This window comes from Pollachius pollachius, assembly GCF_949987615.1.
Source record: "Pollachius pollachius genome assembly, chromosome: 14".
Taxonomy (NCBI): domain Eukaryota; kingdom Metazoa; phylum Chordata; class Actinopteri; order Gadiformes; family Gadidae; genus Pollachius; species Pollachius pollachius.
The window spans coordinates 12,188,846-12,260,404 of NC_136947.1; the positions used below are offsets into that span (position 1 = coordinate 12,188,846).

General features: G+C 44.7%; 4 protein-coding genes and 1 pseudogene across 6 annotated transcripts in view; 1 reads left to right on the plus strand and 4 right to left on the minus strand.

Moving 5' to 3' along the window:
- Positions 1-5,284: 5,284 nt before the first annotated feature.
- On the minus strand, positions 5,285-16,287 carry LOC307086088 (solute carrier family 22 member 13-like; the record flags this gene model as incomplete). Its single annotated transcript, XM_079751136.1, has 10 exons — positions 5,285-5,360; positions 5,981-6,187; positions 6,474-6,582; positions 6,838-7,052; positions 7,464-7,558; positions 13,491-13,611; positions 14,448-14,616; positions 15,145-15,299; positions 15,734-15,837; positions 15,913-16,287. The coding sequence occupies 10 exons, from the start codon at positions 16,285-16,287 to the stop codon at positions 5,285-5,287; spliced, it is 1,626 nt and encodes a 541-aa protein (XP_079607262.1).
- Positions 16,288-17,707: 1,420 nt separating this feature from the next.
- Positions 17,708-23,725, minus strand: LOC307085745 (solute carrier family 22 member 13-like; annotated as a pseudogene). The gene is made up of 8 exons: positions 23,649-23,725; positions 23,425-23,578; positions 22,788-22,956; positions 20,604-20,723; positions 19,203-19,297; positions 18,551-18,765; positions 18,194-18,303; positions 17,708-17,971 (listed from the first exon to the last, which is right to left on the minus strand). The product of its transcript is annotated as a solute carrier family 22 member 13-like (transcript).
- Positions 23,726-24,484: 759 nt separating this feature from the next.
- LOC307086086 (solute carrier family 22 member 13-like) lies at positions 24,485-30,616 on the minus strand (the record flags this gene model as incomplete). The annotated part of the gene is made up of 10 exons (XM_079751134.1): positions 24,485-24,560; positions 26,433-26,639; positions 26,896-27,004; positions 27,257-27,471; positions 27,967-28,061; positions 28,225-28,345; positions 28,995-29,163; positions 29,503-29,657; positions 30,063-30,166; positions 30,242-30,616. 10 exons carry the CDS (start codon positions 30,614-30,616, stop codon positions 24,485-24,487), a joined length of 1,626 nt encoding a protein of 541 aa, XP_079607260.1.
- Positions 30,617-48,454: 17,838 nt separating this feature from the next.
- Positions 48,455-61,637, minus strand: LOC307085940 (serine/threonine-protein kinase OSR1-like). The gene is made up of 17 exons (XM_079750890.1): positions 61,445-61,637; positions 60,778-60,890; positions 59,950-60,058; positions 59,208-59,349; positions 58,174-58,229; positions 57,606-57,715; positions 57,382-57,483; positions 56,410-56,543; positions 56,092-56,140; positions 55,922-55,987; positions 53,519-53,641; positions 53,117-53,152; positions 52,651-52,827; positions 52,202-52,313; positions 51,794-51,862; positions 51,542-51,606; positions 48,455-51,302 (listed from the first exon to the last, which is right to left on the minus strand). The coding sequence occupies exons 1-17, from the start codon at positions 61,512-61,514 to the stop codon at positions 51,228-51,230; spliced, it is 1,608 nt and encodes a 535-aa protein (XP_079607016.1). The 5' UTR covers positions 61,515-61,637; the 3' UTR covers positions 48,455-51,227.
- Positions 61,638-63,845: 2,208 nt separating this feature from the next.
- The window catches only part of LOC307085935 (1-phosphatidylinositol 4,5-bisphosphate phosphodiesterase delta-1-like), a 10,541-nt gene continuing 2,827 nt past the window's right edge, over positions 63,846-71,559 (plus strand). Inside the window, exons 1-10 of one of the 2 annotated variants that reach the window (XM_079750879.1) lie at positions 63,846-64,126; positions 65,389-65,577; positions 66,447-66,675; positions 67,316-67,445; positions 68,041-68,269; positions 68,523-68,724; positions 69,381-69,525; positions 69,922-70,074; positions 70,546-70,704; positions 71,016-71,175. In XM_079750879.1, the coding sequence (XP_079607005.1) occupies positions 64,096-64,126; positions 65,389-65,577; positions 66,447-66,675; positions 67,316-67,445; positions 68,041-68,269; positions 68,523-68,724; positions 69,381-69,525; positions 69,922-70,074; positions 70,546-70,704; positions 71,016-71,175 (1,627 nt within the window). In that variant the 5' untranslated portion in view covers positions 63,846-64,095. The remainder of the gene's footprint in view (positions 64,127-65,388; positions 65,578-66,446; positions 66,676-67,315; positions 67,446-68,040; positions 68,270-68,522; positions 68,725-69,380; positions 69,526-69,921; positions 70,075-70,545; positions 70,705-71,015; positions 71,176-71,559) is intronic. The other variant, XM_079750880.1, reaches the window with a different exon arrangement.

The following is a 71,559-nucleotide window of genomic DNA, read 5'->3' on the forward strand; positions in this document are numbered from 1 at the left end:
GGGTCACGTGGCATGGAAGCTATTGAAAGAAATATGATCATTCCTGCTTATTAATATTCATATAAAATAGAGGAAGCACTAAAATACCATAAAAAGTGGTGTGTCCTACTCTCAGGGTTTAGTTCCACAATTGGATACTGGTTTGGAGTCACTGGGTCACGTGGCATGGAAGCTATTGAAAGAAATATGATCATTCCTGCATATTAATATTCATATAAAATAGAGGAAGCACTAAAATACCATAAAAAGTGGTGTGTCCTATTCTCAGGGTTTAGTTCTACAAGTGGATACTGGTTTGGAGTCACTGGGTCACGTGGCATGGAAGCTATTGAAAGAAATATGATCATTCCTGCATATTAATATTCATATAAAATAGAGGAAGCACTAAAATACCATAAAAAGTAGTGTGTCCTATTCTCAGGGTTTAGTTCTACAAGTGGATACTGGTTTGGAGTAACTGGGTCACATGGCATGGAAGCTATTGAATGAAATATGATCATTCCTGCATATTAATATTCATATAAAATAGAGGAAGGAATAAAATACTATAACAAGTGGTGTGTCTTATTCTAAGGGTTTAGTTCTACAATTGGATACTGGTTTGGAGTCACTGGGTCACATGGCATGGAAGCTATTGAAAGAAATATGATCATTCCTGCATATTAATATTCATATAAAATAGAGAAAGCACTAAAATACCATAAAAAGTGGTGTGTCCTCTTCTTAGAGTTTAGTTCTACAATTGGATACTGGTTTGGAGTCACTGGGTCACATGGCATGGAAGCTATTGAAAATACTGCAAGTATTTTGTATTGATATATTTACGTGAAGTAATTTATTGACGGTCCCTAAATCAGTTTCCAGCGATTCACCGCGAGGCTCTGCGAGGTGCGCTAACCGTTCTCCTGCTGCTATTGTCGGGCAAATCTCCGTGAAGTCGCGGCTGGAACTGGACTGAATATCCGTCGAATATCCAACCTAAAACTAACTTCACCGCGGTTCCCACCTGGTTGTGCAAGGTACTAGTAGCTTCTTTGCAATAACGTCGTCCACAATTTCAGCGGCCACTGTGGAACGACTGGCCTTGTTCCACAGCCCTGCACATTTTGTGGTGGCATTTCTGTAAATGGCTTTCGTTTCAGGTTTTGACAACAGCCACTTATCCATATCAGTGCAAGAGATGAGGTTCAATGTGTGCGCGCATCTCTGATGTGGAGGTAAAGAAATCACGTCATCAACACGATCAGCACCGTTCTGCAGCACATCCCCAATGGAAACAAAAGTCGTCTCATCCTCCCCATCTTCAGAGTCGTCCTACTCAGGTGGTGGCTGATACACTTGAAAGGCCTTGACGAAATTTGAACCATTGTCTGTTACAGTTGCTGTGATTTTGAAGGATAGGCCATGGGATGAGTTTATGTTATCAAGCTCACTTGCAACAGTGTCATACGTATGTCGACCCTTACATCTCCTGCATGCCAGCGCTTTCTCACGTCGCATGTCGTGTGGATTTATCCAGTGTGCGGTTACGCCAATAAAACTTTTGTTATGCGCAGTCCATATATCTGCTGTTGTGGAGACATGTTCTAGCTCAGCAAATGTATTTTTGAGCTGGGACTCCATGTTAGCATATTCTTTGTCAAGGTAACGGGAAAACGTCTTTCTGCATGGTGCTGGCCCAGCACCGTCTGTCCCTCGCACAGGTATTTTGCTAACCAGTTCTCTGAAAACCAGGGACTCAACCGTTGAGATAGGTTGCATGTCTTTGACAACATACCTGGCAATCAATCTGTTTAGCTGTGTCTGGGTTATAGACTGTGCAACAGGCTTTATAAAATCAAGCTTTTGATGTTTGGCTGGAGTGGCTTCTCCTTTAGCGTCGGCGGAGCTGATGTTAGCAGCAGCATCACCTGTGTTACCTTCAGGGTCTTTTTCAACTAGCTTGGTAGATGCGTGTTGTTTCTGAAGATGTTTCATCAGATTAGAATTGCTAGTTTTTGATGTGGCTAGAGTTTTCGAACCTCCACATAGATGACAGGTCACCAAAATATTCCTTATGTCTTTTACCGTCAGAAAGGAAAAATAATGTGCATATTTCCATGAGGGAAATACAACGCCTGGACTGTCGTCGACTGCCGCCATTGTTTTAATTCATTTACTTGCGCGTCGCTGCGTCACGTGAATCACGTCCGCTTCACATCCACCACGGAAACTGTAGTCCCGGGTTATGCATGTGAAGTAACGAATAACGAGCCTGTTTAAATCGCAGTAACGATAAACGCGTTACTGATTTTGACAAAGTAATTAGTTACAGTGCTCGTTACCGCAAAAGTAACGTAGTTACTGTAACGCGTTACTTAATAACGCCTTAGTCCCAACCAGGGGCGTAGGAATGAGTTTAACATTGGGGGGGACACATATCGGAAACCTGACAGATCCGGTATAATTTTTAGGTGGGCCTGTCTCCAATGCGCCTGTCTCCGATATTGGAGGGGACACGTCCCGTCCGTCCCCCCCGGTTCCTACGCCCTTGGTCCCAACACTGCCTATGGGTAATTAGGCTACTTCAGACCAACCCTTTTTCGATTTGCGCCGGGCACATGAGTCATTTTTTGCACCGGTAAAATAGCGACATCGCCATAGAACCGCCCACAAAGCTACTTGCGCTTGGTGCTTCTCACTTGCGTTTCAGACCGTTAAAATAGGGCCCTTAGTGATTCATTTATTAATAGTTCAACTCTATTAGGCCTATTTTGACCTATAACATTGCTGCAATGTCCTCCCTCTTTTTTTTTCCCTATTTTCTACCCTAGGCCCATCTACAGCTGGAATGACATCATGAATAACATCTGCGTCCACAATTACTGCCCCGTCTTCTCCCTCATAGATAAGAAGGAAATTGTGTAGAACACATGTGCTGGCTATTACTTTTGGTAGGACCATGTCGAGATAGTGGAGTCTTCTCCATTTGCATTTGAGGAGTCCAAAGGCACGTTCAATGTGCACCCTTGTTGATCTGTGTACATTGTTGTTATGCTTTTGTCGCTCAGTTAAGTGTCCATTGTCTCTGTATGGGACAAGCAGGTTTGTGTCTAAGGGGAAGGCAGAATCACTGAGTAAATGATACTGGGGAGGGAGGGGATGAGCTGTCAACATAGCCTTTAGGTCACTGTTACGGTACACTCTTGAGTGATGTACAGATCCAGCATTTCCAGTGTGTATATGAGCGCAACTGGCTGTCACATACAGCCTGCAGCTGAAAACTTGCATAGCCCTTCCTGTTAATGAACAAATCCCTATATGTTGATGGCCCTTTGATCGGAATGTGAGTGCCATCAAGACATACAATTACACCTGGGAAACCTCCCTTTCTCTCAAATTAACCTTTCCATTTCTTCTGAGTTTTTTTCTGTCTTTAAGTGACTTGACTGATGACAGCCGCGATCCAAGGGGCGGGACCTCGGCCCTCCGGGGTGTGTGTGTGATTGGGCCAGGCCCAGCCCAGAACCAATCATGATGAGTAATGGACTTTTCAGGTTAAGTTGACAGCCTGCACGCCCAAGAGGGAAGGGACCTCTTTCCATGGCTGTGTGACCCGGCCGGGCCGGGCCAGGGCCAGAAAAAAAAAAAAAATCAAATTAAACCTCGTCGGCCACAAAGGCCTGCGGGCCCCAAGCCATCTGGCATACTGGGCAAATGCCCTGTATGCCAGATGGTCAGTCCAGCCCTGCATAGAACCCAACAAAGCTAATTTGATGTAAGTGGTCAAGTGGTCAAACAGAATATGTTAAAATGTGTTTATTGAGACAAGTCCACATTGCAGAAATTTTATTGCGTCAAAACAATTGGCCTCTGATATATTCAGGCTATGAGAAGACGCAGTAAATAAAATAAAATGAATGCCGACAGATGTCAGAGTCTGTAGGATATGGCTGCATTAAAGGTGCACTGTTTATCTGTTGTCTGTAGCGTTCCCTATGGTAGGATTTAGATTTTGATGATGATTGTCTAAAGTTAACCCTGCATTTTGGCTCCTTGAAGCTCATTGGACAAATTTTCACTTCTGGCAAACACATTTTTTCACGACAATCGCAATCATCTCACTCAAACAATTACAGCCTTGGCCCTCAACTTTCCCAAAGTTGTTTCTGCTCAAATGAGACATTCAGGCTAGGAATTGTAGCCATTTTAGTGAATATTTATAGTTATTCATATAATAGTGCCCCCATGAGGACAATGTGGCTAATATTCTGGCTGTCCACACTTGGATGTGAATTTGGTGTGAATAGGATTTACTGTTTAGGAGATATGCCTATTTTCTTTCAAAGTGGTGTTCTCGCACGTTACATTTGAGTCCCTGGGGGCCATAGGATCTGGAATTTCAGAACGGTTTTGATACTGTTCATTTTTAGGAGATTTAGAATAGTTATGGCCTTTGACTGATTTAAATTGGTCATTTGCTTTGGGAGGCGATGTGAAAAGCAGTTTTTGCAGAATTGAGACAAAATTCATGCCGCATTCGAGATACATCGTACACCACCCGCCCGAGTTGCAAAGTGGGAAATCTCCCAGCTGTCTTACGACATTTCACCGAGGCATGTCCCCTTTAGGTCTTAATATCACCTGTCCCACTCGGGCTCCTGAGAGTACACCGAGGAGAGCGAGGATAACCGTACGACTCGACAAACAAAGATGGCTGTGGCCGTAATGAGATATATTGTCTTTGTAATTGTACCACGTTTGTCTTTTTGCCGTTCAAATCAGTACTCGTTTGTTCATTTCAAATATGATTATGAACTATTGGCTTCAGTGGTAGCCACGTTGTTATTGTTTTTAAACGCTATGCTGGCATTTCGGTTGCTGTAAATCCTCGGGTGCCGGGAAACTGCAAACGGGTACCTTCAGTTCACCATTCTCCAAATATCAATACCACTGATCTTAAGCAACTATCAATAATTTGTACTCAGGACAGATATTAAATGAACAGAATTTTTTACTTTATAAAAAAAATCGAATTCACACAATCACAAGACACAAGATAACCAGATAAGCTGAGCCAACAACATGGAGAAAGAGGTAAACACAAACAACTCAAAAATACCCATTTAGCTAAAAGAGATGATGTAAAAGACACAAACAAGATTTACAATTTAAATTCTACAATTTAAACCATCTTATTTCCACTGTCATCTACTCACTCACATGCACAATCACATACACAGACAGACACACACACACACGATAATTTGATCTTGAAGGTGAGGATGGTCATGTGGCCGTGAGCCTAGAGTTTGCTTGAAGTAATAACAGCAGTGTGTTCATCAGTGATAGACCTTCCCTTCTCCATTTTGGTTCCATCACTGCCATTGAAACACAACAAAGATTAGCACATGCAAGAATGACAATCAGAATGGTACTGTCTTGTACAACTGTGGTCATGATCCGTCTGTCTGTCTGTCTGTCTGTGTAGGACTGAATGATTAATCAAATTCAAACCGACATCGCAATGTAATATAATGCGATGTGCAAATGATAAAAAAAGCTGCGATAAAAAAAGGGGGGGGGGGGATTTGTTAATGTTACTGACTGGTGTTCAGCATGATTCGTATTTATTTTTATTTTACAATTCAATAGTTTAATAAAGATGTTAAAACATCAATTCATGCATCAATTTATCTCAACACATCGGCCTGGCCTTAAGGAAAAAGCTGTTTATATGTTGACTGCTTCCAATGTTGTGTTGGTCATACTATAGAATAATTTATTGCTTGTTTATTGAATAATACAGAACATAAGGAACTTTAAAAAGATTCAGCGCCATGTGTGTGTTTGCTTGTCAATGTCACAACTTGGGCAAGAGTGACAGCCTAGAAGACCAACAACAAGCTGGGCACTTAAAACCACACTTAAAAATCAGATCAATTATATCAGTTGTTATCTCCAACCCTCGGCGTCTCATAGATCACAGATCAGTTGTTACCTCTGGACCTCAGCCTGTGCGGTGGAGTCTGCCAGCTCTCTCCCGCGCGTCTCTGGGAGCAGGAAGATGAGAGCTCCACCCAGCAGGGTGATGCTGCTGAACACTGAGATGGGTATGGACCAGTGGTATAGTGCCAGCAGGTTGAGTGAGGGAGCCAACAGCCCTGCCACTCTAGTCGCTAGGCCCCCTAGTCCAGCTGCAGTATGTCTGAAAAAACAACATCACTATCACTGTCCTTGTCGTCTTCATATTCTTCATTATCATCATCCCCTTCATCCACATTATCAATCATAATCATTATCCTAATCAACCTTATCTTCTTCATAATCAACACAAATCTTCATCATCACCATTATCAGCTCAACTCATCAACTATCTTCAGAAACACCAACCACCTTCATCCCCATCATCACCACCACATAGGGGAGGAGTGAGAAACTAAATAACACTCAGAGGTCCACTCAAAGGACCTCAAGGTGTGTTGTTGTCTTACCTCGAGGATGTGGGAAACAGCTCCTGAATGTAAACGCTGCATATGCTCGAACCCAAGATCATAAGGATCCGCGCCAGGATGGCCAACACGGTCACAGCGATGGCATTTCCTGTGATGTCAGAGGAAACGTATAAGAAGCCAAATGTACCGTCTTTATCTTCAAAGAAACAACTGATTTACTACTAAAGAAGACACTCTTGTCAACAGCGCCTTACAGTCAATGCAGATGCATGCCATTTAAGGTGCAGTATGAGAGATTGAGTGGCATCCAGTGGTGAGGTTGCAGATTACAACAGAGTGTTGTATATGTCTTACCCAACACTGTCCCGTCCACCTATATAATGTATCCGAGAACGTTTGTTACCTGCGGGAACAGCCAGGATGCTGAGGCACACTAGACTCCCCACCAGGAGGGTGAACATCAGGGATAACTTCCTGCCTGCGAGCTCCAACAGCCAGAAGCACAGCAGATGAGCCGGTAACTCTGTGAGTCCGAACAGCATCTGGGTCAGGAAGATGTCCAGCCCAAACTTCCCCACGTTAAACGAGAGGCAGTTAAAGGTGAGGTTCAATGCAAACCTAAAAGATTGGTTAGTAAACAGATTAAGAAAAGTATTCGTAATCATGTTACACAACGCAGGTCATGTTGCCAGGTTTGAAACCTTTCATTGTCTTCTACTTATTTCATTTATTTCACGAGGACGAAACTTTCACATTTTGAATATTTGTGACTGGGAAAAAAGGGATACAACAACACACAAACAGACAATTAAACCAACACCAGCATGGACTGATGATTTGTCAATAGCGTTGTCTGCCTAAGGAGCTCCAGACCCCTGAGTAATGCTGTTTCAATAATGTTTTCTTTGGCAGGAGCCTCGTAACTTTGTGCCGCAACATAAAAGTTATGCTATTATGAATGTTAGGTTGCTTTCAGTTTTGATAAATATTTCCATTGAGTCCATTTAGAGAGGGTAACCTACAACTCACCATGATAATGTTAAGATCAGGAAGCGTTTTCGAAGCACAGGTGATGTGATAAGGACCCTTATGCCGCCTTTCTCCACAGTCTTATTCTCTGCAATCTGTTATGGATTAGATTCAATTATATCGTAAATTAATTTTCAGTAGCAAAAGTAGAATTCCCCGTCTGAAATATTAACAATATACAAATATCTGTATCTTATATATAAATAAATATGATAATTATTCATCGTTACAGCCGTAGCCTAAATTGTCATGTTTCACCAAATGGCAGACGAGAACCCAATAGCACGACAAGAGAAACACTTCAGGTGAAGAAACAGTGTTTATGCCAAGCAAAGGTCAAACCAGGTAGTCAATCAGTGTAGCAAACAAATCCAGTAGGAGCAGGCAACAGGGAAGGTCCAAAGTCCAAATAGGCAGGTCAGTCCAGTAGGAACAGGCAAAAAGGAAGGTCCAAAGTCCAAAAAGGCAGGTCAATACACGAGCAGGCAGGATCAGAATCAGAATGAGAAGACGCGGGAGAGCTAGGTAAACACACTAGACAATCTGGCAAAGAACTGAGGGAAATGGACCGGTACATATACTGAGGGGCTGATTAGCTAATGAGGAGCAGGCGAGTATGGGGGTGGGGCAGGCCAGGTGAATGAAAACAGCAGGTAATGCAGAGCAGGAGGGAGTGGCAGAGTGAAATGACACGAGTTAGTGTGGCAAAACAGGAAACAGACAAATGAAAAACTAAAGCCTTGCTGAAGTTGTGACAGAACCCTCCCCTCTAGGGACGGCTCCTGACGTCCCACCGGGCTGGTCAGGAGGGTTCCTATGGAAAGCTGAGATGAGGTCAGGGTCCAAGATGTTACGAGCCGGAACCCATGAGCGCTCCTCAGGGCCATAACCCTCCGAATCGACAAGGTATTGAAAACCACTTCCCCGCCGTCGCGACTTGATGAGGCGATGGACAGAGTAAGCAGGACCCCCATCAATGAGCCGGGGGGGGGGGGTGGCGGGGGTCTGGAGGAGGGCTGGAGCTGGCTTTCCTTAACGGGTTTGACCTTGGAGACATGGAAGGTGGGATGAATCCTCATAGAGCGAGGGAGGCGGAGACGGACTGCAGCAGGGTTGATGACCTTAGTGATGGAGAACGGGCCCACAAACCTTGGGGCCAACTTCCTAGACTCTACCCGGAGTGGGAGGTCATGTGTGGACAGCCAAACCTTCTGACCAGGAGGGTAGCATGGTGCAGGGATCCGACGGCGGTTGGCATTTCTCTGGTACCGGTTGGACGAACGCAGGAGAGCAGAACGGGCCCGCAACCAGGTGCGCCGACAGCGCTGGATGAACGCCTGGACAGACGGAACACTGGCCTCTCGCTCCTGCTCAGGGAACAGTGGAGGTTGATATCCCCGAGAGCACTGGAAAGGAGAAAGCCCTGTTGCTGAGCTTGGAAGCATATTCCACCCACAAAAGCTGTTTGGACCAGGAGGATGGTGTCTGGGACACGATACAACGCAAGGCAGACTCCATTTCCTGGTTCATCCGTTCAGTCTGTCTGTTGGATTGAGGATGGAAACCAGAGGAAAGGCTGACCGTGGCCCCCAACAGTTGGCAAAAGTCTGTCCAAAAATGAGAAGTGAACTGTGGCCCCCGATCTGAGACAATGTCACAGGGGAGGCCGTGCAGACGGAAAACATGATGCAAAGTTCAGCGGTTTCTTTGGCAGATGGTAATTTGGGCAATGGAACAAACTGAGCAGATTTAGAAAATCTGTACACAATGGTTAGAATGGTGGTGTTACCCTCTGAGGGAGGCAGTCCGGTGACAAAGTCGAGTGAGATGTGGGACCATGGGCGATGAGGAATAGGCAGTGGCTGAAGAAGACCAGAAGGGGCATGGCGAGCAAATCTGGCAAGCAGCAATAAACTCCTTGGTGTCTTCAATGGAAGCCCACCAGAAACATTGCTTCAGCAGAGCTAGGGTGCGCCTCACCCCCGGGTGACAGGCAAGGCGAGAAGAATGTCCCCACTAGAGGACCTGAGAGCGGAGATTCACAGGCACATACAGACGATTATCAGGGCAAGCACTGGGAGTCGGTTGGTCGGCCTGAGACCGTTCTACCTTGTCCACAATATCCCAGGTAACTGCTCTGATGACCACCTTAGTGTGGAGGATACTTTCATGTTGTGTGGGACAGTTGTCGGACTGGAACTGACGTGACAGGGAGTCTGGTTTGACATTCCTTGTACCTGGGCGATAAGACAGGGTAAGGTCAAAGCGATTAAAGGACAACGCCCATCTGGCCTGACGGGAGCTCAACCGTTTGGCTGACCGGATGTACTCGAGGTTTTTGTGGTCTGTCCATACAACAAACAGATGTTTTGCCCCATCCAACCAGTGCCTCCACTCCACGAGAGCCAGCTTGACAGCCAATAACTCCCGGTTTCCGACGTCATAATTTCTTTCTGCTGGGGACAATTTGCAGGAGAAAAAAGCACACGGATGTAACTTTTGGTCCTCTGCTGACCGCTGAGACAGGACTGCCCCCACCCCGGAGTCTGACGCATCCACTTCCATAACAAACTGGCAGTCTAGATCTGGAAGGATGAGAATGGGAGCAGAAGAGAATCGTGATTTTAACTCACTGAACCTTTCTTTTGCAGCAGGGAACCATTTGAAGGTTACCTTCTGGGAGGTGAGAGCTGTCAGGGGAGCTGCCACAGAACTATAGTTGAGGATAAACCTACGATAGAAATTGGCAAAGCCCAGGAACTGTTGAAGGTTTTTCAGAGTGGTGAGAACCGGCCAATCCACCACTGCATTAATTTTGGTGGGATCCATGTGAATACGTCCGACTGAAATGATGTATCTCAGGAACGACACCTCAGTGGCATGGAACTCAGACTTCTCCGCCTTCACAAACAGTTGTTTCTCAAGGAGTCTCTGGAGAACACTGCGGACATGCTGCACATGTTCCTGTTCAGACTTTGAGAAGATTAGGATATCATCAAGATATACAAACACAAACACATTGAGAAAATCCCGGAGCACATCATTCACTAAGGCTTGGAACATTGCTGGAGCATTAGTAAGTCTGAAAGGCATAACCAGGTACTCATAGTGGCCTCTAGGGGTGTTGAACGCCGTTTTCCACTCATTCCCCTCCCGAATGCGAACAAGCTGATAGGCATTCCTGAGATCAAGCTTGGTAAACACAGAAGCCCCTTGCAACAGTTCAAATGCAGAAGAGATGAGTGGGAGGGGGTACCTGTTTTTAATGGTGACATCATTCAGACCGCGGTAATCGATGCAGGGTCGGAGGGATTTGTCCTTCTTATCCACAAAAAAAAAATCCAGCTCCAGCAGGAGATGAAGAGGGACGGATGATGCCTGCTGCCAGTGAGTTGTTAATGTATTCATCCATGGCCTTGGTTTCAGGGGCTGACGGAGAGAAGAGTCTCCCCCTTGGTGGTGATGAGCCAGGGAGGAGGTCAATGGCACAATCATATGGGCGGTGTGGGGGAAGCGAGGTGGCCCGTACTTTGTTAAACACCTCTTTTAAGTCAAAGTACTCGGATGGAACACCTGAGAGATCTGAGAGCTCATTAGAGGAAGAGGTGTTGAAGGCAGGTAACAAGCAGATTTCAGACAGACCACATGGCAATGTTCACTCCATTGTAGAATGGAACCAGTCCTTCAGTCAATATGTGGATTATGTTTTACTAACCAAGGAAACCCCAAGATGACTGGCTGCTGAGGAGCATTTATCAGGTGAAAGGTAAGGGATTCAGTGTGGTTACCTGATATGCCCAGATGAAGAGGAACAGTGCGGTGGGTAACTGTGCAGAGGAGGCGCCCATCCAGAGCAGTAGCCTCGATAGGCTTGAACAAGGGTTCCTGGTTAATACCCAGCTGCATGGCAAGACCACAATCCATAAGGTTGGTGTCGGCCCCGGAGTCAATGAGGACAGAGACAGTGTGTGATTGTCCATTACAGTTGAGCTGGGCGTGAAGTAGTGCACGAGACAGCATTGCAGAGTTCATGATACGGCTCACCAGCGCCCTCTGGATTCCTGGTGAGCCCTGTCTTTTACTGGACAGGAAGACACGTAATGACCTCCCTGCCCGCAGTACATGCAGCAGTTCTCCCTTTGGCGCCGCTGTCGTTCAGCAGCTGACAGCCTGGTCCGGCCAAGTTGCATGGGCTCAACCGGGTCTCTAGGGGCACCGACGGGAGGAGAAAACATTGAAGTCGGAGGTGACGCTGGAGGAAGTGGAAAGCTCCGGGGAGTACTGGTCAGCGCTCTCTCTCGTCTCCTTTCCTGGAGACGTCCATCGATGCGGATGGCAATGGCAACGAGCGCGTCTAAATCTGTCGGAGGGTCCCGAGCCGCCAGTTCATCCTTGATATCATCAGAAAGGCTGTTGTAAAAAGCGTCAGTCAGGGAGGAAGCGTTCCAGTCACTCTCCGCAACAAGTGTCCGGAACTCAATGGAATAATCAGTCACTCTCCGGCTCCCCTGAACCAGGTTTAACAGTACACGAGCAGCCTCTCGACCAGGTGTAGCATGGTCAAACACCTTCCGATTACAATACACGAGCAGGCAGGTTCAGGATCAGAATCAGAATGAGAAGACGCGGGAGAGCTAGGTAAACACACTAGACAATCTGGCAAAGAACTGAGGGAAATGGACCGGTACATATACTGAGGGGCTGATTAGCTGATGAGGAGCAGGCGAGTATGTGGGTGGGGCAGGCCAGGTGAATGAAAACAGCAGGTAACGCAGAGCAGGAGGGAGTGGCAGAGTCTGAAATGACATGAGTTAGTGTGGCAAAACAGGAAACAGACAAATTAAAAACTAAAGCCTTGCTGAAGTTGTGACATAAATAACATCACTGTTAAGAACAAGTACCCTCACCCTATGATCAATTCAGCTTTTGAACTCCTCCAAGGATCTACCATCTTCTCCAATTTGGACCTCAGGATTGCCATCCGATTACCTTCCGATTACCCTCAGAGAAGGCCGTCACAGAAGAACAGAAAGCCGACTGCTTCTCCTACTCAGCGGTGCCCCAGTCCCGAGCCTGCCCCGTAAGATGGGTGATCATGAAAGCCACTCTTGACCTCTCAGTGAGATATGTGAGGGGCTGAAGTTCAAAAGACAACTTGCACAAAGTCAGAAAAGAGCGGCAGGTATCTGGAGCTCCGGAAAAGCGCTCCAGAGCATTTAAGCGGGGTTCTGGACCCGGGGCAGTGGGAGGTGAAACCGCTGGCGGACGACTGGCCTGCATGAGCTGCTGGAGCTGGCCGCTCAGAGTCTCCAAATGTTGGTTGTGGCGTGCAGAAGCCTCCCGGAAAGCCACCTCCATAGCGGTGAATTGCTTCTCATGATGGTGTAGTGCAGCAGCTTGAGCTGCCATTTCTTGATTCATTTTGTCCATGTCTGCTGGGTTCATTTTTGGCCAAACTGTACTGTCAGGTTTCACCAAATGGCAGACGAGAACCCAATAGCACGACAAGAGAAACACTTCAGGTGAAGAAACAGTGTTTATTCCAAGCAGAGGTCAAACCAGGTAGTCAATCAGTGTAGCAAACAAATCCAGTAGGAGCAGGCAACAGGGAAGGTCCAAAGTCCAAACAGGCAGGTCAATCCAGTAGGAACAGGCAAAAAGGAAGGTCCAAAGTCCAAAAAGGCAGGTCAATACACGAGCAGGCAGGTTCAGGATCAGAATGAGAAGACGCGGGAGAGCTAGGTAAACACACTAGACAATCTGGCAAAGAACAAGCCCTCTTGCTTGTCCATGTGTTAGTCTCCATGGGATACCCTCGACATCATTTCGGACCTTGGACCACAATTCATCTCCCAAGTTTGGAAGGCTCTCTGTCAAGCCGTAGAATCTCAAGGCCTAGGATCTCAAGGGATCTTCCCCTCAAGATTGTATCCAAGAAACTCACCCCCCGTTGAGCCACTCTTTTAGTGCGTTCATACACAACACTTGATTTGGGCCTATTATTTCTAATAGAACTTTGCAAGATACCTTTTCGAATAGGGATTCTGTAACGGTGCGTCTGTTGATGGCCGCTGCTTTGAGAATCAACTCTTTCGCCTCCTCTGTCCTCCCCCTGTCCAGCAGCCATCGGGCCGACTCCGGTATAAACCTTTCCAAAAGTAAGGTGAAATTAGTTTGACCCAGAACATCAATTAGCAACCCCCTGGCAGTGATATCTTATTTGCTACATTCAACCCTATATCCTCACAGCAATTATGCTGTTATGACCTAACCTATTATGAATTAAAATGAATATCGACAAATAAGAAACAAATATAAAAACCTACGATTCCATGGTCCCTATACCATATATCTATTTGAAAGTAGGCAATGGCTCATTTTAATTAATAGAACATTTATGTGTTATCTATCGGATTGAATCATACCTCATCAAATCGCAGCGGATCGTCAGAACATTGAATCGAATTGCATTAAATCGTTCCATATTAAAATGTATTGTCCCTGAATCGTATTGTAGCGCATTTATCTAGATACGTATCAGATCGTCCTATAAAGGAGAGATGCACATCCCTATTTGCGACATTACTTTTATCTATGGAAAGAATTACCACTTAATAACAAAGACAAACGCCAAAGATCTTAGAGATTGGCACTTAAATTCACATCTATACAAAAGACAATCCATATAAAAGTTCCTAAACTGAAGGTTTGTTAGACAAATAATGATGGTGAATGTTAAAAAAAATTTATCATGAATAAATAACTAAATAATAATAATAAAAAAGAAAAGAAGGGAATTCATAATGTATGCGAATGCGAATTGTATATTTGTAATTAAAAATAGTAAGGGAGACAGCCCATTGATAAAAAATATATGACTTATGTTCCAGGGCCCTGTCTAGGGCCCTTTCCCTCTCAGGGGCCCCCTGAATCGTCATTACGTGTGACCCCTGTCTCCCACTGCTATATGTGACCAATACACACCATACGTAGACAGCAACCAGGCCCATCGGCGCCGCCATGACCAACTGAGCCAGCCTCCAATCCCGGATGAAGTAGATGATCCCCGCCATACACGCTAGCCCGGCAGCCCCCGAGAACTGGCCCCCACATGCACCCAGGGAGCGCTTGGTTATCCCTATCCACTCAGTCACTGCAGGGAAGGAGAGCCATGCTCGTGGGTCAATATTCGGCCGGCCGTAGCCCACATGGCATAAACCTTTGACAATCTGACATGTGTCAACAAAGTCCTTTTGTGTTTCAGTTTTGAGGTCCCAAGAAATAGTGGATGGAAAAAAGGTTTTCTTAACGTGTCAAACAAACCCGCACTGTGTAATTTTTTTCGACTGCAGCTCAGTCCTCCGTTGAAACATATCTGAACTAGAAAGTTGGGGGATTTTTCTCAACAAATCGTTTCATTCTGTCCCTCACCTTGGGCAAACGTACATAGTGCGGGTTCAACTATAGTACACAGGTTCAGCTTCACATTATTCTGTAGGCCTGAGTCTTTGGATGGAATTGTCTGAAGATTAAGTTATTAACATCCAAGGTTATGGTGAATGACTTACACTAAACGTTTGACTGATATATCTGCCTTTATATTATATTTGGACTGGGTTCTGAACTGAGTGAAGACTACTAAGAGAATAGGAAGAGACGTATTGCGTTTTGGTGTACTCACTCAACACGATGGCGTTCATCCTGAAGCCCCCATACCCCACGCCCGCCCCAAACTGGGAGGCCAGATATAAGTAGTAGTTGGGACTAAGGCCACCTGTGAGCGTGAATATAAAAAGGAACAGCACTGGAATCTGAGTGGTCCGTCTGCGGCCAAACCTGGCAGAAGAAATGTGTAATTGTTTTTATGTAGAATTTGTGTCCCACTTGTTTTTTTTCAGAATTTTTTGATAAAACAAAGTGGCCTATATTGTTATTTGATGAATGTTGATGTGTTAAATACATAGACCTGCATACTGGATACATAATTAATAATATCGCAATACTTGAATCATCATGTTGACTCAAAAATATATATAGATATTTTTGTTATCCACAAACGTCAATATCGAGATATGGCCCCAGTTGAAACCACAAAATATAAAATCTCACAATAAAATCGTAATATGCTATCGCTACATTTACAGAATCCCAATATTTACAGAACCACAATTGATATCATATTGGTATCATATCGTGAGGTCCCTGCCAATTTACATCCCTATAAAAAATGAAAAAATAATCACCCAAAATACTTAACAGATAAAACTCACGATTCTCCTAAAGGTCCAAACAGTAGCGAACCGATAAGAATGCCAGCCCCCAACACCGTTTGGGCCACCTCCACCACGGTCGCCTTGTCACAAACTAGATCAAACTGTAGGAAACACATAGAGCTGTGAAACAAGAACTGTTTTCAAAACCACAAACCCTATAACACACTACGACTTACATCAGTGACTATGGTGGCCTGGTACAGGGTCCGGTCGTACACCCACCCGTCCCTGCAGGCGGTGGTGCGGTTCAGGCCATACTGGCGGATGGAGTCCAGGGTCCAGTTCACCGGAGCGTACATCAGACACCGGCTGAGGGAGCCGTCTGGCTCCCGGGGAACGGTCAGGTTCAGCTGCTCCTCTTCTGTCAGGTTGGGACCGGCCCCCAGGATCCAGTCCGTGTTACAGTGGCGCTCCGGGTCTGATTCCACAAAAATGACGCTGGCGAAGATAAATGATAGTAAAAGGAAGGGGATCCATATGGCTATAAGTAGTATCTTCTGAAATAATCCAAAGTCTCCAGCAGCCCTCAGCATATCTCCGAAGTCCGCCATGGTGCCCCAAATGAAAGCCTCTGCTCTCAGATGTTACTCACAAGATTGTGTTACATAATCTAGTCCATCAATGTTTTACCTTTTTGATCATTATCTTTGAAAGAGGACATGGAGAAAAAAAAGAAAACGAATGGCAAAGCCCTACAAAGAAATACTACTGTGAATCTTGGTTGGATGCACCATGGCCATTGTAACTACAGGAATTTACAAAAAACACAGGGATGTGTTCAACAATGGAAGGGATGACTAGGTACATTTTTTATCTCCTGTAGTTAGAAGTGATAAGCCTGTGATTGTAAGTGAGTACTTTGCAGAGCAGTGGCGTTTCTGGCCATTCTAGCACCCTACACAAGATCTCCAACCCCCTTCCCCTTTAGAATGTTGGAGTTTTTTGGTGTCTCTCTGTGTTCACATTTCTTAGTCTGGGAACAGGCCAGTGCCTCTCCTACTGATACCAGGTGTTATCACCAACAATCATTTGTTTAGTTTAAGAAAGAAAATGGGTAAAATCCTCTAGGGGCCTCCATGGACCTAAATATGTAACAAATTAACAAATAATATACTTTCTGTTGTTTGGTGAGGTTGTTCATGAATCTCTTACTGAGAAGGTGTTCTAATCCTCACCTTAAATAAAAAACATTTGGGACTTGCTACATCCAAACAAAATGCTTAGTTTAAATAGTAATTTGGATCATTGACACATTGATCACGACTGAAGAAGAAAGAACACAATCCTAACATTAAATGGGCTTTCACCTTCATCATGTTCTCATCCTCCCGGCCAAACCCCTGTCTCTGACCCCCCACCGTTAAGGAGTTGATCACGGAAGCAACTGGGGGGTTAGGATCCTTTCATACAGTCCTTACAATGAACCTCCACTGGTCTGTGTGCCAATCTCACACCTAGATTTGAATCCTCTTCCATACAACCGACAACCAAAGCCTACAACAAGCAAAGCTGAGAACAAGCATACATTTATAATTGAACAACAAATTTAGGGTGTGCAGTGTAGCTTAAGCAGTCAGAAGGGGGCAAGGGTCATGCTTTTAACAATGTTGGATAGGTAGTCAATAGGTAATAGAGGTAGTATGGTCAATGGGAGACCATCATAAAGTTAGCTATAAATAAATGTGCTAAAACCAGTCGATGTTTGTGAGACCTTGTGGAGATATCAGCCTTACACACAGAAGAAACTGTGGCGAATATAATGCCTGTGGAGGTCATTTATATGCCACATAAGAAAAACTAAAACGCACCACTTGGGGGCACTCACACCACTAGCTATCCCTCTCCGTGCAATGTGAATATTTCCACTAATCACCACCATCACCACCAAGTAAAATCACGGGGGAATTCTGTCTCATATCACACGGTACGTTCCCTCTCAAGCTCCACCTGTTATTGATTATGTATCAGTTGTTACCTCTGGACCTCAGCCTGTGCGATGGAGTCTGCCAGCTCTCTCCCCTGGGTCTCTGGGAGCAGGAAGGCGAGGGATCCACCCACCAGGGTGAGGCTGCTGAACACTACGATGGGTATGGAGTAGTGGTACACCGCCAGCAGGTTGAGTGGGGGGGCCAACAGCCCCGCCAGTCTAGTCGCGATGCCCCCTAGTCCAGTTGCAGTCTGTCTGAAAACATCATCATCAATGTCCTTGTCATCAAGGTAGTCATCATCAATCATCTACACCATCAATCATCATCAATTGTAATCATTATCCTCCTCCTCATCCCCCTCATCTTCTTCATCAATAACACAAATCTTCATCACCATCATCAGCCGCACAATTATCTTCAACAATATCAATCACCTTTGTCATCATCACCACCAAATAGGGGAGGAGTGAGAAACTAACTAAAACTCAGAGGTCCACTCAAAGGACCTCAAGTTGTGTTGTTGTCTTACCTCGAGGATTCTGGGAAACAGCTGCTGAATGTAAACGTTGCATATGCTCCCAGCCCAGTTTATAAGGATCTGCCCCATGATAGCCAACACGGTCACAGCAATGGCATTTCCTGTGATTCACAGAGGAACCGCATAGGAAGCCAAATATTCCGTCTTCAGCTTCAAAGAATCATCTGATTAGTACAAAAGAAGACACTGTTATCCACAGCGCCTTACAATGAATACAGATGCATGTCATTAAAGGTACAGTATGAGAGATTGAGTGGCATCCAGTGGTGAGGCTGCAGATTACAACCAACTGAGTGTTGTTTACACTTTCTCGTCCGCCTATATAATGTACCCAGGAACGTGTGTTACCTTCGGGAACAGCCAGGATGCAGAGGCACAGCAGACCTCCCACCAGGAGGGTGGACATCAGGGATAGCTTCCTGCCAGTGAGCCCAAACAGCCAAAAGCACAGCAGATAAGCTGGCATCTCTGTGAGTCCGAACAGAATCTGGGTCAGGAAGATGCCCAGCCCAAACTTACCCACGTTAAACGTGAGGCAGAAATAGGAGAGGTTCAATGCAAACCTAAAGGATTTGATAGGGAAGAGTTTAAGAAAAGTATTTGTCATCATGTTACACAACGCAGGTCATGTTGCCAGGTTTGAAACGTTCACATGCACACTACCTATATCATTTTCATTGTCCTTTGCTTATTTCATCTATTTCACAAGGACAAATCCTTTCACATTTTGAATTCTAGTGACCTGGCTCAAAGGGATACAACAGCACACAAACAGATATCTCAATGGCCACCAGCATGGACTGATGATTTTTCATAGCGTTGACTGCCTAAGGAGCTCCAGACCCTGAGTAATGCTGTTTCAATAAAGTTTTTCTGTCGCAGGAGCCTCGTAACCTCGTGTTGTAACAGAAATGTTATTCTATAATGAGTGCTAGGTTGCTTTTAGTTTTTTATCAGTACTTCCATTGAGTCCATGTAGAGAGGGTAGCCTACAACTCACCATGCTAATGCTATGACCATGAAGCATTTTCGAAGCACAGTTGATCTGATAAGGACCGATATGCCCTCTTTCTCCACAGTCTTATTCACTGCAATCTGTTATGGATTAGATGAGATTATATTAGAAATTAATTTTCAGTAGCAAAGTATAATTCTCCGCAGTGGTGGTGGGTTCGGGAAATATTCATTTGAATATATCTGCCAACTATTAATCAACTATTATCAATGCGAAATAAATCAACTAAAATACATAGCGTTTATCCTCGTTTAATTGTATGATATACTTGTCACTGCCAGCAACCATTTAAAGCGTCTGAACGTCAATGATTTGGGCTAGGCTAGTTATTGGTCATTCGAAATAAAGCCCTCCTCCAAGTTAGGGGCGCCGGCCACGTTGAAGTCAATGTAAGCTCGCTAACTTTTTGCTGTCCATCAAGCAGAGACAGCTTTTCATTGGCCCAAGAAAATTCGCCCTCGGGTCGCAATAGTGTGCGCCCCAGGCCAATGGTATCGCTTTTCTTTTTTGTTATCACCACATGATTGGACAATTCAGCGAATCAATCAAATAGGCTACTTCCCTCAGCAGCATCCGCGCAACACAACTACATGTAGAGAAGAGATAAATCGCTAACTAGCAAGGAGTTCTAACCACTTTCCACCCCTTTCAGTGGAGGAATTGGACTCCCCAAGCAATGTTATACATAAAAGAAGCAAGTAAGTTACATATTAATTTAGTCTTTCGGCCTGTAGCATATAAACAAAATGAAGCAACTGTCCCACATTTCTAACTGCATTTGAAGTAGACATTGAGACTCACAAAAAATGGACGCTATAGGACAGTGATCATGATTTGTCTCAATATCAGAATAACAACGATGGGTCAAATAGCAATGGCTGGTGGAATGGCCATAAAGTAGGTCTGTATATGCAGTGTAAGCTTGTCCGGCCCTGCAAGTCAGGATGTAGGCTATGAATCTGAACGAATAGTAGGTAAATAGGTAGTGGCCATCCCCAAAATGCACCAGAACAGAGGAAATCAAATCTATTAAATTCAATTTCTTTTTGGGGGGGGGGGGGGGGGGGGAGAACCCCAGACCCCCTGTCTATTACTGTGCCCCACCAACATTTTTGAACACCAGCCGCCACTGATTCTCCGTCTGGTATATTAATTTTATACAAGTATCTGTATCTTGCTTAGAAATAATTTAATATGATAATAATTAGAATATAAAGAATCTAATCATAAAGTAGGCTATATAATGCTTAAAAAGTTTGTTATAAATAAGGAGGCTAAACTCATATGCATTCTTATGATGGTTAATAGAGTAAATAAGTAGATCTATAATGTAAAATAAGCAAGTTCCGAGTTCAGTAGTATTTCTTTATGAACTTTGCAAGATACCTTTTTGAATAGGGATTCTGTAACGATGCGTCTGTTGATGGCCGCTGCTTTGAGAATCAACTCTTTGGCCTCCTCTGTCCTCCCCCTGTCCAGCAGCCACCGAGCCGACTCCGGTATAACCTTCCCAAAAGTAAGGTGAAATTACTTTCATTCCAAACATCAATTAGCAACTAGCGCTGAACGATTTGGTGAAAAAGTCATATTGCGATTATTGTGGACAATATTGTGATTGCGATATAATAAACGAATGGTGTCATGAGTCTACTTGCTTGGTTATTAAGGAGAATGCACACAGACTGATAATTTTAAAATGTTTCTATCTCAACTCAAACATACAAACTTAAACTAGCATAAAAATTTCAAAAACTAAAAAATGTGTACAGTACTGTTATATTTTACAAAATTAAATAACAAAAAAATATCTTTTTCAAAATAAAGGCATTTCTGCTGCGCAAACTTGTTAGGTTTTCTGAATAGTACAGATAAATAAAATAAATAGAATAAATAAGAAAATACATATTTTAATTATTATTATTATTATTTTTAATTAAATCGCAGCCATTTGCGGTTATACAATCGCAAAGGCTGATATTGCGATTCGATTAATCGTGCAGCACTATTAGCAACCCCAGTGATGTTTTATTTGCTACATTTAACCCTATATTCTCACAACAATTATGCTGTTATGACCTAACCTTTTATGAATTAACGTGAATATCTAGAAGATATTCCTGTAAATATGTGTCTGGTGAGTCGGTATCTAGCGCTTAATAAGGTAACACAATGGTGATTGCCTGTGAGAGCCTGTGACCCACTGATGAAAGCCCTTGCATTTGCAGGATAATGAATGTTACAAACTTGGGCCCAATTCGGAAAGTCAAATCTCTTAACCATTATGCCACCTTTCCTTTAACTTTGGGGAAAACATCATCGGCTCAAGGAGAGATAAAAGGGTGCTTCCTTTCGAACATAGAAAAGACAGCACTGTTAAAAATGAATTATGCTCCACTTTTCCTCAACTACGTCATTGCGCGACGGCGCAATGACGTAGTTGTTGCTGACCTTTAGCATCTCTAGTGTGGAACTACAATTTTCGAAAGATGGACTACAACAAGCCTTCTTTCGATCCATGCGTTCTTGTCGAATTGATTTCAATCAAGTTGTCGCCAGCAGGGAGAATCACTTAGGTTGAAATTGGCCAACAGGAATATTTTAGGCAATTTGCATCCCAATTCACATGGGAAGAGACTAAACTTACGTTGATGTTGAAATTAACTGCCCCCATTATTCTTTCTTAAATGTGAAGTTGGCATTTATTTTCTTATGATGTAAATTATGGGCTACGAAAATCACTATTATGATGTTGCTCTTTTATGAGTTCTTTCGATTCTTCGACTGTTCTCCATAATGTTTAGTTTACTCTTCCTCTCTTCTCTTCTCTCTTCTGCTTTACCGCGTCTCTCATGAGTTTCCGCGTAGAGTCTGTAAACCTAGCCGGTGGCCTGTGTCTTTTAATATTGCCGCCGTAAAGGATTATGGTTATCTCCTTTCCTTTCGTAAAGGTTGGTCAGGTGACACTATGCTAAGGGTGGGTTAAAGATTGCATCGAGGTACCTTTCCTCTGCATTTTTAGAATTCGAATAGCCATTCCTCCAAGTAGTTCTGGGTCATTTCGTTAGGAAAGGGAATTCCTGAGCAAAAAACAGAATCCGTAGAGGCTCCAAGTGTTTATTGCGACACTGCTTTTATTTCTGGGGGAAATTACCAATTTTCACCTAAAGGTATCCCCAAAGATACAGAAATCTTAGAGATTGCCACTTAAACTCACATTTATACAGAAGTCTAAATATATTTAAAAAATCCTAAACTATTAAACCTGAAGATTTTTGAGGCAAATAATGCTGAAGAAGTAAACCATTTAAATTTAAATTTTACCATTTAAAAAAAAAAGGTAATTCACATTGTTTAATTAAAGGTCCACTTGTGATGTCATAAGATGATGTCTTTTCAAAACGGCTTGTAACAGCTAATCACATTGACACCTGGTGGCATGTCATGGGACCTTTAAGGGAACTAGTCCATGAATAAATAATGGATGTCTAGGGCCCTCTCCCTCTCAGGGGCCCACTGAATCATCTTTCCGTGTGACCCCTGCCTCCCACTGCTATACGTGACCCATACACACCATATGTAGACAGCAACCAGGCCCATCGGCGCCGCCATGACCAACTGAGCCAGCCTCCAATCCCGGATGAAGTAGATGAGCACCGCCAGAAACGCCTGCCGAAAGCCCCGAAGAACTGGCTCCCACACGAGCCCATGGAGCGCTTGGTTATCCCTATCCACTCGGTCGCTGCAGGGACGGAGAGCCATGCTCGTGGGTCAATATCCAACTGGCATTAGCCCACCACGTAGCATAAACCCTCGACAGACCTTTTGTGTTTCGGTTTTGAGGTCCAAGAAATAGTGGATGGAAAACAGCTTTCTCTTACCGTGGCATGCGTCTGTTTAAACCCGCAGTGTCCTTTTTTCCATTGCAGCTCAGTCCTCCGTTGAAAAATATCTGAACTAGAAAGTGGGTGGATTTTTCTCAATAAATTGTTTTATTCTGTCCGCAACCTTGGGTTCAACTATATTATACAGGTTCAGCTTACCATTATTCTGTAGGCTTGAGTCTTTGGATGGAATTTTCTGAAGATGAAGATCCAAGGTGAATGACTTACAATTAATGTCGGACTAATGTATCTGCCGTTACATTATATTTGCTCTGGGTTCTGAACTGAGTGAAGACTAAGAGACGTATTGCATACGGTGTACTCACTCAGCACGATGCAGTTGATCCGGAAGCCCCATACCCCACGCCTGCTCCAAACTGGGAGGCCAGGTATAAGTAGTAGTTGGGACACAGACCACTTGTGAGCGTGAATATAAAAAGGAACATCACTGGAATCTGAGTGGTCCGTCTGCGGCCAAACCTGGCAGAAAAATGTTTAGTAGAATTTTTATCCATATAAAAACAGCTTAAACGTGACAAATAAAACTCACAATTCTCCTAAAGGTCTGAACAGTAGTGAACCGGTAAGAATGCCAGCCATCAACAACATTTGGGCCACCGCCACCATGTTGGATAGGAAATCCTGACGGGTGGGGGGGGGGGATGCATTTAAGCAAATGTATGAAAGCACACACGACATACGCACACACGCACATCCACACGCATACTCAGATATACAGAGAGACACACAAACTATGTACACATGTAAAGGGAGGGGTCCTCAATGTTCCTAACAAGTTTCAAGTTCCTACCTTTTTACAAAGAATTTGAATTTGCCATAACTGCCATTTTTTACACAATCAATACCAATTCACAGATTATTAATAATATCCAACCTTAAGAATAACAGTAGGTCCCCACAGCTACTCTGGGAATACCTATACCTAAATGTCAAACATATATAAATATATACAGTATATATATAACGGCAGTAAAATGAATGGAATTATTAAAAACAAAAACAGTTTATTGCAGAAAAGTCAGCAGACATCACATGTTCACATGCAGTATTATCTAGTAAAATCATGTTTAAAAATAATAAGTTATGAGAATAAATAATTTAAGGAAGGTTCATTGAACACCAATGACTTTGGTGTTCAATCCTAGGCTGAGCGGTGCTGCGATCTCTAATCTCCGCAGCCTTCCTATGAGCAAGATGCCCTGACCCTGACCCATCTATTACAGCCTTCCTATCAGCAAGATGCCCTGACCCTGACCCATCTATTACAGGCTTCCTGAATTCACTGTGTGTTGCTCTGCATATTAGCGTCTGAAAATAATGACTTCAAACATGATTAACATGACACTCTTGTGTGTTCTATTTCAACTAGAGCTTTGTGGATCTTGAGCTTGTTTGTTCAGGCTTGTTTGGATCAGCTCGCATCTTCATTACGGCAATATTCCTGTAGATGAAGAAATAAAATGGAGAATTGGAACAAACCAAACACATTTCACCAGTGGGTAACACCACTGGGTTGTTGAATTCATAACTAACGTTGTCATGGTCTCCTATCTCCTATTACGTCTACCTCCCATTGACTACCTCTCCCCCATCATTATAAGCAGGGGCGTAGGAATGAGTTTAACATTGGGGGGGACACATATCAGAAACCTGACAGATCCGGTATCATTTTTAGGTGGGACAAGTGCGCCTGTCTCTGATATTGGAGGGGACACTTCCCCTCCGTCCCCCCCGGTTCCTACGCCCTTGATTATAAGCATGGCCCTCGTCTCTCTGATTGCTTATGCTATGCTGCACTCTGTTGTTCAATTATATGAGAATAATAATAAAAAAAAACAGGACTAGGGTGCCATTATATGGCTTGTTTGTTCAGGCATGTTTGGATCAGTTCTTATCTTCATGACGGCCATATTTCAGTAGATGTAGAAAGAAAATGTCAAAATTGGAACAAACCAAACACATTTCCTCGGTTTGTAAAGTACTCTAGGGTGCCATTATATGGTAGATACCAGGACATTGTGGTCATATTTTTAATTTGTCTGCATTTATTAGCTAATATTAATATTAATATGTGACATATTAACAAACGATATACATTTTGTTGTATATGTTCCAAACAATAAATGGGGTTCATCCTGTTCTCCTCCTCCCCCCTGCCAGACCCCTGTCTCTGACCCCCCACTGTTAAGGAGTTGATCACGGAAGCAACTTGGGGGGTTAGGATCCTTTCATACAGTCCTTACAATGAACCTCCAATGGTCTGTGTGGCAATCTCACCCAGGTATCACATCACGCCTGTGGTTCAACCTAGAGAGGGTGTCGCAGTTTGTGATTGGCCTAGTAAAATATTGGTTACCCAATGGGAACCACAGGGGATGTACCAGTTTGTATTAACCTAGAGGAACAGATAACATTGGAAGACCTCAGCTAATGTAACGTGCTTTGTTACACTGTGAGAATTTAACTGTAGAATCCCTGAAGGACTGGGCTAGAGGTTTTGAGTATCCTGAGAGAGCACAGAAATGTATCATTAAATGTTGCCTTGGCTCTGTTCTCTGTTTGGAACAAAGTACGCAGAAAGTGCACCTAGATTTGAATCCTCTTCCATATGACCTACAACGAACGCCTCCAACAAGCACAGCAAGGAACAATCAAGGTATACGTTTATAATGGGACAACAACTTGAGGGAGTACAGTTTAGCTTTAGCAATCAGAAAGACAAGGGTCATGCTTTTAATAATGTGGGATAGGTAGTCAATAGGAGATAGAGGTAGTCAATGTGAGCCCATCATAAAGTTAGCTATAAATTCAAATGATAGATTTTGATGAGATGTTTGAACCTTTGCAGATATAAGCCTCACACACAGAAGAATCTGGCAAATATAATGCCTGTGGACGTCATTTATATGCCACATAAGAAAAACTAAAATGCACCACTTGGGGACACTCACACTGCTTCCTATCCCTCTCTGTGCAATGTGAATATTTCCACTGTAATCACCACCAACAAAAAATCCGGGGGGAATTCTGTCTTATATCAAACGGTGCATTCCCTCTCAAGCTCCACGGTGGCACCCCATGCCCACGGCCTGTTATTGATTATGGATCAGTTGTTACCTTGAGCCTATTATTGATTATGGATCAGTTGTTACCTCCGCCCCTCGGCCTGTTATTGATTATGGATCAGTTGTTACCTCCGCCCCTCGGTCTGTTATTGATTATGGATCAGTTGTTACCTCCGGCCTGTTATGGATTATGGATCAGTTGTTACCTCAAGCCCTCGGCCTGTTATTGATTATGGATCAGTTGTTACCTCTGGACCTCAGCCTGTGCGATGGAGTCTGCCAGCTCTCTCCCCTGGGTCTCTGGGAGCAGGAAGGCGAGGGATCCACCCACCAGGGTGAGGCTGCTGAACACTACGATGGGTATGGAGTAGTGGTACACCGCCAGCAGGTTGAGTGGGGGGGCCAACAGCCCCGCCAGTCTAGTCGCGATGCCCCCTAGTCCAGTTGCAGTCTGTCTGAAAACATCATCATCACTGTCCTTGTCATCATGGTAGTCATCATAAATCATCATCAATTGTAATCATTATCCACATCCTCAACACCCTCATCATCTTCATCATTAACACAAATCATTATCATCACCGTCATCAGCGGCACAATTATCTTCAGCAACATCAATCACCTTCATCATCATCATCACCACCGCATAGGGGAGGAGTGAAAAACTAAAGAGGTCCACTCAAAGGACCTCAAGTTGTGTTGTTGTCTTACCTCAAGGACGTGGGAAACAGCTCCTGAATGTAAACGTTGCATACACTCCCAGCCCAGTTCATAAGGATCCGCCCCATGATAGCCAACACGGTCACAGCGACGGCATTTCCTGGGATGACACAGAGAGGAACCGCAAATGTAGCCAAATATTCCATCTTTAGCTTCAAAGAAACCTCTGATTTACTACTAAAGAAGACACTCTTATCCACAGCATCTTAAAGTGAATACAGATGCATGTCATTAAAGGTGGAGCGTGACAGATTTAGTGGCATCCAGTGGTGAAGTTGAAGATTGCAACCAACTGAGTGTTGTGTATGCGTTACCAACACCCCTACACTGTCCCGTACGAAACGTGTATTACCTTCGGGAACAGCCAGGAGGCAGAGGCACAGCAGACCTCCCACCAGGAGGGTGGACATCAGGGATAACTTTCTGCCTGCAAGCTCCAACAGCCAGAAGCACAGCAGATGAGCTGGTATCTCTGTGAGTCCGAACAGCAGCTGGGTCAGGAAGATGTCCAGCCCAAACTTCCCCACATTAAACGTGAGGCAGAAATAGGAGAGGTTCAATGCAAACCTAACAAAGAATTAAAGAAAAGTATTCTTCATCATGTTACACAATGCTGGTCATGTTCCCAGGTTTGAAACGTTCACGCTACCTATATCATTTGCATTGTCTGTTGCTTATTTCCTTTATTTCACGAGGACAAATCCTTTTCAGATTTTGAATTCTAGTGACAGCAAAGCTGCAGGACCCAATTGTTCTTGCCAGTATTATTCTTCTTCCTAAGAAATCAATGTTCCCATGTATGAAAATGTGCCAAACTTTGCACGTAAATCCAAACCTATGCCAAACTTCATCCATCTCCGATGTATGCTGACTTTCCTCCACAAACGCAAAATCCCCATTTTGAATGATCTAAAATTGGGCCCACAGTGCATTTAAATGTTTTACTCTATATAGTTGTGTAAACCAATACTGCAAATTCTTATCAAATAAATCGCTGATGTTCAAGGAATGAATCCCAACATTTTGAAGTCAGTGTAGATTTAGATTTCAACTACAACTCACCATGATAATGTTAAGATCAGGAAGCGTTTTCGAAGCAAAGGTGATCTGATAAGGACCCTTATGCCCCCTTTCTCCACAGTCTTATTTTCTGCAATCTGTTATGGATTAGATGAGGTTAGATTAGAAATACATTTTCAGTAGCAAAAATTGAATTCAAGTTAAATCAGTAGACCTAAATTTATATAATATGATAAATACGCTTTTTAAGATGATAATTAGATGTGGGCCTATCATTTCTTTATGACCTTTGCAAGATACCTTTTCGAATAGGGTTTCTGGAACGATGCGTCTGTTGATGGCCGCTGCTTTGAGAATCAACTCTTTCGCCTCCTCTGTCCTCCCCCTGTCCAGCAGCCATCGGGCCGACTCCGGTATAAACCTTTTAAAAAGTAAGGTGAAATTAGTTTGACCCGGAACATCAATTAGCAACCCCCTGGTAGTGATATCTTATTTGCTACATTTAAGCCTATATCCCCAAACAATTATGCTGTTATGACTTAACCTATTATGAATTAAAGTGAATATCTAGTAGATATCGCTGTCAAGACATGTCTGGTGAGTCGGTATCTAGCGCCTAATAAGGTAACACAATGGTGATTGCCTGTGAGAGCTTGTGTCCCACTGATGGAAGCCCTTGCATTTGCAGGAAAAGAACGTAACAAACTGTATTTGTTGTTTTATTTCTTGGGGAATTTACCAATTTTGACCAAAAAGTGTCGCCAAAGATAACGAAACGGAAATCTTACAGATTTCACTTAAAGTCAAATCTATACAGAAGGTGAAATATATAAAGGTTCCCAAACTTCACTTAAACCCGAAGATTTGTTGAACAAAAAAAAGTTTTAAAGTAAATCACCATAAATGTACTTTACAGTAAATTCACAATTTTAAATTGTTTAATGAAATTAAATAAAATATTAAGGCATATAGCTCATTGATAAATAATGTATGATTCATATTCTAGGGCCCTCCCAATCATCAATACGTGTTACCCCTGTCTCCCAATGCTATACGTGACCCATACACACCATATGTAGACAGCAACCAGGCCCATCGGCGCCGCCATGACCAACTGAGCCAGCCTCCAATCCCGGATGAAGTAGATGAGCACCGCCAGAAACGCCTGCCCGACAGCCCCGAAGAACTGGCTCCCACACGAGCCCATGGAGCGCTTGGTAATCCCTATCCACTCGGTCGCTGCAGGGACGGAGAGCCATGCTCGTGGGTCAACATTCACCCGGCAGTAGCCCACCACGTAGCATAAACCTTTGAAGAGCCAACATGTGTCGACAAAGGCCTTTTTGTGTTTTGCTCCTGAGGTCTAAGAAATAGTGGATGGAAAACAGTTTTTTCTTAACGTGTCATTCATTCTGAACATTAACAGATTTTCATATTCACATCCAAGGTTGTGGTGAATGACTTACACTTTATGTTAGACTGATGTATCTGCCTTCACATTATATTTGTACTGGGTTCTGAACTGAGTGAAGACTACAAAGAGAAGAGAAAGAGATGTATTGCATACGGTGTACTCACTCAGCACGATGCAGTTGATCCGGAAGCCCCCATACCCCACGCCCACCCCAAACTGGGAGGCCAGATATAAGTAGTAGTTGGGACTAAGGCCACCTGTGAGCGTGAATATAAAAAGGAACATCACTGGAATCTGAGTGGTCCGTCTGCGGCCAAACCTGGCAGAAAAAATGTTTCATAGTTTTTATTTAGAATTTTTACAAATTGCTTGTTTCGGAATATGAAAATAAAACAAAGTGTCCGAGAGTAAGCAATATCTTTTTAAGACGAATGTTGATGTGTGAAATACATAGACCAGGATACAGAATAAATAATAACGCAATACTTGAATCGTCCCGTTGACTCAAAGATATACCTTTTATAAGAAACAAATGTCAATGTCCTCCTAGTGGATGGAAATAATGATATCGTCCTTCAGAGGGCTTCAGTGGAATCCACACCAAATATATATTTTTTTGTTTTATCCCAATATTTATTAATTTGCGATAGATGTCATATCGGCACTAAAAAATCATTGTAATATCGTGAGGTTTCACAGCTTAAACGTAACAAATAAAACTCACGATTCTCCTAAAGGTCCGAACAGTAGTGAACCAGTAAGAATGCCAGCCATCAGCACCGTTTGGGCCACCGCCACCATGTTCGCCTTGTCACAAACTAGATCAAACTGTAGGAAACACATAGAGCTGTGAAACAAGAACTGTTCTCAAAACCACAAACCCTATAACACACTACGACTTACATCAGTGACTATGGTGGCCTGGTACTGGGTCCGGTCGTACACCCACCCGTCCCTGCAGGCGGTGGTGTGGTTCAGGCCATACTGGCGGATGGAGTCCAGGGTCCAGTTCACCGGAGCGTACATCAGACACCGGCTGAGGGAGCCGTCTGGCTCCCAGGGAACGGTCAGGTTCAGCTGCTCCTCTTCTGTCAGGTTGGGACCGGCCCCCAGGATCCAGTCCGTGTTACAGTGGCGCTCCGGGTCTGATTCCACAAAGAGGATGCTGGCGAAGGTAAATGATAGTAAAAAGCAGGGGATCCATATGGCTATAAGTATAGTCTTCTGAAATAAACCAAAGTCTCCCATGGCCCTCAGGATCTCTCCGAAGTCCACCATGGTCCCCGGAATGAAAACATATGTTCTGAGACGTAACTCACAAGATTGTTTTACATAATGGAGTCCATCAATGTTTCACCTTTTTGCTCATTATCTTGAAAGAGGTCAAGGTTTCATAAGAGGTAAAAGGGAAAACAAGCATTATGCATTATGAGTCGATGGAAAGCCCTTTCTTTGTAGAGTACAGACTGGCCCTGGCTTGCTTCAGCCAATCAGCACTGCATATCCTGAGTATCCTGATGAACATTACACTGTGAATCATGCTTTGAGACACCAGGGCCATGGTGACTACAGGAATTTACACAATAAGGGCATCGGTGGATTAACCGTTGTGGACAACAATGGAAGTGAAGCCTGAGTACATTTTTTATCTCCTGTAGTTAGAAGGGATAAGCCTGTCAGTGTTACTGAGTACTGTGACCAGACACTTTTCTAGCCATTCTGGAGAGAGGTCCCAAGACGAGATCACTCAAATGTGCACACACCATCACACAAATGCGCAAAAGCATACAAACACACGCACAGCACACTAATCCAACTGCCGATCGTTGGCAGCAAAGGTAGACCGATCAGTCGGCTCCCGTCTCCCTGACATGGTGAAAAAAGTGCGAAGAACACCTGACCGACTACGACTTGAGCGTACGTTCTGCACTTAGCGAGACATAATGTCTCCATCACAGCTGGCCGCACTAATCTGTATTGTGGCCCAAAAAAACAACCAAGAAATGACGGAACATGTCTCTAGACCAAAACACAGAGCATGCTATTGTCAGTCATCGTTGTCAGCAGAGAGTATTGAGTAGTCAATAAGGATTTTTGTCATTACTCGCTGAACGGAAAGATCGAAGTAGGAGGATACTGCCGTTCTCTGGCTTCTTCTTGTGGAAGAAGAAAGAAATGTATGAAGTCATGAATACAACAACGACAGGCTCAAAGAGCTTTCCCGAATTTAACTTGTTGTGTTTCTATTGTGATTATTCAGAAGGATCAATAAAAATCACATAAATCATAATGGCCTAATGTATCATTATCACTGCAAAGTCTACACACTAGCGTCATAGCTGCTCCACCAATCAGATTTGTCAGACTGAACAATTTGTTCATGGCCGATTCGAGACGTAGAATCAGTAGGTAAGAACACAGACGGGGTGTCCAGAACACTGCTTTGACGATGGCCGATCGCACAGAACAAACCAAATAGACTTCTGCACCGATCTCGACAGACTGTCCGATGACCGATAATCTGGTTGGGGTGTCTGTGCCTTTAGACATACAGAGACACACAAACTATGCACACATGTTAAGGGAGAGGTCCTCCATGTTCCTGGCAAGTTTCAAGTTCCTGCCTTCTTCTTACGTGGACATGCAATGGAAATGGAGCATTAGCGCTTATCTTGGAATTTTTTACTTTTTTGGAAATGGCGCTGTGACCTAATTTTTGGAGCCATCGACACACAATTTTTTACACAGGGGTTCAGGGTCGTGGCCTCTATCTGCATGGCAATATAGAGGCTGTTGATTCTGCTTACTTCTGAAGCTTACTTGGGGCATAATGTTTGTAAATTAGCAGAGATTGAATTTGAATCAATTCACAGATTTTTAGTAGGCAACCTTTAGAATAACAATAGGTATCCACTCTGTGAATACCTAAAAATGAAATACATATGTATTTTAATTATTTTAAATGTTTTACGTTTTTTTATTTTATAATACAGGTAAATATATGGGGGTAAGTGCTGCCTATGTCTAGAAAGTCCCTTGACTGTGCATAATGATATGGGCTGATATTCAAAAAGGAAAAATAAGAGAAAGGGATTTATGCGTCTTACAAATTAAAGCGAACAATAGTAATTTTACAACAGTAAAATTATGTATGAAAAATAATAAGTTATGAGAATATTATAAGGAGCGATCATTGAACAACAATAACTTTGGTGTTTAATTCTAGGCTGAGCGGTACTGCAATCCCTAATCTCCACAGCCTTCATATAAGAAAGCTGCCCTGACCCTTTTATTACAGGCTTCCTGAATACACTGTGTATTGCTTTGCATATTAGCGTCTGAGAATAGTTAGCTCAAACATGACTGAGATGACATCCTTCTGTGTTGTATTTCAACTAGAATTTCGTGGATCTTGATTTTGTTTGCTCAAGATCGTTCCCGAATTTTAGCCATGGTGCAGAATTACAGCCACTACGAGCCAGTCGCACATTGAGCTTTCCCCAAACGCACCGTTTTGGTGTCTGTTGTTTTAATGCAAATGAGGAGGAGAGAGGCGGGTCAAGGAGGAGGGTGGGGGTGTGGTCCTGAGCAGCTTGCTGACAGGGTACCATGCGCTCTGTTTATAGTGGATGTATCGCAGTGGCGAGGCGCACACAGCCTTTGGCCGTGCTCTGTAAATATTCTAGAACACTGGGTGCTCCGGCAGGACTCCTGGAGCTCTATATCTCAATCATATCATATTATAAATAGATATCCATATCATATAATATATATTATCACGGCCAAAAGCTGTGTGCGCCTCCAGACGATATTCCGAATCTCAAACGACTGCGTCGGGTTCTCCGACGTCGCTAGCGATTGTAATACTTGCACATGTTCTATGAACATCTTTGCTGTACCGACAGTGATATATTGTTTCACTTCTTATGACTGATGAATGTACTTATTGTAACAAATGCACTTATTGTAAGTCGCTTTGGATAAAAGCGTCTAGAAAATGCCCTAAATGTAAATGTAAATGTAAATGTCTCTGGTACTTCCACTTCCACATCAATCTGAAGTAGACTGAACCGCGACATGGAGGAGAAAGGGATTGTTGCCCGCGATTGTCTCCCGCCGGAGCCTTGCTGTCGAGGCACCACCGCCTCGGAAGCGGGCAGTGTGCCTCGCGGCGGTGGTGCCCCGCGGCGGTGGAAGACAATCGCGGGCAACGTCCCTTTCTTCTTCATTTAGCGGTTCATGTACTTCAGGGAGGCAAAGCCAAAGTTCTTTTTCCCCAATTCCTTCTCAACCATGGCTGAAATAACCCCCACTACGAGTCTCGTTGTGGGAATATAAGAGACGTCAGAGAACCCGACGTGTTATAACACTAACAGCAGAACGGTTATCCAAATAAAAAAGAAGTGTACAAAGCTTGCGTTACAGTGTGTTTATTCACACACACACACACACACACACGTGGAGCTCGCACGGTCGTAGCTCATTGTCTCTATCGCAATGGCGAGGCGCACACAGCTTTTGGCTGTGTTCGGTAAATATTCTAGAACACTGGGTCCTCCGGCGGGATTCCTGGAGCTTGATATCTAAATAATATCATACTATTGATAGATATCTATGTCATATAATATATATTATCAAAAAGCTATGTGCGCCTCCAGACGATATTATGAATCTCAAACATCTGCGTCAGATTCTCCGTCTGACGTCTCGGTTCTTCCACTTCCACATCAATCTGAAGTAGACTGAACCGCGACATGGAGGAGAAAGGGATTGGTGACCGCGGTTGTCTCCCGCCGGAGCCCCGATGCCGAGGCACCACCGCCTCGTCAGCGGGCCGCGCCATGCCTTGGCCCTCGGCATCGGGGCTCCGGCGGAAACAATCGCGGTCAACAATCCCTTTCTCCTCCATGTCGCGGTTCATGTCCTTCAGGGAGTCAAAGCCAAAGTTCCTTTCGCCCAATTTCCTCTCAACTATGGCTGAGATAACCCCCACTGTATCGTTGTGGAAATACCAGAGACGTGAGAACCGACGTGTTATGCGCCATAACACCAACAGCAGAACGGTTATCCAAATAACAAAGAAGTGTACAACACCTGCGTTACAGTGTGTGTTATCACACACACACTTGTGGCGCTCGCACGGTGGTAGCTCATTGTCTCATTGGCGGGCCAAATTCTCTGGGCGTGCAAGGCAAAGAAAGGGGAGGTAGCTTGGCCTCTTATGACGACATATGGGCCCACATTCCAAATCAGCGCGCCTGAGCTTCAATGTTTTCAAAGGCGAGCAGGATACCTAGTGCTTGTTTTCTACCGAACGCAAGTTTTAGCCACTGGGGGACGATTGGCAGGCTAGGGGAACTCATATTAATGTTAGAAAACCTCATAAAGTGAGATTTTCATGCCATGGGACCTTTAAAACAAAATTGTTAGTTTAAATAGTAATTTGGATCCTTGACACATTTATCACGACTGACGAAGAAAGTACTCATTCCTGACAGTAAATGGGGTTCATCCTGTTCCAATCCTCCTCCCTGCCAGACCCTTGTCTCTGACCCCCCCACTGTTAAGGACTTGATCACGGAAGTAACTGGGGGGTTAGGATCCTTTCATACAGTCCTTACAATGAACCTCCACTGGTCTGTGTGCCAATCTCACCCAGGTATCACATCACGCCTGTGGTTTAACCTAGAAAGGGTGTCGGCAGTTTGTGATTGGCCTAGTAAAATATCGGTTACCCAATGGGAACCACAGGGGATGGACCAGTTTGTATTGTATAACCGAGTAACGTTGGAAGACCTCAGCTAATGTCATGTGCTTTGTTATACTGTGAGAATTTAACTGCAGAATCCCTTAGGGACTTGGCTGGAGGTTTAGAGTATCCTGTGAGAGCCAACAAATAAATCATTACATTTTATGGCTAGGCTCAAGGTACGAAGAAAGTGCACCTAGATTGACCTACAACCACAGCCTACAACAATGTAGCTGAAAGTATAGATTTATAAGTGAACAACAACTTGAGAGAGTGCAGCTTAGCTTTAGCAATTAGAGAGACGAGGGTCATGCTTTTAATAATCGGGGATAGGTTGTCAATGGGAGATAGAGTTAAAATGAGAAAGGAGACCATGACAACGTTAGTTATAAGTGCTAAAAGTGCTAAAAACAGTTGTGTGTGTAAGATATAAGTCTTATACACAGGATACTGTGGCGACTATAATGCCTGTGGAGGTCATTTATATGCCACATAAGAAAAGCTAAAACGCACCACTAGGGGGCACCCCACCCAACTGATATTATTCATGTTATATTTCCACACTAAGCACCACAATCAACACCAAGTAAAAAACAGGCAAATTCTGTCTCATATCACACGGTGCATTCCCCCTCAAGCTCCATATGGTTGCCCTGGCTCTCACCCCTTGCCCAAGGCCTGTTATTGATTATGGATCAGTTGTTACCTCTGGCCTGTTTTTGATTATGGATCAGTTGTTACCTCCGGCCCACTGTCTGTTATTGATCATGGATCAGTTGTTACCTCCGGCAAACTGCCTGTTATTGATTATGTATCAGTTGTTACCTCTGGCCTGTTATTGATTATGGATCAGTTATAACCTCTGGACCACGACCTGTTAATGATAATGGATCAGTTGTTATCTCTGGCATGATATTGATTATGGATCAGTTGTAACCTCTGGACCACGACCTGTTAATGATAATGGATCAGTTGTTATCTCTGGCATGATATTGATTATGGATCAGTTGTTACCTCTGGCATGATATTGATTATGGATCAGTTGCTACCTCAGGCCCACTGCCTGTTATTGATTATGGATCATTTGTTACCTTAGTGTAGCCCAGGCTTCATAAGCTGTGAAAAAGTTAAAAGAAGAGAGTAAAAGTCCGCTATTATTTTGTATGAATGTGTGAGAGAGCGATAGCTGGCATTTATGGGGTTAACTGCGTCGGACAGAGCAGAGAGACGTGCGTCATGACGTCACGGTGAAGCGGCATTGCAAGTGCGCATAACTGCTTGATAAGTAGTGGGAAAGGAGAGAACGCACCGTTCGGTTGCACGATTGAAAAATATCTAGAAGTAGTTGGAAAACACCGTGAGCTGACTCAACAGTCCACAGTTGATGTTGCCCGCTCGGCGGTGAGTTTAATGTGTCTTTTGAATGTGGGGAGCGTCGAGTGGAGGTGTGTTTGCGTCAGTGCGAACTTGTCGCTAACTGCTAAATTGAAACCATGTGCGTTAGCTGCTAGTGTAGCGACCAAGGCGAATTAGCATTGAACTCGAGCTAACGCACGAGTTAACTGCTAACACCGTGGGGTAATTCTAAATGTTAAGCTATTGTGTGCATTGTATGGAAGGAGAGAAAAAGGGGGATTCATTATTTAATTCGGACAATTATTATTTAATTCGGACAATTGATGCTAAAAGGCTATTTTGAGTTATTTGAGTTTTTATTTCATTCACTGGTAAAGTGAGACCTATGTGGATAATATATTTTTGTTAATTGATTTAAATTAATATATAGGTCATATTTATGTTATTTATTTTAACTGAAACAATGGCCTGTTGTAATTTACTGAGATGTATGAATGTGGCCTGTCCTACAGGTCAGGTTTTTGTGAACGATTTGAATTGGTGGTAGTCAACGATAGATAGAAGACCAGCACTGGATAGCCACCAGGCGGCTTCCAGACATCCGCTGGAGATAACCAGATGGCGAGCCGGAACCAAGGAACAGAGTCAACTGACCTACCTCCCAAACCTGCGGTGTGGTAGGAAACACAAAGATCAAAGGGCCCCAACGATATAAACTGAGCTCATATCAAGGAAGAGAAGACCATAAAGACATTTCTTTATATTTCTATTGTATTTTGCGCGCATTTTATTATTTTCCATGTTGTTCCATGTGTTATTATTTTCCATGTTCCATGTTTTATTATCTTCCATGTTGAAAATTGTTGTTAACAATACAGTTCTGAAACTACGTTTTGTGTGAGTGTGGTCAGTGTTGATGTTCCATCCTGGGCTCCATGAGCGTTAACCTAGAATCCTGGTAACTGGTCCAACTTCGAATTGAAACCGAAACCCAAAATTACCTGTAACCTCATAAGGCAAAGAGGGGTTACAGAAAGTGGCGAGCTAGCCAGGAGCCCAGTTAGGTGACATCAATATTGCTTCATTCAAACATGGATTTTATCCAGAGGTCAAGTGTTAAAATTCCTAACGCAGTCATCATTGATGGAATAACTGAGTCAGTTCAGGTTGAAGAAGTGATTGATTTCCTTAAGAAGTATGGTGCCATTCAGCGCACTCTTTTGGTTGAGGATGAGTCTTCTGATTTACACAAAAACCTGATTGTCGAGTACGCTAGTGGCTCAGCTGTACAAGCTATGCAGTCACTTTTACCATACAGACACACACTAAAAAGTGATTCAAATGTTGTGTACAATGTTGAGGCTTTAAGTAGTGTTTACACTTCTAAGCTAGGTAGCAGTGCTACAAAAACTTACCTGACAGAGTTAAAAGAGCTAGCAAAGCTAAGCGGCAAAGACTACGAAGCAGTCTTAAGAGAGATGATGATGCATATCGGTAGTGATGTTGAAAGCATGCAATCTGCAAACGAGCCGTCGCCTCTAGTACTCAGTGAGTTTCCTGTAGAGTCCCTACAGCCCACCAGTCCTTTCTCAGGTCCCCCTCAGGGTGACAGTGGTGAAAACAGTGCTATGTCAGCACCAGTTGTTGATCAAAGAAGAGTCCTATCCCTTTCTGTGAGTGACATCAATCCACCAGAGGTTCAGAAAGTTGTGGTTGAACACATTGTGAGGAGGGGGGATGCAGGTTCTTCCTTTTCATTCCCAGTCCGACTTCGCTCATTTTCAGGGAAAATTCCCAGACCGAATAGTGAAGTGGACTATGATACTTGGCGTTCGCACATTGACCTTCTCTTGAATGATCCCAGTATGTCTCCTCTTCAAGTGTCTCGAAGGATCTTGGAGAGTTTGCTTTCACCTGCAGCAGATGTGGTAAGAGGCTTGTGCTCAAATTCATTGCCTTCAGCCTATTTGCAACTTCTAGATTCTGCTTTTGGTGCAGTTGAAGATGGAGAAGAGCTGTTTGCTCAATTCATGAGTACTCTCCAGGATCCAGGCGAGAAGCCATCAGCTTACCTACAGCGGTTGCAGCTCACGCTCAACCAGGCTGTTAAGAGAGGGGGGATCGTACCAGGGGAAGTAGGTAAACACCTCCTCAAACAGTTTTGTAGAGGATGCTGGGACACTGCTCTGCTCTCTAGTTTACAACTTGAGCAGAAGAAAAATCTTCCACCTCCGTTCTCAGAGCTTTTGCTAATGCTACGTACTGAGGAGGACAGACAGGCAGTAAAAGCTAGTCGCATGAGGAAGCATGTAGGTTCCACAAGGCAGAGAGTTCAGCTCCAGTCACAAAGTAGCTGTATTGTTGAGCCAACAGAGAACCCAGACACCCAGCCCAGTGCTATTGACGATCTTAGGAAGCAGGTAGCTAGCATTCAAAGTCAGCTAACCACCTTAATGGCTCAGAGGACGCCTGGGGGGTTTAGTGATAGAGGAGCTGCGGGAAAAACACAAAGCAGATTGTCAACATCACACAGTACAAAACCAGACATGACGAAACAACCAAGAAAGAACTACACAAACAAACCCAGACCTTGGTATTGTTTTAGTTGTGGGGAGGATGGACACGTATCAACATTTTGCACCAATGACTCAAACCCGACTTTAGTGACTGAAAAGAGAAAAAAATTAGAGGAAAGACAGCACAAGTGGGAACAACAGAACTGCCCTGACTTACCTTTAAACTAGATTCAGTCTCTGTCGTGGGGCAGACAGGGGCTGAAGAGAAGCAACCACGCTCCTCAAAGAAATACAAGGTTCAAAAGTGTACAATTTCAGAACACTCTAAAAGAAACCACTCCTTTAAGCTTCCTTCTGGGTTGGTAGGTACCAGAAGTACAGCTCAAGTGACCATCAACGGTAAACAAGTTAACTGTCTACTTGATACAGGTTCACAGGTCACCACCGTTCCTCATTCATTTTATGAACAGCACCTAGCCGAACAAGAAATCAAACCCTTGCACGATCTCCTAGAGGTAGAGGGAGCAAACGGACAATCCGTGCCCTACCAAGGTTACATTGAAATGACAGTTGTCTTTCCACAGGCGTTGCTTGGTGTTTCGATCGAGGTACCTACCCTTGCTTTGGTTGTGCCTGATGTCAGGGCCACCTCACAGTCTCTTGTGCTTATAGGTACCAACACCATGGATGTCTTGTATGACACATTTTCGGAAGGTGATTCAACCAACTATCAGCCAGCCCATTATGGCTACCAAGCTGTGATCAAGGTCCTTGAACTCAGACGCAGACAGGCTAGCAATAGCCATGGCATGGTGAAGCTACAAGAAAAGAAACCAGAGGTCGTTCCGGCTGGAAAGACCGTTGTCATCGAAGGTTTCACTGTAGCTAACGACTTCCAGAATGAGAAGACTGTTGTTGTTGAGCATTCATCTTCATCTACTTTGCCTGGCGGGTTAATAGTGAAGTCTTGCTTGGTTGACTTTCCCAACCAGCGACCCTTCAAGCTTCCAGTCATCGTTAGTAATGTATCTGAACATGATGTTATCATCCCTGCAGGGTGTAAACTTGCAGACATCGGTACTTACCAGAGCGTCTTGTCCCAACAGCAAGTGAATCAACCAGCCGATGCTGAGTCATCTCAGAAGTCAAACTTGCACTTCAACTTTGGGGATTCGCCTATCCCAACCGATTGGAAAGAGCGCATTGTCGAGAAACTTCATAACATGCCAGAAGTGTTTGCGCAACACGACTTGGATTTTGGGCGAACAGATAAAGTGGCACATCACATTAAGCTTTCGGATGAGACTCCTTTCAAGCAGCGGCCTCGGCCAATACATCCAGCTGATGTTGAAGCTGTTCGCAAGCATATCCAAGAGCTCTTACAAACTGGGGTAATTAGGGAATCTGAGTCACCTTTTTCGTCCCCAATTGTGGTTGTCAAGAAAAAGAACGGTACTGTCAGACTCTGCATTGACTACCGCAAGCTGAACCTGCAGACAATAAAGGATGCATACGCACTTCCCAAGCTTGAAGACACCTTCTCTGCACTTTCAGGGTCTCAGTGGTTTTCGGTCCTCGATTTGAAGTCTGGTTATTACCAGATTGAAGTTGAAGAGAAAGACAAATCCAAGACAGCATTTGTATGCCCGCTTGGGTTTTGGGAATTCAACAGGATGCCTCAGGGTGTGACAAACGCACCAAGTACCTTTCAAAGGTTAATGGAGAAATGCATGGGCGATATGCATTTGCAGGAAGTCTTGGTTTTCCTAGACGATCTGATCATCTTCTCAAAAACCTTGGAGGAGCATGAAGCCCGACTTATGAAAGTTCTTGGTCGTTTGAAGGAGTTTGGTCTAAAACTCTCACCTGAGAAGTGTTCTTTCTTTCAGACATCTGTCCGATATCTCGGACATGTCGTCTCCAGGAACGGGGTTGAAACTGACCCAGAGAAGATTGCTTCTCTCAAAACTTGGCCAGTCCCCCGAAACCTGCGAGAATTGAGGTCATTCTTGGGTTTTGCAGGGTACTACAGGAGGTTTGTGAAGGGTTACTCTGACATCGTGAAGTCCTTGCACGGCCTGACCTCCGGGTACCCACCTCCACGTAAGAAATCCAACTTGAAACCATCAACTGATCAGACTTACCATGACCCAAAGGCACCCTTTGGTGGTCGTTGGACACCTGCTTGTCAGCAGGCATTTAAGCAGGTCATTGAAGCGCTTACCACCGCTCCGGTATTGGGCTTCGCCGATCCTCAAAAGCCGTATGTACTACATACCGATGCCAGCACCAGCGGCCTTGGTGCTGTTCTTTATCAAGAACAAGAAGGTCAGCTCCGGGTCATAGCTTATGCGAGCAGGGGGCTATCGCGGAGTGAGAGCCGGTACCCAGCCCATAAGCTGGAATTCTTGGCACTTAAGTGGTCAGTCGCTGAAAAATTCTGTGACTATCTTTATGGAAATCACTTCACTGTAGTTACTGACAATAACCCATTAACGTATATCTTGACCACTGCAAAACTCGACGCAACGAGTTATAGATGGCTTGCAACCTTGTCTACCTTTTCATTCAAGCTTGTGTACAGACCGGGAAAACAAAACTCAGATGCCGACGGACTGTCGCGCAGACCTCATGGCGAACTGTCAGACGATCCCAAGTCGCAGAAGGAGAGGGAGCGGATCTGTCAGTTCACACGCGATCATCTCTCTGACCCGGACAGTATCGATGCTGTCGACCAAGCTGTTGTTCAAGCCATTTGTGAGAGGCAATTTGTCTACAGTGACAATCTTTATGTTCATGGTGGTGCTACTTTGGTCGAAACTCTTACCACCTCCACAAGAGCTGTACCTGACAGCTATGGGAAAGAGGACCAGCTTGGAGGATTGCCTTTCATCCCTCACTTAACTGAAGTTGAGTTAGCGAGTAAGCAAAGGGCTGATCAGTGTTTGAAGCATGTTATTTACCAACTTGAGTGCGGGGAGAAGCCTCCTCCCACTCTACGGAACGAACTCCCAGAACTTCCACTCTTATTGAGAGAGCTACAGCGTCTTGAGCTCCTCAATAATGTTCTTTACCGAAGACGACAAGTCGGCGCCCAGACTTCTTATCAGCTGGTCTTGCCAGCTGAGCTCCGTGACATGGTCTTGGTGAGCTTACATGATCACATGGGACACATGGGTGCTGATCGTACCTTAGATCTTGCCAGAACAAGGTTCTTTTGGCCAAAGATGGCTTTAGATGTTGAAAAGAAGGTGAAAACATGTGGCAGATGTGTGCGCCGAAAGGCATTGCCAGAGAGAGCGGCACCGTTGGTCAATATCAACACCACGAGACCTCTTGAGTTACTTTGCATGGATTTCCTTTCTTTGGAACCCGACATTGGTGGAACAAAAGACATCCTTGTCATCACAGATCACTTTACGAAGTTCGCGGTTGCCATACCAACGCCCAACCAAAAGGCCCGAACTGTGGCGAAGTGTCTGTGGGACAATTTCATTGTACATTACGGGTTCCCGGAAAGACTCCACAGTGATCAGGGACCTGATTTCGAGTCCCACATGATCAAGGAACTTTGCCGAGTAGCTGGCATACATAAGGTGAGGACAACTCCGTACCACCCCCGGGGGAACCCTGTTGAGCGGTTCAATCGCACCTTATTGAACATGCTAGGTACCCTGGGGAATCAAGAGAAGTTTCGGTGGCGTGAGTTTGTAAAACCGCTAGTTCACGCGTACAATTGTACGAGGAACGAGGTGACGGGGTTCACGCCATACGAACTCATGTTCGGCCGCCAGCCTCGCTTACCAGTCGATCTCGCTTTTGGTTTGCCTGTGCAGGGTGGTCAGCACACGTCACACTCTCAGTATGTTCAGACTCTCAAGTCTCGTCTTCAGGAAAGCTACAAAATGGCAACAACAAATGCTGCAAAAACAGCAAGTCGAAACAAAACAAGATATGACAAGCGTGTAACGGCTTCGGACTTGGATGTTGGAGACCGAGTTCTCATCAGAAATGTCCGCTTACGGGGAAAGCACAAAATTTCTGATAAATGGGAAGCAACTGTCCATGTTGTGGTAAGCAGAGCTGGAACACTCCCAGTGTACACAGTGAAGCCTGAGAACCGTGAAGGTCCTTTAAGGACATTACATAGGGACTTACTACTTCCGTGTGGCTACTTACCAACGGAGGACAGCCATCCTGTCCCACAGTCCGGGAAGCGTAGGCCGTCGACTCGTGCAAATCCTTCCCCAGATGAAACAATCCCCTCGGATGAGGAGGAAGATGAGATCATTCCTATCTACTGGTTCAGGGATCCTTCAAGTGTTCAGGTCCCAACTTTTCAGAACACAGCTCAGTTGAATCCAGGAATATCCCCTGAGCAAGATGCACAATGTCAGATACTTCCACTTGATCATCTTGTTGAGAGTACTCCAAGTGTTCAGCGTGTTGATTATTTACCTGAGATTGACAAACAACCTTTTAGGCTTGACTGTACTACAGACGCCTCTCTGGTACTTGACCAGGCTGATAGTCAGCCAAGTGACATTGCACATTCGACTACTGACATAGCCGCAACGGCTGAATCAATGGGTTTTACTGAAAATGACTGTACTAACACGCAATGCGACAAATCTCCAGACGTTCCGTGTGACACTGGTGACAATCAGACAGTAGGTACATGTACATCTGATACACAAGAGCAAGAACAGGTTAGTTCTGGTCGACATTCAACTCGGACTAAGAGCCAACCTAACCGACTCACATACACAGAACTAGGTAGCCCGTTGTTAGCTATGGTTCAGTCATTTCTTCGTGGCTTATCAACAGTTGTTGACACTACTTTGAATGAGAACTTTGTAGGCTCCTCTTCCTCAACTTCCCAGGTAGTAACTACGCAACCCTTGCCATGTCCCGGGACGGGCATGAGCTCAGGGGGGGAGAGTGTAGCCCAGGCTTCATAAGCTGTGAAAAAGTTAAAAGAAGAGAGTAAAAGTCCGCTATTATTTTGTATGAATGTGTGAGAGAGCGATAGCTGGCATTTATGGGGTTAACTGCGTCGGACAGAGCAGAGAGACGTGCGTCATGACGTCACGGTGAAGCGGCATTGCAAGTGCGCATAACTGCTTGATAAGTAGTGGGAAAGGAGAGAACGCACCGTTCGGTTGCACGATTGAAAAATATCTAGAAGTAGTTGGAAAACACCGTGAGCTGACTCAACAGTCCACAGTTGATGTTGCCCGCTCGGCGGTGAGTTTAATGTGTCTTTTGAATGTGGGGAGCGTCGAGTGGAGGTGTGTTTGCGTCAGTGCGAACTTGTCGCTAACTGCTAAATTGAAACCATGTGCGTTAGCTGCTAGTGTAGCGACCAAGGCGAATTAGCATTGAACTCGAGCTAACGCACGAGTTAACTGCTAACACCGTGGGGTAATTCTAAATGTTAAGCTATTGTGTGCATTGTATGGAAGGAGAGAAAAAGGGGGATTCATTATTTAATTCGGACAATTATTATTTAATTCGGACAATTGATGCTAAAAGGCTATTTTGAGTTATTTGAGTTTTTATTTCATTCACTGGTAAAGTGAGACCTATGTGGATAATATATTTTTGTTAATTGATTTAAATTAATATATAGGTCATATTTATGTTATTTATTTTAACTGAAACAATGGCCTGTTGTAATTTACTGAGATGTATGAATGTGGCCTGTCCTACAGGTCAGGTTTTTGTGAACGATTTGAATTGGTGGTAGTCAACGATAGATAGAAGACCAGCACTGGATAGCCACCAGGCGGCTTCCAGACATCCGCTGGAGATAACCAGATGGCGAGCCGGAACCAAGGAACAGAGTCAACTGACCTACCTCCCAAACCTGCGGTGTGGTAGGAAACACAAAGATCAAAGGGCCCCAACGATATAAACTGAGCTCATATCAAGGAAGAGAAGACCATAAAGACATTTCTTTATATTTCTATTGTATTTTGCGCGCATTTTATTATTTTCCATGTTGTTCCATGTGTTATTATTTTCCATGTTCCATGTTTTATTATCTTCCATGTTGAAAATTGTTGTTAACAATACAGTTCTGAAACTACGTTTTGTGTGAGTGTGGTCAGTGTTGATGTTCCATCCTGGGCTCCATGAGCGTTAACCTAGAATCCTGGTAACTGGTCCAACTTCGAATTGAAACCGAAACCCAAAATTACCTGTAACCTCATAAGGCAAAGAGGGGTTACATTAGGCCAACTGCCTGCTATTGATTATGGCTCAGTTGTTTCCTCCGGCCCTCGGCCTGTTATTGATTATTGATCATTTGTTATCTCTGGCCTGTTATTGATTATGGATCATTTGTTATCTCCGGCCTGTTATTGATTATGGATCATTTGTTATCTCCGGCCTGTTATTGATTATGGATCAGTTGTTACCTCCGGTCCTCGGCCTGTTATTGATAATGGATCAGTTGTTACCTCTGGACCTCAGCCTGTGCGGTGGAGTCTGCCAGCTCTCTCCCCTGGGTCTCTGGGAGCAGGAAGGCGAGGGATCCACCCACCAGGGTGAGGCTGCTGAGCACTACGATGGGTATGGAACAGTGGTACACCGCCAGCAGGTTGAGCAGCGGAGACAACAGCCCCGCCACTCGGACCATGATGGAGCACAGACCAACGGCCTGCTGCCTGTAAAGAACAGAACACGACCGGGTCACTCTGGTAGTGCTTGACTGCCAGGGCATGGACGTGTCACCTCTATGATACTGTGCAAGACATCCCAAGCGGCAAGATTGCGTGTACCACCATTTATTGACTACCCGCGTGACTTTCAACAATAGGGATTAACTTCTTCACTCACTCACTAACTCGCTCAAAACAACAGTTAGTGAGTGGTCTCTGCTCTTTTCGAGGTGGTTTTGAAAAGAGTGTGGTGGAACTCGGGTCTCCCCACCTGACTGATGTGGGGAAAAACTTCCGGCCGTAAACCATGAACACCACACTAGAGCATGTGAAGAGGAAACGGCCGACAGTCGCCAGGACGGCGATGACCACAGACATGTTTAATGCTAGAGGCAACAGCAGTGTTAAAGAGTTTGGATGGGGTTTGGTTTTAGGGTTTGGGGGGTGTTAGGGTTCGATTTTAAGTTTGAGGGTAGGTCTCAAGATTTAGGTGGGTGTGGGGTTAGGGTGTGAGTTTAGCATAAGGTTTTAAGGTTGGGGTTGCATTTTGTAGACACAGCGGGATTTCTTTGGGTGGATGCACCTTGAGAGAAGGCAAGAGTGACATAGCAGACCAAACTGCTGGTGGTGGTGGTGCACAATAGGGACTTTTTCCTTCCAAACGCCTCCAGCATGCAGAAGCAGAGAAGCTGTGCTGGGCCCAAACCTGGACTGCAACAGGAAGATGTTGAGACCAAAGTTCCCCACGTTCAGTGAGAGGCTGAAGTAGCCCAGGTTTGTTGAAAACCTTTAGTCCAACGAAAAAAAAAAATACTTTAGTTAATTGAGATCACATATAAGGTGATTGAAACCAATGTACACAGTGAGTCACTAAACAAGAAAGTGAGATGAGAAGGACTCAGGATTGGGACTTAAACAGGGTCAGGATTCCTTCTCTTTTTATGGTCTGGTCCGTCTCTATGGTTGCCTAAACGGAACGCTAATCAAGATTAGCTAGCAAGTTTAAAATGTTATCTGAAATAAATTAGGTAAAATAGATGTAACTAGCATACAGATTCTAGTAGCTTGTCGGGGACGACCCGTTGATTTTAGCAGCTTTCAGTATTCACCTCCTGGCCTCTCTGTGTCTTCCTTTGGTTAGCAACCAGCGAGCAGTTACAAGAATGAACCTGGGTGATATAAGAGGCAGATTAAGTTAGTTACCTGGAAGAGTAAAACAGAAATATATATATAAAATGAAACCATCTGTAACCGGAATGCATATAATTTTTACATATTAACTTTGAATCTGCCACAAAAACTGTGACAAAATATACAATAACAATGACAAAATATCATAAAGTCCAATAATATGACAGCATTGTTATTTAAATTAAAACAAGGATCAGGGAACCTCATCTTGCAGTGGTCAATCGAGTGATCCGCAATGGAGCAAGCATGACCTACCATATGTAAATAAACACCACGGCCACGGGTTGACTAAGACATAGAGAGCCATCCTTCAGCCCCGGGCCCCGAACATCAGACCAGCCGTCACACACTGGCCTATGGACGTCAGCAGCTGCTTCATGCAGGGAAAGAGGGACCTCTTGGAGATTCCCAGCCACTCCTTTCCTACGGTGAATCCACGAAACACAGCATGTCACACGATCTAACCCTAACCCTTACAGGAGAGACAGTAGCTATAGGAATCATTTAGACGCTATGGCAAGACATGTCTAATCAACTCTTTAGGAAGGATATTTATTCTTGCTTAAATACTTTACCCAATACACTGGCATTGATTCTGTAGCCACCAATGGAGATGCCGACCATGAACTGTGATGCCAGGTACATGTAGAGATTTAACGACAGTCCGGAGACCACAGTGAACACCATCAAGAGGAATACTGGTATCTGTACTAGCGCCTTACGGCCAAACCTATAGTCCCAGAACAGAAAGCTATGTTACATTAGCCCCGTCACTGATGTGCCAATGAACTGAAAATGGACTGCATGCTGGCATCACCAGAAGCACTTTACTCAAGGTTCCGAAGCAGGTCCGAATATGAAGGAACCGACCAGAATAACAGCCATGAAGACCGTCTGTGCGATCCCAGCCAAATGGGCCTTGTCGCACACAAGGTCAAACTGCGACGGAACACATAGCCATTATCAGATGGGGTGTTGTTGCTGTCATAATGTCATAATGATGATGACAAGGTTAAGAGACTTTCAAACACAAGTTTGTCATGCAGAGTTGCAGACATCTCGCTATGCGACTTACATCGGTGACTATGGTGGCCTGGTACAGGGTCCGGTCGTACACCCATCCGTCCCGGCAGGTGGTGGTGTGGTTCAGGCCGTAGCGGCGGATGGAGTCCAGGGTCCAGTTCACCGGAGCGAACATCAGACACCGGCTGAGGGAGCCGTCTGGCTCCCGGGGAACGGTCAGGTTCAGCTGCTCCTCTTCTGTCAGGTTGGGACCGGCCCCCAGGATCCAGTCCGTGTTACAGTGGCGCTTCGGGTCAGTCAATGAAGAGGATGCTGGCGAAGGATACGGACAGTAAAAGATTTGGAAAGCTGAGAGCCAAAACGATAAGCTTCTGAAAGAGTCCAAAGTCTCCCACCGCTTGGAGGATCTCACCGAAGTTTGCCATCTCGAAGACCGCAAACGTCTAAGAATAAGGGTATATATGGTTGTGTAAAGAGGTCACCGCCTTGATCGGAGACTAAAGATTAACTGTCGTTATCAATGAGCATCTTTTACGATCACGCTATGTGAAAGACTAATAAACTGGAACTGACTGAACACAAAAGAAACCATCTGAATTCCATCATGTGACTTTATTTAGCTCCTCAAAACCATTTTTGGTGTACATTTGAATGAAACTCAACCACTAATGTAAATGTAGGATGCATTTGACCGGATTTTCAGACAGAAATCTAACCTTGTTATCACAGAGGGTATGTTTAGAAACATGTATCAGAGACTTGCACAATTGAGGATAAAGAAAACGTGAAATAACATTTGAACTTTTAATGATTTGTAAAAATATATGTTTATATATATTGCCAATCAACTCTGGAAAATTTGGAAATTTCGAGGCCAGACAGCGGCTTTTATCAGGTGTAAACAATCAAAAAGGGGGGAAAATTTATTGAAAACAAAAAAAAATTGCCGACAATCGATTAAAACACCAGTTCAGTTATTTGATCAGAAACAAAAACACAGGAACCCAAAAGAAGAATAAAAAATGTAAAGCTGATGTAATTTGACCATGTTTACCATCACGTGAGAAAACAAGATATTTTCAAATTAGATTCCACCAATAGCATGGAATCCACTTCAGCGAGCGAACAAATGCATATTTAATGACAGGAGAGCACTGGAGTGAGGCTACGACCACCACCAACACCACCACCACCACCCCCCCATCGTAATTAAAACAAGCTAAGTTAACGTTGATATCGATAAGGTGCCAATTAAAATAATCCGTGCACGATTAGTTCATGTTCTAGCACAACAAGGCCAATGGTGGAAACAATCAAAAATAAACAAAAATGAAACAGAGAGAAAAGGATAGTTGCTGTTCGTGTACAGGATAAATCCTTTCCATCACATCAACCAGCCATGTTCCGTCAACATCATGTAGGCTACAACTGAAACGTTTCGATTTTTCATTCACTTAAATCAAAAAAAAAAAAAAAGGACAAACAAAGCATTGACAAACTAAGAAAAGCAAACAAGGTGTGTGTGTGTGTGTGTGTGTGTGTGTGTGTGTGTGTGTGTGTGTGTGTGTGTGTGTGTGACTGAGCACAAAGTTTCCATTATAGGAACATTTTGAAAGAGAGCAAACACTTTTTTTTCTTTAAATACACCATTTACAACTGTACCAGCGTGTCGAGCTGTGGCGCATCGAACTGAGGCGCGTCCGCTGGCGCGCGCCTCCAGACAGCCTCTCGGGCCGTCCTGGGAGTGACAGCACAGACTTGTGGGAGAGCGGGTACTTTAAGCACGGAAACAAGCGTCATCCAAACAACCTGCCTATAGCGATGACAAAAAACCAATACGGATTCTGAAGGACAAAACTAAAAGCATTAACTAGGAGCATCACCACCCATGGAGTTTTCAGTGCACAGACTCTCACCTGCCAGAGAGCGCAAGACAAGTGCCCGCTGCGGTCAGTTTGATATTTGCGTCACAACAAGAGCACGGGACACCTTCCTAGGTTTTAGTCAATAGCCCCAGATTGAACAAGAATATCTTATTTGATGGTACATCTAAGCCAAAGGTAATAATACGTTTACGTTTTTTAATCAAAATGTGTTTCTGGAATACATCCCCACAACAGCCAATCAGCTTGGTGATTTGAATATTAATTTGTGGCAAGGGAATGCACGTTGAAAAACTCAGATAAGTCAGAGAACCAGCGGACACCGGGAGAGAAAGCTGACCGACTATTGCATAGTAAAAAAAAAAAAACTAAACCAACTTAATTAAGACAAGCATGTCCTTTAAACCCTTCGGTATGAGATTAACTGCGGTTAATTGTTTAGCTGCAGTTGGAGAAGTTCAAAGTGTGTACACACAGATATGTTTTCACCGATAGCAGATCTGTGTCTAAACCTCCCCTCCCCTGTCCAAACTGATCCGGTGATTCAACGTACATTTTGGTATTGGCTAAACAAGAACGAGTTGTTTTGGTATTTCAATTTTGTGAACATATTCCTTCTAAGCCCAATCGCCCTCCGAAACTATAAATGAACTGTGAGTGAGTTGCGGGAGTAAAAATGTATTCACAACACATGAATTCTTGTTTTAATGCCAATGTTAAAAGAGGCGTAAATCTGATCGTAGACCTCCATTCACAATATACCTCCACTAATTAACAGTGGACTCAATGTGTTTTTCTTTTCATTCTTAATCAAACCATCACACTAAATCTATAGTTCTACCAGCTAAGGCAAGCTTTACACTTAATTCAATCCATAGAGTAGCGTAAAGTGCCGTAAGGTTGAGAAGAAACAACAAAAACAAAAACACTATATAGTGAGTTCTGTGGCACAGTTGATAAAAATAAAAAAAATTAAGAAAAAAACAAGAAATAAAAGGCAAATCACTTCTAGAAGTGGCAGGAGTTGTTTTGGATTGTGCTTGTGTATAAAAAATAAACTGAAAAGAAGGAAGGGGTGTGGGGGGGGTGAAAAGAAAAATCCCAACGCAGAAAAGAAAATCCAAAACTGGAGGGGGGGGGGGATAAGCCGATGAGGGTGATGCGGTCTCCCACGTCGAGGCGCACTGTAAACTTTTCAAGTAAAGATTCCTGTGTTTAATGTCGCCCCTTATCTCCGTGGCCCGCGGCCGCCATAGCTTTCCCGCTCTTGTGCCGTTTTTTTTTTTTGGGGGGGGGGGCTGTTTGACCTTTGACCTCCCCTCTTTGGCAGTAGTGGTTTCGTGGAATTGAGAAATAATGCAGCTGTGCAATACCATTAGTTGCTGTCCTTTTTTTTCCTTTTCGTATTTTTTCCTTGTTGATGCTGTTGTTTTTGTTGATGTTGTTGTTGTTGCTGCTGTTGCTATTTTTCTGGGGGAAGGGAGGGGGTGGGGGTCTCTGTGTGAGTTAGCTGATGCTGAGCTGGGCGAATCCCATCAGTTTGATGTCATCAGGGATCTCAGACTCCTCCAGTCCAGACGCCTGGGAGACAAAGACACGAGGTGACACAGGGGGACAGGGTTAGCTCCCTAGACCAGGGTCAGGGGGACTGAACGAGGAGCACCAGGCTGCCACAGCACCGAGGACAAGGCAGCACAATATAGGAAGAACAAAATGAGGAAATAGCCAACGGCAGAGGCGTGTTTCTCGATTTTGTGTTGTGGCAGGACTACGTTATTGTAATGGGCATTTAACTGAAGGATTAGGCTGTGCTCTCTTACCAGTTTAAAAGTCACATTCCTGTTGTTTTGCGGATCGTCAACGATCTTCTGCAGATTGGCAGCCACTTGAGAACATAAAAAACATCATGTTATTAAAATAATATAACAAATGTTCAACATGGATAAAGGAAGCAAATAACATCCCAGACTGACAAATGACCATTTCAGATTCAAAGATCTGAGGAAAATTTAATTAGGCTAAAACTAGAAATTACTAAACAGGAAACAGGAAGTGGTCCAACCGTTACATACCAATAACTAAGTCCCTCCCATCGACCAGGCCGGCAGAGACCAACTCCTGAGACACACCATCGGCTGAATCTGACCACAGAGACACAGGAAAAAAGGACGACAAGGATAAGGTTAGGATTGACTAAAAGGCTTGTACAGAGGTTTCAGGACAAGGTCTTCTACATTAGATGATGTAGAAACATCATCTAATGTAGAAGACCTTGTCCTGAAACCTCTGTAGCCTTTTTGCAGCTATTACCAAGAGTAATAAAAGTGACTTCAGATGCAAGTCATGACGGAGCCACTAGCGCTGAAGCCCCTTGTCCAACGTCCCCACCTACAGTTTGGGACGGTGGACATCGGGGATCGAACCACCGGGGCCTTTTGGCTTGGTCGATGCCCTTCAAGCGCCATCGTGGAGAGACTGACCTCTTCCAGGCATGAACTCAAAGCGGATATCGTTGAGCTCCTTCTTCAGGTTCCTTAACCTCAGGACCAGGCTGATGGGGACGTTTGTGTTGAGCACCACCGCTACCGCTTCCTGTGGGAGACAGTGTGGTGTGTGTGGTCAGTGAGTTAACTTTAGTACTTCCTGTTGGGACACAGGTTGGATAACGGCCTGCGATTCAATGTTACATGTTATTTCCACTGAGTTCCAAGGTTTTCTATTATACATGTATTTTTTGAATATTGTATATAATATGAATGTTTTTATTTATTCATATATGACTATATTATTTTAGTCTCTGTAGTTGTCAATCATATGTGTTACTACTTCCTGCATTCACTCAAATTACAAAAAAAGTACATTGGGTCTGGAGCATCAGGGCTGAATGGATCCAGCTCCTGGCTCTGTTGCTCTGGTCTGAGGGCCTCACCTGTGCGGTGGGTGCGTGGGAGGGGCTAGCTGAGGTCGCTCCTGCTGCTGGAGGAGGAGCTGCACCCTGTGGGGGCGGGGCCAGAGCATCAGCACCCCCTGGTTGGCCGGCCTGCGCTGGGGGGGCGGCCTCACCCGGCTGTAGATGACCAGAGGCACCGACTGAGGGCGGGAACAGCTGAGCACCACCGCATAAACAATTGGTTGGTTTTTTTAATTAATTCCCTATTTTCGGTCTCATCCAATCACATTAAAGAAGACGAATACGTCACATACACACACACACACACACACACACACACACACACACACACACACACACACACACACACACACACACACACACACACACACACACACACACACACACACACACACACACACACACACACACACACCACAAGTCATGCAGATCCTCTGTGTTGGAGACAGTTATTGAATTTGAGGCCCGCAATGATTGGACTCACCTCCATGTTCTGGGATCCGTCTTTCACCCGGGGTGACTGCAGAACGGACACGACAGATTGTCACGATTAAAAAAGAATCAACAAAAATGTTTTCTTTCCCGGCACCATCTATCAAGAGTTGAGTTTGGCCCATTATGGAAATCATCACATGCCTTGACAAAACGCCCATTGTTTCCGCAAATGAATTAAAGCACCAAATTAGACAGATCCCACACATTCATAACTGCTGTTCAGCCCTGGGATGAACGAGCCCCCCGGGAGTCCCCTCTCAAACCGGGGATTAAATCCCACGCCCTATTCTGCCACAGTGAACTGAAGCGTTCCTGTGGATAGTTAGTTAGAGTGTGTGTCACATAGATAGTGTCTCGGTGTCTGTCTGTGCGTGTGTGTGTGGACACTCACTCGCAGGGCGGCAATGGCTGCCCTGCCCTCCTCGCTCTCCTCGTCCAACTCATCGTCGCTCCACTCCCACTCCCCGTCCTCCGTCTTGTGGAGTCTCCCGCTGGAGCCGGGGACCCTGCGCACCTGCACCCCAAAACACACCCCTCTTTAATACAACCTGCACCCCAAAACACACCCCCCTTTAATACAACCTGCACCCCAAAACACACCCCTCTTTAATACAACCTGCACCCCAAAACACACCCCTCTTTAATACAACCTGCACCCCAAAACACACCCCTCTTTAATACAACCTGCACCCCAAAACACACCCCTCTTTAATACAACCTGCACCCCAAAACACACCCCTCTTTAATACAACCTGCACCCCAAAACACACCCCTCTTTAATACAACCTGCACCCCAAAACACACCCCTCTTTAATACAACCTGCACCCCAAAACACACCCCTCTTTAATACAACCTGAACCCCAAAACACACCCCTCTTTAATACAACCTGCACCCCAAAACACACCCCTCTTTAATACAACCTGCACCCCAAAACACACCCCTCTTTAATACAACCTGCACCCCAAAACACACCCCTCTTTAATACAACCTGCACCCCAAAACACACCCCTCTTTAATACAACCTGCACCCCAAAACACACCCCTCTTTAATACAACCGGCACCCCAAAACACACCCCTCTTTAATACAACCTGCACCCCAAAACACACCCCTCTTTAATACAACCTGCACCCCAAAACACACCCCTCTTTAATACAACCTGCACCCCAAAACACACCCCTCTTTAATACAACCTGCACCCCAAAACACACCCCTCTTTAATACAACCTGCACCCCAAAACACACCCCTCTTTAATACAACCTGCACCCCAAAACACACCCCTATTTAATACAACCTGCACCCCAAAACACACCCCTCTTTAATACAACCTGCACCCCAAAACACACCCCTCTTTAATACAACCTGCACCCCAAAACACACCCCTCTTTAATACAACCTGCCCTTAAAACACACCCCTCTTTAATACAACCTGTACCCCAAAACACACCCCTCTTTAATACAACCTGCACCCCAAAACACACCCCTCTTTAATACAACCTGCACCCCAAAACACACCCCTCTTTAATACAACCTGCACCCCAAAACACACCCCCCTTTAATACAACCTGCCCCCAAAACACACCCCTCTTTAATACAACCTGCACCCCAAAACACACCCCTCTTTAATACAACCTTCACCCCAAAACACACCCCTCTTTAATACAACCTGCCCCCCAAAACACACTCCTCTTTAATACAACCTGCCCCCAAAACACGACCCTCTTTAATACGCCTGCCCCCCAAAACACACCCCTCTTTAAAACATCCTGCACCCCAAAACACACCCCTCTTTACAACCACCTGCACTAGACCCGACCACTTCCTATGGGCCACCGCAGCCACCATGTCCAGCTGGGACACCACTACGGAGCGACCAGCAGGTCAGTCTGGGCAGGCTCTCCAACAGTCAGGTTGAAAAACCACCTTCATATTAAGTGAGCCATTGATAGTCCCCCTGTCAGACAATCAGGCGATGTTACTGTACACCATAACGTGAAAACTAGATCTCCAGAGGTCAAGGCAAGCGGAGCATTAAAGTCCTGCCCTCTATACAGACTAGCACTCAACGTGCAGCCAGCTCTGCCACCTTGGGTGGGAGGTCGGTCACTGACCCCTTAAGCCCAGGTCAGACCAAAGATTCGCCTTGCAACGACTTGCAATGCAACTCGTTGCGACGAGACGGGCTGCGACGTTAATTAATTAAATTATTATTAGCTGGAATAAAATTTTCCTCTCTCTCCTCGGACCAGAAGCCTGCTATCTTCGTATGCGGGAGTGGACAGTACGGGACCGGGACGGAGTAAGGCCGTGACGTACAAGTTGTTCTGTGCTGTGATTGGCTGAAGAGAAATAGCAACACCGTTGCGTTCTAAAACTGGACCTGGCGATTTGACATGTTCAATCTCTGGCAACTCCTTGCGACTCCTTGCAACGGCATTAGCCGCGCTGCAATGACCAATTCACACTGCTGCGACTTTTCCCCTGCAACGTTCTAAAACAGTCTCGTTGCAAGCAGTTGCGAGACGAATCTTTGGTCTGAACTGGCCTTTACTCATCAGTGAGATTCAAGAAACGTTGACCTTAAATCATGTTTATTTTGAGGATCAAAAACCAGACTTATCTGTGTTTCGATAAACATTCTATGGATAGCTCATCGACAAATCAACGTTATTTTAAGCTTAAGAATGCTAACCACAAATGATTGACAATGTTTAATAATAATTATACACACACGTTGCCATATTTCAGTTGCCAATGAAAACACCTGCACCCCAACACAGTGGAAGCCTGACCTTTTTCGAGCGCTCGGTGATGGTCGGCCCCTTCTGCAGGAGCCGCTCTTGCAAGTACTCGTTGTTCTGCAACAGGAGAACGATACAAAAACAACAATTTACTGTGCTGTTTCGCAAACTTCATGATCGGCCCAAAATCTAAATACACAGAAAATGGCAGGTTCGCTCACCTTGGCTTTGGTGAAGAATTTATGCTTCAGCAATTCAGCAGCAGTTGGCCTGAGCACAGCAAACACACACACAGACACACACACACTTGTGAATGTTCCTTTAAGCTCCACACTGCAATGGAAGTTCTTGTTACCTTCTCATACGGACATGCAAAACTAATAAACTCTAAATATGACTTGGATAACTGCCCTCCATTTCTATATATATTAAAGGGGACAGAATAGTCTAGATCGAGCCCAGATGTCCACAGTCTACCTGCTCCTCAAAGACTAGGTCATATCTCCACCAAGACAACGAGGTGAGGTTAGGGGTCTCACCTTTTCTCTGGGTCCTTCTGTAAGCACAGGGAGATCATCTTCCTCAGGGACTTGCCGTACTTCTTCACCATCTCCTTGTCCGTGATGCCCGTCTCCAGGCAGGGCGGGTCGTTCTGCAGGGTCAGCATCAGCACCTGAAGCACACACAAACACACTTTTTATTGACACTAGTAGCACTAGAGGGCACCAGATTTTATTTAGCTAGCTCAGCCACAACTATAACAGTTTTAATGAAACATGTGAAATGCAATAAAGGCCTCTCTTGGCATCAATAGAGAGATTCAACCTCCTTCTTCCTTATTACCCATCTGACGAAGTGTGGCGCTGCCCTTGGCAACTATTACTATGTAACACTGCCCTTGACAACTATTGCTAGGTTACCACAGGTAACTCAAGCCATCTCTTGATCTTTTATTTAAGGCAATTAATAAATCCTTGCAAGCCTTTCAAAGATTTCTGAAACTATATCATGGGTCAGAAAAACGTGCAACGCATGTATGTACTGCCATCTGGTGTTGGCAAATCCACAGGCAGCTTTGGGAAGCACCCACGCATTAGAGTTTAGATTCTCTGCCCGATATTTCCCACCACTATCCTCAGGCCGGGTCGGGCCGAGCCTTTGATTGAGCTTTTGTGTTTTTTATTTCATCATCATTGCTTTATTGGCCTAACCTGAGGAGAAATCTTTGCCATAAACAGAAATATTATAGGCCTATAAATATTTAGCAGAGTAGGCCTAAGTAACAAATGTGTACAAAGTTACACAAAGTAAAAAATAAAAATAAAAACGCCACACATGTTGCAGCTCACGTGTCTCCTCCACTCGTAGCATCCCATGTATTAAAAAAGATGTCCGGTTGAAATCGGGCTCGGGCTCATAATTACAGTTAATGTGTCGGACAGAACGTGCACGGGCTCGGGTCGGGTCAGGCTTGATTTTCTGAGCACGATCTAAGCTCTACCACGCGTTACCTTCATGGGTGGGTATTTGTGGTAGGGCGCCGCGCCGGTGGCCAACTCGATGGCGGTGATGCCAAAGCTCCAGATGTCTGCCTTGAAGTCGTAGCCGCGAACCTGCGAGGGGGAGGAGAGGCGCCACAGTGTTGTGAACGAGTCAGAGCGCGTACATTGCGTTACTCTGTGGAGCTCCACTACAGAGACACCCTCTACGGAGACACCCACTACGGACCACCTACCTGCTCCATGACCTCGGGGGCCATCCAACAGGGGGTCCCCACGAAGGTCTTCCGCACCTTGTTCCTGGTCATGTCGCCCCCTGCTGCTAGGAAGGCACTCACACCAAAGTCTGACGGTGGGGGACGGGGAGGGAAGGAGGAAAAAAAAGAAGAGAGAGAGTAAGAGAGAAAATATAAATATTTTCAAAGAAGCCACGAAAATAGGGGTGTAAACTGATCAATGAATAAATGTTGAAACACGTGCAAATAATCCAGAGAGAAAGAGAGAGTGAGAGAGGAGTGCAATGTACAGGAACAAACAAGCTATTAGATTACCTTAATAGGATTCGGTCAAATCAAGTGGACAAGAAACAAAACATTGTTCTAGCAGTGTGCCTGAGATATTCATAACTCAATAAAAGCCAGCGCAGGGGGGGGGGGGGGGGGGGGGGGGGGAGAGAGAGAGAGAGAAAGAAAGAAAGAGAGAGAAGATCTGACAGCCGTGTGGTTTAAACAGCTTCTTAGATTCTAACCAAGCAGGAAGTGATGAGATAATATTTTGGCTCTTGATGTACAAACTGAAGTTTACCTGCAATTTGCACTGAACCATCATCTCCTAGAAGAATGTTTCCTGCCTTCAGATCCCTATTAAGACAAGGCATTGGTTAGCTATGACATCATCAATCATAATAAGTCATCTGTAATGAAAGATAGGGAGTCGGCCATAACCGCGAGATATGGGGCTGGTGACGCGGAGAACCAAACACCATTATACCACACACACACACACACACCTCTATGACAGTGCATGAGAAACACCCTTCAAGCCCTCACTTCACTGTCTGCCTGGAGAGTGCGCACACACACACACACAGTGTAACCCAGTTATCCAGACCATCTGATCTTGACCAGCTCCACCCTCCGCCCTTGGTTTTCACAGCAGGCTCTGTTTAGCTCCGAGCCACCAGCGTCCAGGAGACCACATAGGCTAAACCAATTCAAGTTCATGATGGGGGGGGGGGGTAGAAGGAACCATGCAAGCACACCCGAAACAAAACACTGAAACGCAAACGTTCACTAACAAAAACACCTGAAAACCTAGAAAATGTCTTCTTTGGACGCAACAATTTGTAACATATACACAGGAGGTGCAAACAGCACATAGTACAGTAAGTACAGTAGTATCCCTTCTTCCCCTTTCCCTCCTGGGTTTCAGCGATGCCACCACGGCCCTGGGACAGGACGTTATGTAAAACAATCCTCCTCAATAATACATTTCCAGCGTATTAAATATTGAAGGGCCTGGTCCTGGCCATGTGAGAACAGCCGGGGGAGAGCGGCCAAACAGAACAATTTCCAACAGCCGCCGCCAAAGAATGATAGCGGAGATGCCTAAGGCGCATGCGCCGCTGTAGCTAACCGCCGCGAAGATGAACCCCTGAACCCAGGGATGTGTTTGGGTACTTGACTCCCGGCCGAGAGGTTGAGGGATCAAACTCCAAATTACGTAGTCAGTAAGCAAACCTCTCCCTGTGCTCATTCAATCACATGCATCTTAAATTCACGACAAGTTGCTTCTGGATAAAAAGCTGTAGCTTTTTAAGTAGCTTCCAAAGGGCTGACCTGTGAATCTGTCCGTTTTTGTGGAGGTATTCCAGGGCTTCCAGCACCTCCTTCAGGATGCTGGCGATGCTGGACTCATCCAGCACCCCGGTCTTGTGCTCCCCACGGGAGATGATGTGCTTGATGATGTCCAACACCGAGCCTGGAGCACAGAGAAGGGAGATAAGGGTGGAGGAGTTAGGGTGGCTTCTTGTACTGACGGTGTCTGAGGAAAGGGAAGCAACACAGTCATGATCTCATAATAACCTTAACTTTTGAGAACACTCTCAAGTGTATTATGGTGTTTGCAGAAAGGGAAGCACAATTGTAGAGCATGTCAGGTTCCTCCTGCTCACAGAAAAAAACTGACACTGATACAATGCAGCAAGTATAACTTGCTGCAGCACTTTTTAGGTAATAGTGCTGTCAACCAAAAAAACATAAGAAGTCGATGGCTAGAATCTATGCCATTTAGAGAGAAGTAAGTGAAACCGCTAACCTCTAATGGGTTTATACAAGGAAATGTAAACATTCAGAGTAGCTCATAGCTAGATTAGAGATAGGTTAAACAGGACAAAGAAAGTCAAAGACTGTAGGCTGAGAGAGAGAGGGTAGAGATAGAGAAGGAGCAGAGAGAGAGAGAGAGAGAGCGTAGAGAGAGAGCAGCAAAGCGAAAGTCAGCAAAGCTGACTTTCTTAAAGCCAGAGCAAGAGAGAAAGAAAAGAACTGAGAGAAAGAGAAACCATGAGAGAAGAGCACTCACCGCCACTGAGCAGCTTCATGACTAACCACAGTTCATCCTTCACCACGAAGGAGGTGTAGTAGGAGACAATGTTGGGGTGATGGCACTGGCTCATCGCCTGGATCTCTTTCTGCAAAAGGGTTGAAACAAACAGACGCTTAGCAGGCACTTTCATCCAAGGTGTTTTACAAGGGCACATTCTGACACATCATCATTATGTCGCAGTTTCGGGGTTGGTAGGACATCTTGCTAAAGGAAGCCTACAGTTAGACTGTTTGACCAGGGGGTCAATACAACCCAGTAGCTTTCGCCTGGGAGTTGAACATTCTAGCCACGAAACATTATCCTAACCCCCTAACTACCCTTTTAAAAACAAAACAAACAGCTTTCCTTTTTGCCTGCGATCCCAAGCAATTCACTTACAAAGAAACCCACAAATTGACACTTAAGTCCTAAACCTCAGACATATCAACATCCAGGCCAGTCATTGCATCGCAACACCACACCATTTAAAAGTGATCCTAACAGTGACGGTTACCATGGAAGTGTTTTGGTGGCTGTCTCCCTTCTCCCCTAGATTCCCTTAACCTAATTCGGCAGTGCCTTAGAGTGGAGGCTGTACCGTCCGTGACCTGTGTTATGTCACTCCTAGGCCAGCCAAACACTCAGACACTGCCCAGGGTGAATCCGAGACTGTGGATGTTTTTGGCATCCACCACCACCAGAATCACAGACACTGGCTTATCTGTCTGGGGTGCAGCGCATCAAATAGTGTGAAGGGGATGCACTACTAACATGGTAGAAATATGGTACCAGTGTTATGCAGCGGATGGGTATAATGCTACTTACCAGGAGCTCGTCCATACTGGTTTGACATTTCTCCAGGTTGATGCGTTTGATGGCCACCTTTTCCTTCCTGGGCTCGCAGTAGGCTGCCTGGACCACCGCTGTGGCTCCGCTGCCTGTGAGGGTTGAACAGAGTATGAGCGGTTAGAGCGAGCCTCCCCGTCACTGACAGCTAGACTAGCAACGTACCGTACTAATAATCATTGTGATATTATGTCTGGCAAATCTGAAAATTACGCTCGTGTCCATTAGGGCAGTCTGCTTTCATTCTGAGACATAATCGTGGATCAAATCAGTCACATAGCTTTCTGAAGGACCAAACACTGGTATGACTTACTAAGCCATATCATAAGTCAAGCAAAAGGGCACCACCCATTTCCACATTCCACCCTTTAATCTTCATGCACCGACTACTCACTCGAGTTCGCTGGCTAGCATCACGCTTCTTGACTAGCCATGCTAGCTGGTTAGATTATCAGAGTTACCGTTCACTACAGTCAACGCTGGAGACGAGAAGCTACTTTGGACCAACAGCGGGTCCACTAACAGCTACACAAAGCCAAAGCTGTCTGGAGATCGGTAGCATTGGCTGGCTAGGTATGGCAGGTTTAGCTAGTTGTTAGCCATCTAACGTCAACCAGAGCGCTAACGTTAGCATTAGCTTACTCACCTATCACCTCATTGAGGATATAATCATCCTTGTCGATTGACCAGGATTGGGAGCTCTGGTCGTCAGCCATGTTTCGCTACGTACACACTGTATACAGTGTTGTTGTTGTAGAATAGGCAAGTGTTTCTTAAATAGCAACGTTGTGACTAGTCCATTCGGCTCCAAGGATGGTCGCTGGCTACTCGGCTGACAACTCCTGCTGCTACTGTCAACACAACGTTCCGGGCGCCGCACGCATTACGTAAAGTATGCACGTATTACGTAACATTTGAGGCGGAATCAGAAGAGCGCCATTTTAAGCGTGGCAATATATGGACCTTTCGAGTAGCATAGGCTCAGTAAATGCGATACACCTCACGTAAAATATATGAATATTTCCATTAAATGTATACATCGTTTTTTGTCGATAATATAATGACATTCATGATGTGATGAAATTGCGGATTCTTTCTTCTTTCCCTTCCTCACAATTTGAAGCTCTGTCTACCCAATTTACTCCATAGAGGGCGTAAATGTTCCCCGTACATTTGTATGTTGCACACCAATACATTTTTGTTACTTTGACTATCATACATTACAAAGATTAAACAAAGGTAATATAAATAAACCAGTGAAATTATACTTAAACAATGCAAAGAGTAAGATATAATCGCATTCTACAATTCATTAGGATAAGATGTACTTTAGTTCTTGATCCTAAATGTGGTTGCCACAGCAGTAGGTAGGCTTGCAGGACAGTAATAACGGAAGACAATAGGTATAACACACACCACACACACACACACACACACACACACACACACACACACACACACACACACACACACACACACACACACACACACACACACACACACACACACACACACACTTTTCTGATTCAATTCTTTGAAGGTTATTTCACAATTTCCCTCAAATTAACTCAAGTGTGTACTTAGTCGTGCAAACAGGCGCCAAGTATCAAGGAACTTTGACTGGCTGAGAGCACAAAGCTATGGTAAGCATGAGAGACATGTCCATGCTTGTAGAGGCACTCGAACAAACAGAACGACAGTCTCCTTGTCCCTACATTTCAACTGCTCCTCGTCCAAGCTTTGATTAATGGATTTTTGGGGGGAATTTCTTAAAACAAAATTTGAAAGGGAATAATGTAAGGGAAATATCAAAGTGTACATTCTAGTTGCTATAGTTGCAGCCTGGAAACATGATAGTTCCCTCTACAGCACAACCAGTGGTTTCATGCAAGCACTGGTCTGGGCCTGCAGTTTTGTTGCATGGAGGCACAGAAACGAGAAGCCACCATAGAAAATGTAAACTCAAGCTTCATAGTTTATTATATTTTATTAATAGTAGGTTATTTTCCCCATGGGCAATTTCCAAACTCGAATGGCACTCAAGATATTGGCATTTATTTCTTAAACTCTATAAAGGAAGGAAGTTAGTTTGCATTAGAAGTCACTATGTATACCTGTATCTAATATATATATGTACATGTAATATATATTAGATATCTAAGGACAAGCTGGGACAAGAATAGGCAGCCATAGTTTCTGACTACATTTATGATGAAGGAAGGCCTGTTTAAGTTTTTTTTAAAATACACTGGAGTATTTAAAAACAAGTGATACAAGTTCTGATTTTTTTAAACAATTCGATCGATTCTAGAATCCACTACTACTACACGCACTCTCCCAATCTCTCTGTCTCTATCCATCTCTCTCTCTCCACCCGCTCCCTCGCTCCCTCTGCGGGGCCACTCTGCGCTGGTGCTGATGGTGCTGACGGTGCAGGGGGGTGGGGGTCATAAGCCGGATGTGAAAAGGAAGTGCTGAGAGCTTCACCCCGCTATCTCCACGCGCATTGTGTCCATCTCCGTGCAGTAGGCCTACCTGCAGGCCCTGTGTAGCGACAGTGAGCGGCCATTCGCTAAGGATTCATATCCATCTACATGCTGTTGACATTTTAGAAATTTGGGATTGCATATGTGGTGGATTGCCACCGCATGTGAAAAAATACACATAATTAATATTACCAGATTTATTCTAATTTAAATTAATTGGAGGACCAAACAAAGATGGGTAATCATGCGCAAGCCTTTGACTGAATTGTAAAGTCAAAGGCTTAAACACTTGGACTTTACAAATGCACCTGTGACCTTAACACAAGCACATACTTTTATTTTAGGTAGCCTATAAGCCCCTTTAGTTGACTGTGAGGCCAGATTCCCAGCAAGAATACCTGCTCAGTCACAAAGAGTGATGGTGGATAATAGAGTTATCATTTGAGTGTAGATCCCTCCTATTATAACAGGCTGTGCATGCTGAGGTGACATCACGCGTTCTGATTCATTGCAGGCTTGTCAAACCGGTACCTCGGATTGCCAGCACCACAAACACACACACCACCCATACTCGGATTGTCAAAGAGAATAGCACCTGTTTTGTCGCCCTATGCAAGAGTACGCTTGGGGATCCTGACTTGCAGCACGAAGCTGGTGAAACAGCCGTAGTCGACGTTTACACTTCTGAGTTTCAACTGGGCATATGGAAAGACGGAAAGTAGGCCTAGTTGGGTGAAAGTGTGCTTTGTTGATCATTCAAACGAAGTTCAGGTTAACCTTTTGATCTAAGTACAAGACTCGGTGAAAAAGCATGGAGACGAATGGGATCAACAAAATACACGGTAGGACGTTTGTTTGAAACATCAGAAGACATTTAAATGTTTTAGGGTTTTGATTGAGAAAAGAAATGTCGTCCGTTTCTACAATCGCCGGGATAACTTTTTTTGACATTCCCCCAAAGCATAATTGAATAAGTTGTGTATTGTTTGAATTGCTTTCTGAAGTAGGCTCGATTTGCCAAAGGCGTGTCTCTTTTCATCCACATTGGATTCATCTTTCAATTTTATACAAAATACATTTGCGAACACACCAGCGTTTTTTCCAATAGGCCTACTTAAAGCAATAATTATTCCGCTCTACTGCTCTTCCACCTTTCTAAATCACTGTTAAAACTAACCAATAATGCACTGAATGCATTTACTTTCAAATGAGCCTGCACGTTAGGCCTGGATGACTGAAGAAATTTCGATAATGCACAATTCTTCAATGCGTCGACATCGGTTCCATTGTTTAAAGTTAAATGACGCTACAGCCTCGCAGAGATTGGACTTGGGTCAACAAAAGGTGTCTGTTGGTAAAGTCAATAACTCGATGTGTCCTGAACCCGTCCTCCCGCTAGAGAGAGCCCTCGTTCCGGTCACCGCACGATCGCAGGTGGTCATGGTGTGGCAATGGATACGTTTATCATTAAAGTTTGTTCGATGGATTAGACCTACGAATCCCGTACTGTAAATCCGGTTCAATCAATGACGCGCAAATGATCATCTATTCTGATGCGCAGTTTTTATTTTATTTTAATGTAGTTTTGGTGCTCGACCATGTAACCATTTCTGCAACGCAAAAGCATAACCTAAAAACTGAGACAAAGTTTGGTAATTAACAAATCCCAAAAACCTATCGATTTGGCTGGCTGCAGCTAGGGAGAGAGACCTTTAAGGACACGCCCTTTCTTCAGACGGATCTGTCAGAGAGCGGCTGAAGTAACGCTACAGTCGTGTTTTTTTTTTTATCCGTGTAAATGTAAAGCAAATAGATTTCACGATGCAATGCACAAAACCACCAAGTAGAACCAAATCGGAGGAAGTACTTTATAATGCTCAAAGGAAGAAGGTGATGAGTTTAAATGCCAAGTTCCTAGGTAGGCAAATAACCGGACCTTTCGGACGATTACGTGTCGTGGCGAGCCTTATGGCAACAGACGTGTAGAGACCCTCAGTCTCGATTGTTTGTACTGTAGATTAAGTCAAGCGTGAATCCACGCTTTGGGAAAAACGTTGTTGTCTTAGTGATTGATTTGTGTATTTTCCACCCCTCACTTCTCTAGGTCTGGAGGGAGATGGAGACCTTCAGTTCTTGTTGACGGGGGGAGACCTGCTCAAGGTGCGCTCTTCGTCCTGGAAGAAAACCCGCTATTTCAAACTGCAGGATGACTGCAAGACCCTGTGGTACGAGTCACAGCGGACCTTCTTCAAGTCGAACCCAGCCTGTGAGTGTCTTCCCCGCAGAGCCCCACGTACGGTTCCCTGTTGGATAAGCATTCTGCTCCTGTTGTACTCTACAATAAGCAACACACATCCAACAAACAAACACACGGGGGCAACAGGGTTATCTATTCTGATCGGGGAAAAGCGAATTCAATTACAATTCTGATTTAAAAAATGTAGGGTAGGCCTATCACTATGAAAATCTTAACGACAATTTCAAACATGGTTACACATTAATTTAAGGTTAAGGCGTTGTCCCATCAGATAGTGTGCTGCAATGCCGATTTATTGAAGGTGTGGGAGGGAGCAGGTTAACAACTCCTGATAGTGTTATATTTCTAACGTTTTCCTTAGCTAGCATTTTCACAGTGGTTTAGTTTTAAACAGTCATATCTGTTCTATTGGGTTAAGAACACTGGTTAGGGTTTTTGGCTAATAACCACGTTTGTGTGTCAAATGAGGAGAGTCCTGATAATTACCATGGTGAAGAATTTATGGCTCCCAGTCTCCCCATGTCAGCAGTTCAGAGAGAGCAAGGGACTGTGTGTTCAAGTGCAGTCATAAAAAAACAAGTTGGCCAGGTAACCTGGATATTAAATCCTTTTTAAGCAAATGTGTTTGTCTGGGGGATAAATCATTCCCACAATAGACTTGGATAGATATTCAATTAAGCTTCATGTCATCAATTACATTTTCAAACAAGTCTAGTCAAAAAAGTAAAACTTTATCCCAAAACATCGACACAATACGTATATATCCCCCAAATGAAGTTGGTGAGCACTGATGGCAGGCAATCTCTCCTCTCACCACTGCGCTACACCCTGCATAGCAAAAAATACTCGCCACTAATAACTCACTGCACCCTCCCGAAAACGACATCTCCTCCTCTTCCCCCTAGTCTCCATCGAAGACATCTCGGCGGTGCGGCCGGGCCGTCAGTCGGAGGGCCTGCAGAAGTACACGGAGGAGCAGGTGGGCCCGCGATGCTTCTCCATCATCTTCAAGGGCCGGCGCAAGAACCTGGACCTCATTGCCAGCTCGGAGGAGGAAGCCCGGCGCTGGGTGGCCGGCCTGGAGAAGGTCATCACCAGCACCAAGGTCCTGGACCGCCAGCTGAAGACTGAGCAGTATCCTTTGGGTGGTCGTCGTGGCGATGAGGGGTGATGGTTGGCGGTTGCTGTGAGAGCTGAACTATTTAGACTATTTAAACTATTTAGAAATGTGTGATGGTTGTGACAGAGTGGCAGGTGTCCTCCAGACACCAAACCGCGCCTCCAGCGTCGCCGGGTTGTTGGTGAAGCAGTTTGAGTTTGCATCCTCAAATCCTAGGGTTGCCGGTTCGAGGCCCCACTTGCTGGCCTTGCAGTTATCGCTGAGTATTAGAGTTACAGTCAGTAGTGCATACAACATCACAGTTGAAGTTGAACTAACTAGCGGTTTGGTTGCAGATTTCAACCAACTGAAATCCCCCAGAACACAGCATGCTGTATGTTGTTTACATAGCAGAGTGTTGTGAAGTAAAGGCCTCCGGTGACAAGAGGTCTCTAGGACAGACAGCTGGCATCCATCCAAGGAAGGTGTGGACCTCAATGTGATAAGAGCCGGTCCTTTCAGGGCTGTAGCTCCATGACCTTAAGTGACTTGACAGAAGAGTGAAAATCGTAAAATGTCTCTACGTTCCAGATCTGGGCTGTGCAAGGGTTATGACATTTAACGATAGACCCTGAGTTAAATATCTTCCTGAGCAAGCCCCCTCCCCTCACCTAGCTGGATCTTCAACTGCATGAGGAAGGCCGACAAGAATGTGGACGACAAGCTGACTCAGAAAGAGCTGAAGGACCTGCTGCATTTCATGAACATGGACGTGGAGGACGACTACGCTGAGATCCTCTTCAAGGTGACCCACAGGCACGCGTACAGTCGCGCGTATATACACACACACACACACACACACACACACACACACACACACACACACACACACACACACACACACACACACACACACACACACACACACACACACACACACACACACACACACACACACACACACACACACACACACACAGACGACATGAGGTACAATTGATGACTAGCTTGGTTGTGTGTTCGTTGGCGTTAGCATATTAGTGTTGGCGGCAACAATGGAGGATGACTTGAGCTCATTTCAAGGGTTCAACTCGCATTTGACTCAAACTAATATTCTTATATATAAGTTAATGTTTTTGCAGAGATAATCACACACCCAAGGTATATGCATATACTTTACTTTTTGCATTTTATACAACCTGCACATTTTTAAGGTAAAGGGGGATTTTTTTCTTACTTTGCTCACAATTAAAATTTGTTGACGATGTGATTACCAAAGACTACAGTTGATAACATAAATTTTGCGTTTTTAATGTTTTATTTCCCTCTGTACTCAAACCCATTTAATCATTTATATTAATGCTGATGAATATACTTTTTTATTTCGTGCAAACCTTCAGCAATGCGACGCGTCCAAATCGGGGTACCTGTCCGGCGCGGAGATCGAGCGCTTCTACGAGCTGCTGACGCAGCGGCCGGAGATCGACGTCATCTACTCGGAGTACGCCCGCACCACAGGCTTCATGAGCGCCGCCGACCTGCAGCAGTTCCTGGTGCAGGAGCAGAGGGAGGAGGCCACGCTGGCCGACGCCCACACGCTCATCCACAAGTACGAGCCCGACGAAAAAGGTGGGTCTTTTATTTTGAAAGCGAGTACTGTGTTGTCATCATTTAAAAGAAGATTAATTTTTTTGTAATTTATTTTTCATTGAATACTATTCTAGGGTGATGATCATGCAAGATCGCGAAATTAATGAAATTACAAAAAAAAAATCGTGTTGACACAAGAAATAACAAAAAAGCAAATATTTTCCGTACAGAGCCTTGTCTTAAATCCGTGCCATAGCCTGCAGCTGTAAATCTCCCCCCTCCTCCACCCCAGTCAAGGAGAAGAAGCTCCTGTCCAAGGACGGCTTCCTCATATCCCTGCACCACCCTGAGAGCGTGGTGCTGAGCCCCACACACGCCACCTTGTACCAGGACATGAGCCAGCCGCTCAGCCACTACTTCATCTCCTCCTCGCACAACACCTACCTCTTGGAGGACCAGCTCAAGGGCCCCAGCAGCACGGAGGCCTACATCAGGTAGGGCTGTGTAGTACGACCGCGTTATCAAGCTGTACTACTGTGTGTTCTGTTTTTAATTTAGCCGATATTTGTACTGTAGAAGTGGAATTTAGACATTGAACAGATACTTCTGCTATAGTAGTGCAATTAAGTAATTTAGAAGATACTTTGGCTGTACAATTTAGTAATTTAGCAGATACTGAAACTACACTGGTAGTGGAAGTGGCGAGTGCACTAGGGAAGTGCATATCTAATTTCAAGCAGGAACCGTTACACATCTCGATACCTTGGCTCGAAGCGATTCAGTAACGATACTTTTAGTTTTTAACCATAGCGATAGTTACGGGATATCTCAGCAGTACTAGTACAATTGAGTAATTTTGCTGTACTGTATTATATTTAAAATGTGGTAATTAACAGACACTTAGTACTATAACTATCTACAATCTGTAATTTAGCAGATTCCTCCTATACTAATACTACTATACCATAGCACCTGTCACAGCCTTACGTTTGACAGAAAACCAAGAGTTTGAAATTCAAAATGACCCTTTGACCCAAGTGGCGCTACAAGCTAAAAATCACCCTTCTGTTGTTGCGCTCCGTCCAATATTCACTGCAGCGAACAATCCGTGTTGAGTCCATGGCTTTGACCCCTGACCTTTGACCCCCAGGGCCCTCCTGCTGGGTTGCCGCTGCGTGGAGCTGGACTGCTGGGACGGGTCGGACGGCGAGCCTGTCATCTACCACGGCTACACGCTCACCTCCAAGATCCTCTTCAAGGACGCCATCCAGGCCATCCACGAGTACGCCTTCAAGGTGTGTGTGTGTGTGTGTGTGTGTGTGTGTGTGTGTGTGTGTGTGTGTGTGTGTGTGTGTGTGTGTGTGTGTGTGTGTGTGTGTGTGTGTGTGTGTGTGTGTGTGTGTGTTCAGTAAATAATGATGATATGGTGTTTAGCAATTGAAGAGCGCTTCATTCAAAGTTGTAATTTCCAGATTAGGCTTAGAACGTACATACTAAACATTCAATGTTGGGGTACAAAAATGTGTACTAAAAATGTGAGTAAATCGTTCGCAGGAATAAGGTCAAATCTCTTCTAAATTCCACACAATTAGTCTGACGGGGCTAGCCTTTCACTGCTTCTGACCGTGGCACATTTCAACGCTGTCAAAGCTGGAAAAGATTGACATCCTCCTCCTGAATTCCATCCCCAGGCGTCTGAGTACCCGGTCATCCTGTCCCTGGAGAACCACTGCAGCGTGGAGCAGCAGCAGGTCATGGCCCAGCACATGAGCTCCATCCTTGGGCCCGCCCTACTCACACAGCCCCTGGGGGACACCATGCCCACCTGCTTCCCCTCGCCGGAGGTCAGTGGTGGGCTTTGCTTACGCATATTCATCCAAAGTACGCCTCAAAATCAGAGACTTGGGGGGGTCCTTTGTGTAACCCCTGAGAGCCAATCTTTTGAAGGAAGCATGTGTTCATTAAATCTATTATTATTTAATATTTTTCATGTATTTGGTTCACATAATGAGTTTTTTGTACATTCAAGGACAGGAAGGTAGAGAGAGACAGGAGAGTGGGGAATGAAATGTAGTGGAGGCCGTCAGTCCAAATCAAACCTGTGTCGCCACAAGGCCTGTCGCCGTTATGGTTTGTGAGACACTTCCTCTTCATTGCCTTGAGGCTGACCAAGTCGTGTCCGGACCAGAGCATTGTGACTGGGGAAGGGGGGGGGGGACGTGACCCGAGGGATCCCGTAAAGGTTTACACCACTTTGTGTGTGTGTGTGTGTGTGTGTGTTGCAACTGACCATGTGTTCCTGTGTGCGTGCCTAGGACCTGAAGCGTCGTTTCATCATCAAGGGGAAGCGTCTGAATAAGCTGGAGGCGGCCTTCGCTCCCGAGGCCGCGGCGGACACCGCCGATTACGACGCCGTGTCGGAGGACAGCGAGGAGGACGAAAAGGAGGAGGCAGAGGAGGAGGAGAGGAAGAAGGTGAGATATGATGTCAGAGGAGGATGTCACTGGCCGTTTATTTTTCTTCTTTTTTTTTAAAGGTATTTGCTGTCATAACAGTGTCTGTTAAACGTGCACATTTTCACAAATGTTTCAATAATTGGGGGCAGGGGAGTCTAGTGGGGGCTAGGCGGTTTGATTCCCAACCCAAAAAGGTTCTTGGTTCGAATCCCAGCGTCTCTTAGTCTACCCTACAGGCATCCTTGAGCAGGGTTCCTCTAAGCCCTGCCTGCCTTGGCCCCGAACCGGCCCATTGGCTGAAGTGTGACGGCGGTCCCTTCTATGCGCAGAACAAGAAGAAGCTGAAGCTGGCGAAGGAGCTGTCGGACATGGTGGTGTACTGCAAGAGCGTCCACTTCAACGGCTTTGCGGACGCCAGGGACAACCTGAGCTTCTACGAGATGTCCTCCTTCAAGGAGGGCAAAGCCCTGGAGCTGGCGGAGGAGTCTGGTACGACCGATTCTGGGCTCGGGCGATTGGACCATCTCAAAATGTAGCATCACAAATGAATATGCGTAGAAACTAAATGGTAGAAAGGTGACCTTATTATTAATATTATATATTATTAGTAGTAGTAGTATTTGCATGCATACTTTTTGTATGATTATCATTATCTCTGCAAACAAATATTAGTTTGAGTCAAATGCGAGTTGTCTAAACTAGCAGGATAACGAAGCCAGAGTTGATCAAATCGACGAAAGGAAACCCAAAACAAACCCGTGAACTCAGCTCCTCTATTGTTGCCGCCAAACGCTAATATGCTTACACCGACGGACACACAACCAAGCTAGTCATCAGCAGTACTTCTACATTCCATTCAAGTGGTCCTCTTAC

What these genes read in the sequence shown, in the direction of transcription:
- LOC307085940 (XM_079750890.1), bottom strand. Translation starts at nt 61,514, where the DNA reads ATGGCTGACGACCAGAGCTCCCAATCCTGGTCAATCGACAAGGATGAT. An exon ending in AAAAACGGACAGATTCACAG is followed by an intron (nt 58,230 to 59,207) that starts GTCAGCCCTTTG and finishes TTGTCTTAATAG; the next exon opens with GGATCTGAAGGCAGGAAACA. An exon ending in CAGCCATTGCCGCCCTGCGA is followed by an intron (nt 53,153 to 53,518) that starts GTGAGTGTCCAC and finishes TCCGTTCTGCAG; the next exon opens with TCACCCCGGGTGAAAGACGG.